This window comes from Carassius auratus, chromosome 9 (assembly GCF_003368295.1).
Source record: "Carassius auratus strain Wakin chromosome 9, ASM336829v1, whole genome shotgun sequence".
Lineage (NCBI taxonomy): Eukaryota > Metazoa > Chordata > Actinopteri > Cypriniformes > Cyprinidae > Carassius > Carassius auratus.
The window spans coordinates 34,162,853-34,226,302 of record NC_039251.1 but is presented as its reverse complement, the minus strand read 5'-3'; the positions used below and the strand labels follow the sequence as shown (position 1 = coordinate 34,226,302).

At 38.5% G+C, this 63,450-nt stretch overlaps 1 protein-coding gene and 1 long non-coding RNA gene across 4 annotated transcripts; both read right to left on the bottom strand.

The window, feature by feature from the left end:
- Positions 1-19,282: 19,282 nt before the first annotated feature.
- Positions 19,283-49,554, bottom strand: LOC113109124 (integrin alpha-6-like). 2 transcript variants are annotated; one of them, XM_026272690.1, is made up of 26 exons: positions 49,261-49,554; positions 38,889-39,016; positions 38,696-38,775; positions 38,350-38,611; positions 36,967-37,098; positions 36,677-36,890; positions 35,964-36,157; positions 35,782-35,876; positions 35,191-35,318; positions 35,013-35,102; positions 34,876-34,937; positions 34,481-34,650; positions 33,164-33,307; positions 32,927-33,042; positions 32,555-32,705; positions 32,261-32,344; positions 32,112-32,191; positions 31,951-32,028; positions 22,882-22,984; positions 22,604-22,783; positions 22,402-22,503; positions 22,193-22,303; positions 22,002-22,100; positions 21,784-21,909; positions 20,167-20,282; positions 19,758-19,904 (listed from the first exon to the last, which is right to left on the bottom strand). In XM_026272690.1, exons 1-25 carry the CDS (start codon positions 49,440-49,442, stop codon positions 20,181-20,183), a joined length of 3,213 nt encoding a protein of 1,070 aa, XP_026128475.1. In that variant the 5' UTR covers positions 49,443-49,554; the 3' UTR covers positions 19,758-19,904; positions 20,167-20,180. The 2 variants fall into 2 exon arrangements, with proteins under 2 accessions (XP_026128474.1, XP_026128475.1); XM_026272689.1 differs by lacking the exon at positions 20,167-20,282 and having other exon boundaries at positions 19,283-19,904.
- LOC113109125 (uncharacterized) lies at positions 24,912-26,843 on the bottom strand. Of its 2 annotated transcripts, XR_003292847.1 has the most exons (5): positions 26,727-26,843; positions 25,647-25,682; positions 25,305-25,482; positions 25,090-25,174; positions 24,912-25,006 (listed from the first exon to the last, which is right to left on the bottom strand). It is a non-coding gene; the product is annotated as an uncharacterized LOC113109125 (long non-coding RNA). The 2 variants fall into 2 exon arrangements; XR_003292846.1 differs by lacking the exon at positions 25,305-25,482 and having other exon boundaries at positions 25,090-25,136.
- Positions 49,555-63,450: the final 13,896 nt, after the last annotated feature.

The following is a 63,450-nucleotide window of genomic DNA, read 5'->3' as shown; positions in this document are numbered from 1 at the left end:
GCTCATGCTTCCTCAGCGCTTTCATTGCACGTCTTCTAGAATCCAGAGCCGAGGACAACTGAACCACGGGTCGCCTTCAACACGCTCTTAAATCCACTGTATCCAGGTCAATCGTGCAGATAACAAACAGTTATTTCAACTATATTGAGTTCAATTAAACTTCTGTCATAACAAACTTTGAGCCCCCCAGCACTTCCGGCAACTCTACTCTCCGTCACACGTGACGTCACGTGAATTCTCCTCTACAGCATCAAACCACAGCGCCCCCTAGCGGCAGGCAAGACGTAATTCCACCTACTCTCATTCAATCGATCTCTCTTCTCTATGCTCACATTTCGTTCATAACTCCTCTCACAAACATCCTTTCATCCCAACATCCATTCCTATACCCTTCCTTTCAGCTGATTAAAGCAATACGGCTCACAGCCCAAAGACATGCAGGCTGGTCAAATTGAACAGTCTAAATTTTTCCCCCCTTGACTCGTATGTATTAAAGACTTGTGCACGGATTGATTTTATGTATTAACTGATTTTGCCATGACATATAGCTTCATATGCTGGTATGGCTTAATAAGAAACTATCAGAAATACGGCTCCATGTTTTCTAATAATTTTCTACAGCTACTTCTAAATTCCAGATGCCCATTCACTGTCCCTCACGCCACCCAAAACTAAAGGAGTGACATGTCTTCTGTATTCTTTAGTCTTCACTCATGCAGACCAGCTGGTCTCCCTTCAACCTCCAATTCTATTTAAATCTTTTCATTTCTACCTCCCAACCTCCCTCCTTCCCCTGATCTTGCAACACGCCCCACTCACGAACACCCTTTCATCCCAACATCCTTTTTTCCATCCTTACTTCAGCTGTTTACAGGAATATGGCCCTGTGTTTCTAATTATCTAACTAATCTGACAAGCACCGTGCCATAATGTTGTTACTTCTGCCCAAATAGCATTGTTAAATCTGCAGCTATCACCACCGCCACCACCACAGCGGTACCTCAGGTGGATGACCTCACAACTAACAACAGCACCACCTCTACAATGCCCAGCGGTCGAGCCTGCAGTTAACTACAGCACCGCCATCAGTGCCTCAGGTGAAACGATCATACAGCTACAACAGCACCGCCACCAGCGCCTCAAGTGGAACGATCATACAGCTACAACAGCACCACCAGCAGCGCCTCGGGTGGAACGATCATACAGCTACAACAGCACCGCCATCAGCGCCTCGGGTGGAACGATCATACAGCTACAACAGCACCACCAGCAGCGCCTCAGGCGAATCGATCATACAGCTACAACAGCACCTTCACCAGCGCCTCAGGCGAATCGATCATACAGCTACAACAGCACCGCCACCAGCGCCTCAGGCGAAACGATCATACAGCTACAACAGCACCGCCATCAGCGCCTAAGACGGAACGATCATACAGCTACAACAGCACCGCCACCAGTGCCTCAGGTGAAACGATCATACAGCTACAACAGCACCGCCACCAGTGCCTCAGGTGAAACGATCATACAGCTACAACAGCACCGCCATCAGCGCCTCAGACGGAACGATCATACAGCTACAACAGCACCGCCATCAGCGCCTCAGACGGAGCGATCATACAGCTACAACAGCACCACCACCAGTGCCTCAGGTGAAACGATCACTCAGCTATAACAGCACCGCCATCAGCGCCTCAGGTGGAACGATCATACAGCTACAACAGCACCACCAGCAGCGCCTCAGGCGAATCGATCACACAGCTACAACAGCACCGCCACCAGCGCCTCAGGTGAGATGATCATACAGCTACAACAGCACCACCAGCAGCGCCTCAGGTGAAACGATCATTCAGCTACAACAGCACCGCCATCAGCGCCTCAGGTGAAACGATCATACAGCTACAACAGCACCGCCATCAGCGCCTCAGACGGAACGATCATACAGCTACAACAGCACCGCCATCAGCGCCTCAGACGGAGCGATCATACAGCTACAACAGCACCACCAGCAGCGCCTCGGGTGAAACGATCATTCAGCTACAACAGCACCGCCATCAGCGCCTCAGGTGGAATGATCATACAGCTACAACAACACCACCAGCAGCGCCTCAGGTGAAACGATCATACAGCTACAACAGCACCGCCACCAGCGCCTCAAGTGGAACGATCATACAGCTACAACAGCACCACCAGCAGCGCCTCAGGTGAAACGATCATACAGCTACAACAGCACCGCCACCAGCGCCTCAAGTGGAACGATCATACAGCTACAACAGCACCACCAGCAGCGCCTCAGGCGAATCGATCATACAGCTACAACAGCACCACCAGCAGCGCCTCAGGTGAGACGATCATACAGCTACAACAGCACCACCAGCAGCGCCTCAGGCGAATCGATCATACATCTACAACAGCACCGCCATCAGCGCCTCAGGCGAATCGATCATACAGCTACAACAGCACCTTCACCAGCGCCTCAGGCGAATCGATCATACAGCTACAACAGCACCGCCACCAGCGCCTCAGCCGAAACGATCATACAGCTACAACAGAACCGCCACCAGTGCCTCAGGTGAAACGATCATACAGCTACGACAGCACCGCCATCAGCGCCTCAGGTGGAACGATCATACAGCTACAACAGCACCGCCAGCAGTGCCTCGGGTGAAACGATCATTCAGCTACAACAGCACCGCCATCAGCGCCTCAGGTGGAATGATCATACAGCTACAACAGCTCCACCAGCAGCGCCTCAGGTGAAATGATCATTCAGCTATAACAGCACCGTCAACAGCACCCCAGGAAGAACGATAATTCGGCTACAACAGCACCGCCAGCAGTGCCTCAGGTGAAATTATCATACAGCAACTACAGCTCTGCCAGCAGTTCCTCGGGTGAAACGATTATTCAGCTACAACAGCACCGCCACCAGCGCTTCAGGCGAAATGATCATACAGCTACAAAAGCACCGCCATCAGCACTTCAGCCGAAACGATCATACGGCTTCAACAGCACCGCCATCAGCGCCTCAGGTGAAACGATCTTACAGCTCCAGCAGCACCACCACCAGCGCCTCAGGCGAAACGATCGTTTAGCTACAACAGCACCGCCAGCAGTGCCTTAGGTGAAACGATCATACAGCTTCAACAGCAGCGCCTCACATAAAACGATCATTCCGCTACAGCAGCAACACCACCACAGCAGAGCCTCAGGTGAACGATCACACAGTTAACAACCGCTCCACCTAGACCTCAATATAACATTCTTGGGGGTTTGAATAGTCCGATTCTACTCATCTGCTCAGACGATGCAGTAGAAATTGGAAACATAAACAAGGGACGATTATGTTTGGCAGTTATGCAATTAATGCATAGGCCAACTTAATCTACTCAACTACTAATCTACTCTACTCTCATTCCTTCCTCAGATCCCGACATGCATTTAAACCTACTTGAGGGATCAACTATTCCTTCGAATAACCACTGGCTGTGATTGCCCAGCTTCTCTCTTTCCAACACATTCATATTTAAAGGCTTTCGAAAAACAGAAACCCACGTTAACCATCTAACGCCTGAACTAATCAGCCTCTGCATCCTCTCCGTACGAACAGGCTTACTGAGCTCACATATCTCAACTCTTCCCAACTTTGGGGGTCCTCATTGTCTGGCCTAAATATACGCTAGAGATGGTACCCCCACCCTGAGTCTCCCTGAGCCATCATTTCAAGATTCCCTGATCAACCTGACCATCATCCCATTCCCTCGACCCCTTCATCCTCTTTCTACTCTTCCCCAGTTGCATAGCTGGTTTGTGGTGTGGTCCTAGCTAGTGAAATATATTGCGTCAAAGCAACTGAACAACATTCATTAGGAAAACAGTGTGTCAATAATGCAAAATGACAGTTAAAGGCAGTTCAACATTGAATTCAGTGATGTCATCTCTGTTCAGTTTAAATGGTGCCTGTGCATTCATTTGCAATCAAGTCAAAGATATCGCTTTAGATGAAGTGACCCCAACTAAGCAAGCCAGAGGCAACAGCAGCAAGTAACCAAAACTGCATCGGTGACAGAATGGAGGAAAAAACCTTGGGAGAAACCAGGCTCAGTTGTGGGGCCAGTTCTCCTCTGACCAGACGAAACCAGCAGTTCAATTCCAGGCTGCAGCAAAGTCAGATTGTGCAGAAGAATCATCTGTTTCCTGTGGTCTTGTCCTGGTGGTCGCTGAGACAAGGTCTTTACAGGGGATCTGAATCTGGGGCTCTAGTTGTCCTGGTCTCTGCTGTCTTTCAGGACTTTAGAGGTCCTCTCTAGGTGCTGATCCACCATCTGGTCTGGATACGTACTGGATCCAGGTGACTGCAGTGACCCTCTGGTCTGGATACAGACTGGATCTGGTGGCTACGGTGACCTCGGAATAAGAGAGAAACAGACTAATATTAGCGTAGATGCCATTCCTCTAATGATGTAGCAAGTACATTGTGTGTTATGGGAAGTGTTTCCGGTTCCGGTTTACATAATGCAGCCTAAAAATCCTTTAACGTAGTTGCATATTAAAAGCATATTAGTATGTTCTGTGTAAGCCAGGTTAAAGAGATGGGTCTTTAATCTAGATTTAAACTGCAAGAGTATGTCTGCCTCCCGAACAATGTTAGGTAGGTTATTCCAGAGTTTAGGCGCCAAATAGGAAAAGGATCTGCCGCCCACAGTTGGTTTTGTTATTCTAGGTATTATCAAATTGCCTGAGTTTTGAGAACGCAGCAGATGTGGAGGATTATAATGTAACACGACCTCATTCAAATACTGAGGTGCTAAACCATTCAGGGCCTAATAGGTAATAAGCAATATTTTAAAATCTATACGATGTTTGATAGGGAGCCAGTGCAGTGTTGACAGGACCGGCCTAATATGGTCATACTTCCTGGTTCTAGTAAGAAATCTTGCTGCCGCATTTTGGACTAAATGGAGTTTGTTTATGACTGCAGTCTGGCGCCGATACAGGATGGCTGCCTCTGTGACGTGCTCTGCAGTTGTTTTTGTTAGTTTGTCCTGTCTTTAGTTCCTAAAATTCCTGCGATCAGTTTCACCAGGGACGAATTGCTGGACATTCGGCAACACACATCTCCCAATATAATCACCGGTTTTCGACTATTCTGATGTTTTGCTGGACATTCTTGTCAGCGGAGTGGCTACGCTGATCACACACTACAAGAGGACGCGCAGACGGGGAAAAAGAGCTTGCGCGCTCGTGAGACTCAGAAAACGCGGATTTCGAACGCCGTTGCCTAGCATCCATCTGGCAAATCTCCGCTCTCTACCCAACAAAATGGACGAACTGCTTCTGCTCTCTCGGACAAATAAGGATTTCTCACACTCTACTGCTCTGTGTTTCACGGAAACTTGGCTGAATGACGCCATACCGGACAGCACGCTCCATCTGCCGGACTTTCAGCTGTTTAGAGCGGACAGCGAAGCAGAATCAACGGGGAAATCGCGCAGTGGCGGGACATGCTTTTACATCAATGAACGGTGATGTACAGCTCTTTAACACAGATGTAACTTTGTTAAAGAAGATGTGCTGCTCAAATCTCGAAACACTCTTCATTAACTGTAAGCTGTTCTATTCGCCGCGGGACTTTCACTCGTTCATTTTGGTCAGTGTTTACATCCCTCCGCAAGCGCACGTGAGCTCAGCTTTACAGAAACTTGCTGATCAGATCACAGAGACAGAACAACAACATCCGGACTCCGTTTGAATCATTCTTGGGGACTTTAATAAATCCAATCTCTCCCGTGAACTGCCAAAATACAGACAGCATGTTACATGTCCCACAAGAGACCAGTAATATACTGGATCACTGTAACCCCACAATAAAGGATGCATATCACTGTGTTTCACGAGCAGCTTTGGGACGTTCTGATCACCTTCTGGTTCATCTTATACCGACCTACAGGCAGAAACTAAAATCAGCTAAACCTGTATTAAGGACTGTAAAAAGATGAACTAATGAAGCAGAGCAGGATTTACAATCTTGTTTTGACCTCACTAATTGGAGTGTTTTTGAAGCTGCTGCCACAGATCTGGATGAACTCACAGAGAGCGTAACATCATATATAAGTTTCTGTGAGGATATATGCATTCCTACCAGGACTCAACTAAATTACAACAATGACAAACCGTGGTTCACTGCAAAACTCAGACAGCTCCGTCATCTCAAAGAAGATGCTTACGTGAAGGGGGACAATGTCTTGTATAAACAGGCTAAATACACACTGGAAAAGGAGATCAAAGTGGCAAAGAGGAATTATTCTGGTAAAATAAGTAGACTCAGTATACTTCGAACGACTGCATCCCCTCTCTCCCCCACACCTGCAATACAGATCAGCGAGGATGCGGTGCGCCAGGTCTTCCGGAAGCAGAAAAGGAAAAAAGCACCAGGCCCAGATTGTGTTACACCAGCCTGTCTGAAATCCTGTGCTGACCAGCTGGCCCCATCTTCACAAAGATCTTCAACAGATCGCTGGAGCTGTGCGAAGACCCTTCATGTTTCAAAGGCTCCACCATCATCCCCATCCCAAAGAAATCCAAAATTACAGAACTAAATGACTACAAGCCTGTGGCTCTAACGTTGGTGGTCATGAAGTCATTTGAAAAACTGGTGCTATCCCACCTGAAGGACTTCACTGGTGCTGTGGACTGTGGAACTGTGGACGATGCAGTAAACATTGGACTGGATTATGTTCTTCAACACCTAGACAGACCCGGGAATTATGTGAGGATCCTGTTTGTGGACTTCAGCTCGGCCTTTAACACGATCATCCCAAACCTCCTCCTGCCCAAACTAACTCAGCTCTCCGTGCCCACCTCCGTCTATCAGTGGATCAACAGCTTCCTGACAGACAGGCAGCAGCTAAAGAGGCTGGGAATATACACATCTAGCACCGGTACAATCAGCACTTGAGCTCCCCAGGGCTGTGTTCTCTCCCCACTGCTCTTCTCCCTGTACACCATTGATTGCACATCTAAGGACTCCTCTGTCAAGCTCCTGAAGTTTGCAGACGCCACCACACTCATCGGCCTAATTCAGGACAGTGACGAGTCTGCTTACAGAGAGGAGGTTAAAGAGCTGGCTGTCTGGTGCAATCTCAACACCCTGGAGCTGAACACACTGAAAACAGTGGAGATGATCGTGGACTTCAGGAGAAACCCCCCTGCACTCCCCCCACTCACCATCATGAACAGCACTGTGACTGCAGTGGAGTCATTCAGGTTCCTGGGCACCACTATCTCTCAGGACCTGAAGTGGAACATTCATAGTGACTCCATTGTGAAAAAGGCCCAGCAGAGGTTGTACTTCCTTCGCCAGCTGCAGAAGTTTAACCTGCCACAGGAGCTGCTGAAACAGTTCTACTCCACCATCCTCTGCACTTCAGTTACTGGTTCGGTTCGGACCTCAGAAGACTACAGAGGGTAGTCCGGACTGCTGAGCGAATCATCGGTACAACCCTCTCATCTATTCAAGAACTGTACTTATGTCAGGGTTACTGCGGTAGAGGACCCAGATGCAGAATGAACAAGGGGGGTTTATTGACAAATTAGACAAAGCACAATAGGAGGGAGTGGTTTGAACAGTCCAGAGAGTAGGATAGGGCATACAACAGTGAAAGTCCAACAGGAAGGGATACTGGGGCAATGACTGGATAGCTGAGGGTGACCACTGGAACCAGCATAGGGAGGCAGCAGCTAGGACCACTGCTGGGAGTTGGCAAGACCAGACAGAATGTAGATGACCAGGCGAGAGACAAAGGAGCAGAGAATTGCAGCTTGAAGATCACTTGCCAGAACCGATACAGCTGCAAGGGTGAGGGAACCAGTGGTCAGGAAACCACAGACGGCCAGGTAGGGCTGGAGGGGGAGAACACAACAGACAGAGACAACACAAGACTGGACAAAACAACTAGCACACTAGACAACACAAACAATACAGGGAACAAGAAATTCCTTCCCAAAAAACAAGAAAAAGTAAACAAGTAAACAAATAAATAAATACCAAGAAACTAAGGGAAAACACAATAAATAAAAGGTTAGGCCCTTACAGGAAAATGCTGAGGGAAAAAACTAAACTAGACTAGAGATTTGAATCTAGCAAAAGACTAGAAGGATAACTCATGGGTAATAGGTGAAAATAAGCTTAAACTAAAAAGGAACTAAAATAGAAGACCTAGGGGGAAAAATAGCTCTTGGAGGAACTAGTAGCTGGACTCAACAGGAAAGTCCAAAAGGCAAAAAACTAGATTTGACAAGAAAAACTTGAAACTGCAAAACACACGTAGGCAAACATTCAGCCAAAAACGAACCGGCAGCTACAAGAGGAAAGAGAGCACAATAAGAAGCATACAGCGACATGAGGAACAGGTGACAACACTCTGACTAATGAGGACTAAACAAGGGGGCGTGACCCGGGAAAACAAGGAGGTGGGACAAGAGGAGCACGTGGCAGACACAAGAGACACAAAAATGTGCTCAGGCACAAAATAAACAAAGACACATTAGCCGCATTTCCACTGTCGGGCCAATGCGAGCCAGGGCTTAAAGCGGGCCGGGCGGGGCTCATAGCCCCGGGCCAGTAGCACGAGGCCAGAATAGCGCAGGGTTTCCTCAGTGGAGCTTGAAGCACCGCTGCGCGTCACTAAAACACGCCCTTTACACGCCTCTCAGAACAACGCCATGCAACCTCAAAATTTCACCATCAAAGAGAAGTTATCAGAAAACTAAGAAATAAGTCACTGGAACATGCTGTCATGATTCTGCCCTCGTGTCCTTGATTTTTCCCTAGTCTTGAGGCAGGATCATGACAGACCCATGTTTTGTGTACAAGCGCATGGCCTTGTCTTTGGGCCATGTGCTTGTGTTGTCTCGTTCCCTTGCCCCGCCCCCCTTGTTATCCTAGTCGTGTCGTGATCGCCCTATCTGTAACACCTGTCGTGTCTTGATTAGTTCCCCTATTTAGATCTCCTAGTGTGCGTTGTCTTTGGTCGGTTCATTGTGTACTACTTATGTGTTCTACTTCTGTGTTCATCACTTGTGGTTGTTCCACAATTGTGATTGTCATCCCTGAAGAAGTCTTTGTAATACCGTGAGTGTTTGTTTATAGTTAGTGTTAAGTGTCTTTATCTTGTCTGCCCAGTCTTGTTTGGTTATTTAGTCCTTACCCTAGTTATTGTTTTCCCCCTCGTGGGTTTTGTTTTCCCCTTTTTGTAATAAACCCTATGTTTGAGAATCCCTGTCTGCACTTGAGTTCCTCCTTACCAAAACCCTGACAGAATGAACCGACCAGAATGGAACTCAGCAGACAGGAGGCAATGCTGGATGCCCGTGCCAGCAGCGTCGAGAGCTGGCGTGCCCGTGCCAGCAGCGTCGAGAGCTGGCGTGCCCGTGCCAGCAGCGTCGAGAGCTGGCGTGCCCGTGCCAGCAGCGTCGAGAGCTGGCGTGCCCGTGCCAGCAGCGTCGAGAGCTGGCGTGCCCGAGCCAGCAGCGTCGAGAGCTGGCGTGCCCGAGCCAGCAGCGTCGAGAGCTGGCGTGCCCGAGCCAGCAGCGTCGAGAGCTGGCGTGCCCGAGCCAGCAGCGTCGAGAGCTGGCGTGCCCGAGCCAGCAGCGGTGGGCGTGCCCGAGCCAGCAGCGGTGAGCGTGCCCGAGCCAGCAGCGGTGAGCGTGCCCGAGCCAGCAGCGGTGGGCGTGCCCGAGCCAGCAGCGGTGGGCGTGCCCGAGCCAGCAGCGAGGAGCGCTGGCGTGCCCGAGCCGGCAAAGAAGAGAGCCGTATTCAAGCCTGCAGTCGTGAGAGCGGAGGAGAGAGCCGCGGCCGACTCTGCAGCAAAGACTCTTGTACAGTCTGTCTCATCTCGTAAGGAGATGCCAGTTATCCTAGCTGCTAAAGCCTTTTCTGAGTATCTGTCCCGTCTTGTCCAGATTCTAGAAGCCCCAGTCAGTCCTGTCTTGTCCCCAGACCCTGTCCCCAGAAGTCCCCCGTGTCCAGCCGTTGTCCCCCCGTGTCCAGCCGTTGTCCCCCCGAGCCCAGTAGATGTTGTCTCCCCGTGCCCAGCTGATGTTGTCATGTGTCCCGTTGATGTAGCCCCGTGTCCCGTGGATGATGCCCCGTGTCCTGTTGATGTAGTCATGTGTCCTGTTGATGTGGCCCCGTGTCCTGTTGTCCCCCCGTGTCCTGTTGTCCCCCCGTGTCCAGTAGATGTCGTCCCCCCGCGTCCAGTAGATGTCGTCCCCCCGCGTCCAGTAGATGTCGTCCCCCCGCGTCCAGTAGATGTCGTCCCCCCGCGTCCAGTAGATGTCGTCCCCCCGCGTCCAGTAGATGTCGTCTCCCCGCGTCCCGTAAGTCTTGCCCCGCGTCCCGTAAGTCTTGCCCCGCGTCCCTTGTCTGCTCCTGTCATGTCCCCTGTCAGTTGTCCCGAGACCCCTCCCCGCCCCTCACCACCCAGACCTGCCCGTACCCCCCGTCGTCAACCTTCATCCTGTCCAGACGTGTCCAACGGCTGGACACGTCTGGAAGCCGCTCCTTAAGGGAGGGGTTCTGTCATGATTCTGCCCTCGTGTCCTTGATTTTTCCCTAGTCTTGAGGCAGGATCATGACAGACCCATGTTTTGTGTACAAGCGCATGGCCTTGTCTTTGGGCCATGTGCTTGTGTTGTCTCGTTCCCTTGCCCCGCCCCCCTTGTTATCCTAGTCGTGTCGTGATCGCCCTATCTGTAACACCTGTCGTGTCTTGATTAGTTCCCCTATTTAGATCTCCTAGTGTGCGTTGTCTTTGGTCGGTTCATTGTGTACTACTTATGTGTTCTACTTCTGTGTTCATCACTTGTGGTTGTTCCACAATTGTGATTGTCATCCCTGAAGAAGTCTTTGTAATACCGTGAGTGTTTGTTTATAGTTAGTGTTAAGTGTCTTTATCTTGTCTGCCCAGTCTTGTTTGGTTATTTAGTCCTTACCCTAGTTATTGTTTTCCCCCTCGTGGGTTTTGTTTTCCCCTTTTTGTAATAAACCCTATGTTTGAGAATCCCTGTCTGCACTTGAGTTCCTCCTTACCAAAACCCTGACACATGCGCGATCACAAAACGAAGATGATAAAAGCGGCCGTTTGTTTGCATGCTTTGTTATATATTCAAATTCAAAAGCATCAATGTTTTAACTATAGAATAAGTGATGCATTGATCATATTGTTTTAATTTATCAGGACTCAAAATTATTCACACATAAATACACTTATTTATATTTTATATATTTATTTTTAACGCTCATGAAAATAGCCTGCTTATTCAGTCGAGTCTGTTTCTGTTTATTAATCACAGTAGCCGTCACATTTATAATAAATGATAATATCTCTATTTTTATCAAAGCTCCCGAACAAAAAAACATTATTAGGCTATATTCTTTTATGATAGGCAACGTGAGAAAAACTCTCGAGACGAGGCTTGTGACAGATAATATAAGTTACTTAATAAATACACGATTGTGATAGAGAATAAGAAGCTGACGTCTGATTTCTTCAAGGGGTCATATTTTACCATGTTTACTATGGTAACATGTTTAGCGTCCATACATTTTTCATCGCTTATAAATATTTCTGCCTTGTATGGTGATTAAAATCCACATTGGATCAAGTTATTTCAAACACTTGCTGCTGACTGAAAGAGAGTTTTGAGCTCGACTTATTTAAAAAAAGTGTTCAATGCTGATGTTAAAGCGGTTATCTTTCTGAAATGATCCTCAGCGCAGACTCTTTTATAAAAGCTCCCAAACAAAAATCATTATTATATTTTGATGATATGCAACGTGGAGCTAAACTCACGAAACGAGACGACAGATAAAATGTTACTTAATAAATACACAATTGTGATAGAGAATAAGAAGCTGACGTCTGATTTATCCAAGCGGTCATTTTTAACATGTTTACTATGGTAACGTTAATGTTTAGCGTGCATAGTCTTTTACATCGCTTATAAATATTTCTGCCTTGTTTAATGATTATAATCCACATCGGATCAAGTTATTTCAAACACTTGCTGCTTACTAAGAGTGAGTTTTAAGCTCAACTTATTTTAAAACGTCTTTAATGCTGGTGTTAAAGCTGTTATCTTTCTGAAATGATCCGCGCTGACGCTCTCCAGACACGGAGAATCTCCGCCTTTGTTCATAACTCCTCCTCTAGCCCCATGCTGGCCCGCTTTGGCCCAAGGATTTCGTCGGGCTGAAAAAACCAGGCCGCTGGCCCCGAGGAAGCCCCGGCGAGGCACGATCAAGCCCCGGAAGTGATAGTGGAAACGCGACTGGCCCTGGCACGCACTAGCACGCCCGGTCCTAGCTCGATAGTGGAAACACGGCTAATGAACAAAGACAGTACAAACAAGGCTGACAGGGCAGGATCCTGACAACTTATCCAGAGTGAGCAAAAGGGCTGTTAAAATCACTCTGTACCCCTCACATCCAGCACACTCCCTCTTTGAACTGTTGCCATCTGGTCGACACTACAGAGCACTGAGCACCAGAACGACCAGACACAGGAAAAGTTTCTTCCCTCAGGCAATCCATCTAATGAACAGCTGATAATAACTGTGGAACAAACTACACTATTTATATTATTTATATATATACATACACTTATTTATCTAACACACATACTTAGCGTACACTTAAATTTTTGGCACATAATTTACCTGTACATACCTAATGCTCATTGTAGTATACCTGCCATACATTGTCAATTTGTATATTTTCATTCCTTATCTACCTATTTGTATTTTTTTTATTCCATTTTGTGTTTTTTGTTCTGTCACTGTCATGTTGCACTGTGGAGCTTCTGTCACGAAAACAAATTACTTGTATGAGTGAACATACCTGGCAATAAAGCTCAGTCTGATTCTGATTTATTAAGCATGCAGAACAACCACCCAATAAAGCATTACAATAATCTAACCTTGAGGTCATAAATGCATGGATTAACATTTCTGCATTTGACATTGAGAGCATAGGCCGTAATTTAGATATATTTCTAAGATGAAAAAATGCTGTTTTACAAATGCTAGAAAAACGTGGCTTTCTCAGGAAAGATTGCTATCAAATAGCACACCTAGGTTCCTAACTGATGACAAATAATTGACAGTGCAGCCATCAAGTCTTAGACAGTGTTCTAGATTATTACATGCAGATTCTTTAGGTCCTATAATTAAAAACTCAGTTTTTTCAGAATTTAGCAGTAAGAAATACTCATCACCCAGTTTTTTATATAGACTATGCATTCCATTAGTTTTTCAAATTGGTGTGTTTCACCGGGCCGCAAAGAAATATAGAGCTGAGTATCATCAGCATAACAGTGAGAACACCATGTTTCCTGAGGATTTCTCCCAAGGGTAACATATAAAGCGTGAAGAGTAGCGGCCATAGTACTGAGCCTTGAGGTACTCCATACTGCACTTGTGATCAATATAAGACCTCTTCATTCACTGCTACGAATTGATGGAGGTCATATAAGTACGATTTAAACCATTCTAATGCATTTCCATTAATGCCAACAAAGTGTTCAGGTCTATGTAAAAGAATGTTGTGTTCAATTGTGTCAAATGCAAAGCACTAAGATCCAATAAAACTAATAGAGAGATACAACCACGATCAAATGATAAGAGCAGATCATTTGTAACTCTAAGAAGAGTAGTCTCAGTACTATTATACGGTCTAAATCCTGACTGGAAATCCTCACATATACCATTTTTCTCTAAGAAGGAATATAATTGTGAGGATACCACCTTTTCTAGTATCTTGGACAGAAAAGGGAGATTTGAGATTGTTCTATAATTAACTAGTTCTTTGGGGTCAAGTTGTGTTTTTTGAAGAAAGGCTTAATAACAGCCAGTTTGAAGGTTTTGGGGACATATCCTAATGACAATGAGGAATTAATAATAGTCAGAAGAAGATCTATGACTTCTGGAAGCACCTCTTTTAGGAGCTTAGATGGTATAGGGTCTAACATACATGTTGTTGGTTTAGATGATTTAACAAGTTTATACAATTCTTCCTCTCCTATAGTAGAGAATGAGTGGAACTGTTCCTCGAGGGGTCTATAGTGCACTGTCTGATCTGATGTGATACTGTAGCTGACGGCTGAATGGTTACAATTTTATCTCTAATAGTATCGATTTTAGAAGTAAAATAGTTCATAAAGTCATTACTGCTGTGATGTTGGAAAATGTCAACACTTGTTGAGGCTTTATTTTTCATTAATTTAATTTATCAAGTTGTTCCAAAGTTTTGGATATGCTAAGGAATTCGGATACACCAGGAAGATAACTTAAGTGATTTGAATGATCAAATAAAAACATATTAATGATATTAAAGCTATTAAATACATGTTGCAATAGGTCGATTTGACTAAAGGACATAACAGAGAGTTGAGCTGGGAATGGCTGCTAGGATTGAGACAGATACTGGTCAAATAAACAGCCAGGGCAAGTGTGTGACAGTGTTAACATAATGAGAGTGTGTGTGAGAGAGTATGTGACCTTTATTAGCATACTGTGTGGATGGCAGAGGGCACAAAGACCACCAGAATAATAGCCAGACTCTCAGGGGGAAGGGAAATGCGTGACACAATGCAGGGTCATAGGTCATTAAACATGCACAACTGATTAGTGAAGCATTTTAGATTTTGCGTTCAATGAACTACCGTGGACAGTTCATCATACTAATACAATTATCTAATGTTAGGAGTTCCACTTATTTTCATATGAAGCAGAGGACACATTCACATAAATACATGTGAATTATAATGACATGCGAGTTGCTTTGATTATATTTTGAATACAAAAAAAAAAAAAAGTTACTTTTAGGGTAAATCACACAAATGTATTTCGGCCCCGAATAAAAATACATAAATAACAATCAAAATTAAGCCTATATAAATGTTTTTATTAAAAATAAAACTAATATGAGTTAAATTCAGTACTAGCATATAGTATACATATATATATATATATATATATATATATATATATATATATATATATATATATATTACACACACAAAATATATATTTTTAGCAGTGAGAAATGGTGTTAAATAAATGAAATGCTTGTTTTAACAACAACAACTACATTTTATACAAATTAACATTAAAATATTTAATTTCCATAACTTAATCTTGATTTAGCACATCAGCAAAATAATAAAAACTATAACAGGCCACTCTCGGGACTTTTAAGCTTACCATGGCTTCATTAAATTGATTAAAAATACAGTAAAACAGTACTATTGTGAAATATTATTACAACTATTTTCTTTTGAACATTTCAAAAAGACATTATTATTGTTATATTTTTATATGTGTTATATATGTGTTCCTGTAGCTCAAGTAGAAGAGCATTGCATTAACAAGCGCAAGGTTGAGGGTTCGAATCCTGGGGATCACATGATAGGAGAAAATTGTTATCCTGAATGCAAAATGTCTGCTAAATGCATTGATTTAATTTATATTTGTATTATTATTATCAATTTTCTGGTTATTATTCCGTAGGGACAGTGAAATTCAAGAGAACATGATTTTATTTAAAATATTTAGTCTTCACTTTATGAATGATACATTCGATAGATTTAAGCTGTCCTTGCTTAAATAATTTATTTAACAAACATGCCCAAACCTTGGAAGGGTAGTCTGTATTGAAGGAGGCGTCCGAATCACATGGTCCTGGATGTCACAGAGACTCTGGGCGGACTCTTTTGACTTGGACTTCTTCACAAAATGTTACAGTATTAGTTCATGGTACAGTTTTTAAAGCAGAATTAGTTTTACTCCGAATCAAGCATATTTTGATGGAATAGAAATGCCGTGGATGTAATTTCCTCCACTAATCAATATGTCTCGCTGTTGGCATTTGATGAAAGTCTCTGCGTAGCAAAAAGCATCAAGCACCAGGATACAGAGCCAAACTCCCACACGACTGATCAGCCGTCATTAATATGAATGGAGAAGAGGATATGTTGCCCTCCCAATCTTTATCCATTCTCAGAGGCTTTCACTAATGTAAATCTGGGTTGTGTGTGGGCTCTGTTTGTCATTTACCTGGATGAGCTCAAACGCTTCAGATGAGAAGTCACACACACACCTGCTTACTCCCAATAACTGTTTCTATTACAACCTTCAGGTTTTCATCTCTTTATCTCAGAATTGTATATTTATGGGATAATATACAATCAGCCACTGCTTGGTGTCCTGATCATTCTGTTACTGTCCGTTTTTTGAATGATAATGAACTGAACATTACTGACTGTACAGTATCCTGCATATTACACAAATATTTACCAAATACACTACCAGTCAAAAGGTTGTGAATGGTAAGATTTTTAAAGAAGTCTCTTCTGCTCACCAAGCCTGTGTTTATTTGATCCAAAGTACAGCCCAAACTGTAACATTTTGAAATAGTTGTACTATTTAAAATAACTGCTTTCTATTTGAATATTTTAAAATGTAATTTATTCCTGTGATTTCAAAGCTGGATTTGTAGCATGATTACTTCAGTCACATGATCCTTCAGAAATTATTCTAATATTCTGATTTTGCAGCTCAGAAATCCGTATTATTATTATTATTATTATTATTATTATTATGTTTAAAAAGGCTGAGTAGAATTTTTTTTTTTTATGAATAGAACTCTTGTGTAATATTATAAATAATCTTTATATTATAAATAAAATACATAAATTAACATATTATTTATCATGTATTTAAATTTGAATCATCTACAATAAAAGGCTTTTTTTTACCAAGCAGTTGACATAAGCTTAAATCTATTTGTATTTTATTGTAGTTGACAAACAACTTTCAATAACATAAAAAAGTGTTTTTTTTTTTTTTTTTTTTTTTTTGTAGTAGTAGGTTCATACAGTCAAACCAAAAAATTATTCACACATATTTAATGTATAATTTTTATTCAGACAGATTTTATTTTATTTTTTACTAGCGGATGCAGGACACTATAGCTCATTTATGTAAGTGAGGATAACAAAATAAAGTGAACTGTGACATATTAAACCCAAAGATTCTTGATAAAGTGGACTACAAGTAAAATTCATAACCAAAAAAATATCCACAAACTTTGACCTGATCATATTTTGTGTAATGATTTTGTAAGTCATTACAAAAATAATATAATAATAATAATAATTTTGGGGTGGAGTATCACTTACAACAATTTTAATTCTTAAAATTGCTGCCTGAGTCTTCCTCCATCGAGACTCAGCGACACACATGCCGATGTCTCATCTGATGCCTCTTCTTCACCTGCGTTCAGTGGATCCTCTGATCCAGAGATTGATCTGCAGGCTGTGACCCACCAGAAGGACGCAGTCAGAGCTTAGGGAATGATTTCAAGCTTTTACACACCTAACAGTCATCTATCTATTCTAGTGCACATTAAAGCACAACAGAACTGTATAATGATCTATTCACAGACATCGCTGCCCCTCCAGCACCGAGGATACTCCTCCCTCATCTGCAGAAAGAAGACGCTCAGATCCTCCAGCGCTGTGTGCTTCCTCCTCTGTAGAGAACGGGAAGAAGATTGATCTGCTGGCTCAACTTCATCACTGGATCACGGAGGATGATGCTGTGCCAACAGCACTGCCAACCAGCATCAAGCAAGCACTATTCTGCACTACTAGTTAAACATCTAAACACACATACATGCTCTCATATAATGTCTTTCACTGCAGCCTCTTGATTGAAGACTTCTGTCACAGTTTACATGCTTCATGAGCTCTGTGTTGCAGTGTCTCACCGGCTCCTCTTTCCGAGACGATGTGTTTCCCAGCGGAAACTGTGATGTGAGGGATGCACAATGCTCAGGTACCAACACCACTGAACATATTAGATGACATAATGAAACAGTATGTTCTGGTTCTGGTGCTTCTGGTTATGTGCTTTGACGTCTCATCTTCAGTGCCCAAGCTGGAGGATCGACTGGACGATCCAGAAGAGTTTTCAGTGTCCAGCAGTGCAGGTACGGCTGGCTTCATCAAACATCTGCCCTCTGCTGGCCAAAAACACTCACCTGAACCAGCCTGAAAGAACATGGATGATTTGAAAAAGTTTAGCATTGAGTATTTACAGAATTATTTTCTTGTTTGATGTATGATCTTCAACAGAGAGCAGAAAGATCACACACAGCGTGAGAAAACAACAACAAAAGAAAAGGAAGAATAGAGCAGAGCCTGCAAGATTAGATAGATAGATAGATATATAGATAGATAGATAGATAGATAGATGAATTGCTGCTTTCTATACATTGAAAAATGTGTGCCGATATATTTACTTATACATCACCACATGTCATTTTATATTCAGTTATACCCTTTATATGCTAATATATTGATGTGCATGTGATAAGTTATGGTACTGCATGTGTAAAAATACATTGTACATATATTCATACAGTATATACACACACACACCCTTATATTTTATGATTCATATTTTAAAATATAGCTAGCTTACAATAGTATTTTAAAAGTGCATTTAATAGTTTGCTGCTGAAGTTTTTGTGAAGCATCATCTGAATGGCACGCACTCACATGAGATGAAGACTGTACTCACAGTTTTATATAAAACATGTTTTAATCGTGCGGGGCATCCTCCTCGACGCATATTTCTGCATGTTGAAATGACGTGACCTGCAGTGTTTCACAAACCGTCAAGGACAGTAATCATTGGCTCATTAGCTGCCGCATGTGTATGAAAGCTAGTAGCAAATGGTGCAAAAAGAGTGAAAATTACACTTTGAAAAACACTTATTATCATGCTTTTGCAGCAGAGAAAATGGGAGAATCAACACCTGTATGGTTAAAGAAGCAGAAAAAAAAACAGATGTAAACAGGGGTACAAGGAAAGGATTTGGTGAGAGATAAAATCCTGACTTTTTTTGTTACACAGGTAAAGGCATAGTCAGGGGTCTCCAACTTTACTCCTGGATAGCCTGCAGATTTCAGCCCAAACCACAACCGAACACATCTCAACCATTAATAATTAAAGTGTCCAAGGCTGATAATTACAGGCAGGTGTGTTGGAACTGTCTTCAGGAAAATAGCTTTCCAGGAGCAGCGCAGAACTACTGGAGAACTGCTGAAAGACCCTCTAATGCCAACAGGTGGCAACAAAGAGCATCCTAGAGATGTGGCATGTTAAAATACAACAAATTATGCAGATGTGTTGTCAAAGCGATTTGGGTCAAACAACATTTTTCAGTAGTAACTCATTGACTCCTTTATTTTTTTCTCTTCTGACACTCAATCTGACATTCAGTCTAATTTACAGTTACCGAAAAGACATGAAAAATTATCTTTGGGCAGTTCATGCACAGTAGGCATCTTGGTACAAAATTACAAGACGAAATAAATAAACTGCATTGTAAAATATTTACACAAAAAAAAAAAAAAGGCATGTGGCATCTCATGCATCTTCCAAAAATATCCAAACACTTTTTAAGGGGTGGCGTTGCAAACAAAAAGCCCAGAGATTTCCAGGAGTCAGTCTTTTCCCTCTAGTTACCAGAAACCTATGGATATGTAAAGACATTTTCCTGTCTCTCTCTAACAGTGGGATCACAGACTCGCAGAGGTGGACTTCCTCTGAAACCTTCACAACTAGAGATGCCTGATGGAAGCAAATTGTTCACAGAAAACACAGAGACAGTCTCATGAGTAGCTCTCGTTCTCATCCCATGTGGTCATCCATTGCTTCTTCTCCAGGGGATCTAACATGTCCTTTCCATCTTTCACGAGACGTGTCTCCTTACGAATCCTCACCGCGTGATATTTCGGAACGCTGTCCTCATACTTGGAGCGCTTGAAAAATCCACACTGACAGAGAAAGAACAGAAGCACGTTAAGCATCATTTCAAGATACAAATTAAACATCATTCTGCGTTCATGTGCTTTGGAGAACACGGAGACGGGACATGCTTGACAAAACAGGACATGAAGAAGCACATCCATCAAAACAAAACCGAGCTTGACATGGAAAGAGCGAAGCACACTGTGCAGCATGTGTCTCACAGGATGAGTTAGTGAGTTAGGCCACACGTCATGCAGAAACCACTCTGCTGCAGCGAGCGTGTTTTACCCTGGAGAGGAGAGCTAGGCCTCAGTGGACTGTTTGTCTGAGGGCTGAGCGTGAATCTCCGCTTTGTGAAAAGCGGCATCGTACTCGTCCTTCTGGGCCCGCTTGAAGAAACCACACTACAGAGGGGGCAAATTCAGGGGTCATTGCAAACATTTGTACTAAAGACTGGAATTCCACTAACACATCTTCACATGTCAAATATTAAAATATTAATCTGTACTCAAATGCTGCAGGATTATTTTGCTGCACCTGTCATTTTTTCTTAATTAGGTGGTGATTGTAAGTGTATTTATGAAGTGTGTTCTCCTCAAGTTCTAGCAGAGGAACCACAGGTGTAGAGAAACACATTACCTATCAACACTATCCTCTTGTGAAGTGTGCATAATTCTGTTGAATGTGCATTTGTAGTGTACTTCAAAACCTAAAAGTATATATATATATATATATATATATATATATATATATATATATATATATATATATATATATAAACTACTTGCACATAATATATAATTAATAAATTAAAATACCACTTAAGTAGGCTAGCACACTTTTATGACTGTTTCTTATCATACTTAAGTCAACTTTTAAAAATGGCACTTCATAATATTGTCACTTTAATGTCATAATGTCATTTTAAATCATATAATCATATAATACACAAAGTACACTTGTTTTGATGTGTTGACTTACTAAAGCACTTGATTATCATTTTAGCTGTTGTTTACCAGATATTACATTTAAAGTAATACTATTTATTTAAATACATGCAAGATTCAACTGCAATTTGAATTGACCATACATAATTGTTAGTTGATTTGGCAGTGCAATCTCAAATAAATTAGAATGATGTGAAAGTACATAAAAAACATACTTAAGTGGGTTTGAAAACAATAAAGAGTTCAACTAATTGCATTTAATATAAATGAATATAATACATTTTCATTTAAATGCAGTTAGCATGCACTATAGTTTGCGCTTTGCACAAGTATATTATTTTAAAGAATATTATTTCCTAAAAGTGTACATTTATAAATATAATTTTATTGAGTAAAAAATATATTCATCATGGTATTTTTCAGTTATTTATAAAAAGTTCGATTTTTTGGCTTGTTTACTGAAATGACATTCAGAGTAGTGCAAGTCTCCAAGTACTTTTTTAGGGATTTTAAAAGTGTAAATGAGGATAAATTAAGATAAAATACAGTGCTGTCAAATGATTAATCGCTTCCAAAATAAACCTTTTTGTTTACATTATATATGTGTATACTGTGTGTATTTATTATGTGTATAAATACAAACACATGCATGTATATATTTAAAAATATATATGTTTTGTTTATATATAAAATATATTTATATAAAATATAAGAATATAAATATATAAATGTATATACATGTTAATGTTTTCTAAATATATACTCTGTGTATACACAGAACACATGCATACATTATGTAATCATTTTTTTTTTTTTTTTTTTTTTTTTGGATGCGATTAACCGCACTAACAGAATATCAAAAGAGAAATTAGAATTGAAATATCCAAATAGAAGCTTTTAACCAGGAACTTTTTGTGGCTGATTTACTATCTGTATGCGGGTGTGAGTGTTTTATTACCTTCCATAGTAACAGAACTAGAAGAGCCAGCATCAGAACTCCAGCTAAAACAGCCACCAGAATGATCCACCAGGGAACGCCTCCGAACGGAGTCCCGGCCGTCTCCGGGAACACGGTCAGCCTCACCTGTCATCACATCTACAGTGAGTCCAGCTGTCTGGACAACCCACACCATATTTCATCTACATCTATTAGTGCGACAGATTTAACCGTGTTACCTGGGTCTCAGAATTTTTAAGGACAATGTTCTTGGCAGAAGCATCCAGACTTATGGAGGCTTTCACTATTATATCAAGGTAGCTGTAGGACACATAATCCTGTTTTAGAGAGGACACAAAACAGAATGCTTTAACAACCCAAGACATTCTTTCAAAGGAACACAGTAAGCACATGTTTGTATTGTCTTTACTTCAAGGAAAGTGGAGTTCCACAGCCGGGATTTGAGCATGATGAGCGCAGTGCTGTCCAAGCTTTGTAGGGGGCATTTGATCTCCACACATCTGGCATCTCCACTGCAAGACTACGAGGACAAAACGTTCATTACAAGCGTTGCTTTGGTGCTATAGCACCTGTAGAAATGAAACTTCACCACAGATAGAAATAATGTAGATTCCTTACCAGAATCTTGTGCTTGCGTTTGTCAGGGATGAGAGATGTTTTACTGCCTTCAGCTGGTTTCCGCTCCTCAAGCTCACGCTTTCTCCTGCTGGATGTTGACTCCTAAAAGTATGACAGATGTGGTCACTCTTTTTCCGATCTTACAAATGTTTTCCCGATCTACCAGTTTAAAACATCCGACAGCATTAGGGGGATTTGAGACCTGACTCTGAAGTCGGAGAGGGTTGATCTCTGTCTCAGGTGAACAGGTGACTGACTGCAGGTCCCTGGTGTTGATCTTCATCAGATACAGCAGCCATTTCCCCACAGAGCTTTCTTTAGGCCACTGGATGCTCAGGGATGCAGTTCCAAAAGACTTCAGAGGCCTTCCCAAATTAATCACCTGCAAAAAAAAATATATATATATAAATCAAATCTTAAGTTTAAAACAGAGCTTTTCGAGTGATAAGGTAGAGTCTTTAAAACATATTTAGCATTTACTCTGAATTCATATTCGACCAAGCTGCCGACTTCTTCCTCTGTCTTCATAGCACTCATGCCTCTGACTTCACCTCCGAAATAGACCTGAGACGGCTTGGCAGCCCTGATGAGCAGCGAGAAAACACAATGTGACTAGACAAAGCACAAGTAAGTGTTTCAAGAAATGCACTTTACTGTATATTGGATGTGCATTTAAAATCTTTAAACTATATATTAAAAACGCTACTTGCAGATGCATTATTGATGAAATAAAAGGCAATGTGTGTGTTTGAATATATGCATAAACACTTTTAATATTATGCACATTATAATGATATTAAATTAAAAGTACATTTTAAATTTACTGTTTTACTAAACTTTTGGTTTAAAGTAGGCTACTTGATTATAATTTTAACTTTATTGTGTTATGTAACAAGTTATTAAGTTGGCTTGAAAAAGCCAACTTACTGATCTACTATTTAATCTTATTATTATTATGTTGGCTTGGCAACAAGCCAACATACTGTTATGCTATTTAAACTTCTTCTTTTTCTTCTTTTTCTTATTATTATTTTTCTGACAGAAATTCTGAACGCTACTCCTCCTAGGGCTTTAAAGCCACAAGCCCCAAACTCGGCAGACACCTGCGGGATAGAGCGGTGCTGGTTGCTATATCTTTTCAGACTGATCAGACTTAAAGTTTTTTTTTTTTTAATTTTTAAATGTCAAAATACATTACCCATAGACTTACATTATCTGAGAAAAATTGCGCCCCTAGTTGCAATACCCGAGATTAAGGGAGGAGTCGGCCGGGTTTCGTTTCACTTTTAAACCGGTTAAAAATACCAAGTAAATAATACAATTTCCCTCAAACTGACAAGCTAAACCAACATATCTGATTATTACAGGGGTCAGGGCTCATTAATAATTGATTTCTGGGCAGAGAGCAGTCAGAAAGATGAGAGAAGAATCACTGCTGCTGTCTCCACGGAGCTCACAACGAGCGAATTCATTCTTATTTAAGACCTTTTAAAACGGCGATTGCACGCAATTCACACGTTAGAACACACCAAGAGCTAAAATCAGACGTTTCTGAACTGTTTAAAGTAATAGCATGATATATTCGCGGCAGCAACTGCCCGCGAGCTCGCGATGTATTTCTCTGAACACTTGAAGAGAATTTACAGCCTGTCACATTAAAACACTGCAGCCAAACGGCACAAAACAATTAGAAGAATATATTAGCCTATACACATGAAAATGAGTGTTTATATGTGATTGTGAGATTTTATCTGTCAGGCTGAACCTCACATCAATTATTATCCATCGTCACAACATGGTAAAGTCATTTATATATATTTTTTAAGAGCTTCTTAAAATAAATATTCCTGCGAATGCACACAATCCACCAATTAGAACACACTAAGAGAAAAATCCAGGGGTTTTTGAGCCGTGTATGTGTGCAAAATGCAAAATTTGACATCGCCAAGGGGAAAAAAAAGTCACATGACAGCCGCGTTTAGGGGAGAGATCAGACAAATAAATAGGCTACACATTTCATTCAGACTGACAAGCTAAACCAATATATGTTATTATTACCGGGTCAGATCTCATTTATAAATTATGTCTCTGGCCAAAGAACAGAGAGAAAGACGCACTGTAAAAAATTTCACGTAAAATCAACAGTAACTTACTGGCAACAAATAGCCAGCAAGCTTCAGTATTTTATTCCACGGTAATATTACTGTAAACCTGACTACAGTAGTTCACAACATACTGTATAATAACTTACATTATATTTATACTGTAAAATTAATTACAGTTCATGTTTTTGCACTGTATTTTAAAATACTGTAAAGTTACTATGCAGTATAATTGATTACGGTAGTTTTTATATTCACATATACTCATCAATACACAACATATAACTAACTACAACCTGTTACATGTTTAAAAAAGAATGAAATATAAAGGCTTGTATGCAAAAAAAATTTCACACAGTTATATGACTGATTATTAAATGTCACGTAAATTATGACAACACTCAGAAGTCCATTTAAAAACTTTTATTACAATTTAATTCATTAAATGGTAAAAACACTCTCCAGACTTGACAGGGCCAATGCAGATCCCAGGTTTTTGCTGCCTATAGAGAACAAAACACAAAAATTAAGTTGCACTACAGCTTGACCGACATCAATGTGATAAACAGACTTGAAAATGACTTACCTCTTTATTAACTCATCAGCACGCTGCAATGTCGAACAACATACACGCTGAAAGAAATGAAAAACATATTCAACACTGCATAGACCTAAAAAAAAAAGTGAGTGAATAAAAAAAAGTTAGTGAAGTGACATTCAGGGAGCCCAGGGAGCCCAGGGAGCAGTTGGGGGTTCAGTGCCTTGCTCAAGGGCACCTAAGTCGTGGTATTGAAGGTGGACCTACACAGAGATATTCGTTTCACCATGCATCCCCAGATGTGGAAGTGAAAGAACATTCCATAACCTGGCATGTCATATTAACACCACTGTGTGATTTGTCAGCACTTGGTGTAATCACTGCATGGTTACGATACATATGTGTACCAAGGCCAACGGCAGTTTTGAAGTTACATTGACACTGGAAAAATCCACAAGAGAATCTATAGTTTGCAAGATTCCTGTGTTCCTTAGCAAGTCTGACAAATTCTGGAATAGACTTTACAGAGTACTGACACAATGTGCAAGATAAAGGCATTTCTAATCTTATTTCCAAACAATTTTAACTTTAGATGCAGTACTTACCCATCCACATCTGGTGACTTCACCAATGATTTTTACCTGTAAGACAAACAGAAACATGGATCAGTTAAAACATAAAAAGGTTACAAAACAATTCCAATATATAGAATCAAATTAAATAATTTGAAAAGAAAACAAATTTCAAAGACCAGAAATGACAAGCTATCAACTTAAATGCAACTTAAAAATAGCACAAAAAAAATTAACATATAATTTAAGTAAATCAAATAATTGAATGCTAGTATTAATTATTCAACCTGTGCATTTCATTTATTACTTGTAAAAAAATGGCTAATCTATTAAATTATTATTATTTATTTAGTACCTATTACAATTAATTTGAGATCTCTTGGTGTCCTAACAGAGACCCGTTTTCGAGGGAGAACCTGATTTGTCACAAATAAGAAATGAGAAGCACCCAAAGTGACAAGAATACGGGGATTATAATAGCCATTATCGTGAATATCACACAATATCAAATATACAACTAAATTATCCGCAGTGCGTTGGCAGTGGCTGTATTCAGATATTAATGCACTTGAAGAAGTTAATGAAAACGAGTGAGCAAAATCATGGGAACGTCTGGTCTGAAGAAGGACTAACGTTATACCGAGACGAGGGATTTAAACCGGCCCGACTTTCACTGCCTGTGTATTCACTTTAAATGAATACATCGGTTGTACTCACGCAATAAATGCATAATATAACTGAAAACACTGTGGTTGTCCCTTCAAGTCGTGCATAACATTAGTGTAATAGGTCGATTTCGAACATGGCTTTAGGTTTAGGCGCGTAAGGCCTCGATCGCGACAGGACACACGCACACGGTGTAAGTTACACACAAATGTTCAGAAAGAAGAACATTTCGATTACTTTGTTCTAAACTTGAAATTATTAACTAACATTAACAGCAAACCTTGTGATAATTAATATTTGGTTAACGTTAGAATGTTTGTGTTACAGACTACTATCAAACTCGCCACCGATTATTTAGTGGTAACGTTAAAACGAATATATTCCCTTTGGGGTGAAACTTTTTGAAATACACATCTTTAAGATATTGAATAAAATTGTATATCTCACCTGACTGGTTCTCGTTGGTCTTGTTCATCCTCAAAGGCTCAGAAAATGAATTGGAAAATGAGTGCAGGCTGACGGTTTAGATGATTGGTTGCCAGGTATATCGCGTACGATTCCGCTCTTTATGTAATTAGTGTGTATAATAGAAAGCAAAATAATAATATTAAAAATATATCATGGGAATTGATTTTATCTATTTACCTAGTCTATATTTTTGACATCTACATCTCTACAACTACCTCCCACCCACAAAATTGTTGGCTATAACCTATGAGATTAGGTGGGTTTTGTGTCAAAATCTGGCAACCATAAAGATACGCAATTAAAAAACACCCACATAAATCATTCAACTTTTTTTAACTATATGCCAAATGCCTTAATATATGGGTTACCATATGAAACGATGTATTATAAAATTCCTTATAAATAAATATTATAATTAATAAATAAAATTCCTTGTAAGATGGATTATTACTGTCATCAATTTAACAGTAATATAAGGATTACTGTAATTATTTTCCCACTCTATTGTTTTTTTCAATGAATAGCATAAATTGACAGCAACTGTCCTGTAAATAGTTTCTACAGTAAGACAAAGCTGGAAATACAGCAATAATACTGCAAAAGTTATAAAATTGACAGCAACTTACTGTAAACTGTTTCTACAGTAAGCTTTCTCTGATAATACAGCAATAATACTGTGAAAACAACAGAAATCGTTTACAGTGCGAGAGAGAAATGAGGACTTCATCAGCATTTTTTAAGCGCTTCCAAAAATAATATCACAGCGAATTGCACTAATCCACCCATTAGAACACAACAAGAGCAGAATTCAGGTGTTTTTGAACTGTTTATGTGTGCAAAATGAAATATAATTTGACAGCGTGATACAGCTTATGAATACTGGAAGGAAAAAAAGTCACGACAGCCTTTTAACTCTGGAGTCGATTAACGCATATACGCGTTTTGAGTCATTTTCTCCTGATAACCCCGACAATTACTTAAATTACACTTTCAGTTTTCATCGTACAGATAAGAGCAATACATCAATCGAATCTGTAAAGGGTCCACTTTTTTTGGATACAAACATAATAACAACAAAACTTTGTGCACTTATAAAATAAAGATAACAAACAAGGTGTGCTGTCTCCAGCCTTGGTCTGCGCTGATCTTCATTTACAGCACGTCATTAAAATGAACTGTAACTCCATGAATACTCAACGAAGAGACATGAGAGATATATCTATAGAAGGCTTGACATGTCTACTTTTAAACCAAACAAGTGCTGCTGAACAAATATTCTGTGATAAAGTAATCCATATCAAAACAACGCGATGTCCTTTTTTCACGTCTAATGTGTATGGAAGGCCAAGAGGGTCAAATATACACGTGAATTTTAACGTGTCTCTGTAAAGGGTCTACTTTTTTTTGGATACAAACATAATAACAACAAAACTTTGGGCACTTATAAAATAAAGATAACAAACAAGGTGTGCTGTCTGCAGCCTTGGTCTGCGCTGATCTTCATTTACAAACACGTCATTAAAATGAACTGTAACTCCATGAATACTCAACGAAGAGACATGAGAGATATATCTATAGAAAGCTTGACATGTCTACCTTTAAACTAAACAAGTGCTCCCGAACAAATATTTTTTGATAAAGTAATCCATATCAAAACAACGCGATGTCCTTTTTTCACGTCTCCCTCATTATATCTAATGTGTATGGAAGGCCAAGAGGGTCAAATACACGTGAATTTTAACATGTCAACAACACGTTAAATACGTGTATTTCATGCGTAGACAACACGTATTTAATATTATTTATTTATCGGCGCTGCACAACATGGTAAAGTAATTTATATATATTTTTAAGAGCTTCTTAAAATATACTATATTACTCCGATATTATATCCAATATTAGTTAACGCGTTAAATACGTGTTGTTTACACATGAAAAATCAGCGGGTATTTAACGTGTATTTCACGTGTTAAATACACGTGAAATACACTTGAAGTACAAGTTAAAAATCAGTTTGAAGAGGTCAATGTCATTGGCTGCTGAGGACTTGGGTCAAACCACTTCTGTGAGCTTAGAAGGGTGTACCATTCATAGACAGGCAACCACCATTTAACATGCTATAGATCAGCTTATTCAGCCTTATTATTTAGTCTTTTTTCTTTTCCGTTTTGTATAGCCTAAATAAATAATATATTTAACTCTCAGTTTTATGAAATATTTATTTTATAATAAATATTAATTAAAATTTTGATTAAAATTCTTTAATTTTTCAGTAATGTGTGATAACTTAAAATATGTTGTCAGTACTATTAAAATAAGATTAAATTGAATGGTATTTAGGAGATTATGGTTTTTGCATGACTTATTTCACATTCAGCTAGACAACCCTGTCGTAGCTGTTTTCATAGCCTAGGCTTTTTATTTAAAAAGTAAACAGCAAGGGACCATGGAAAAAGACTGTCGCAGGTGTATTTTTTTATGGTATTATTTATTTATTTTTTTGGCAGCGGGGCAACTCAAGAATGCTGGGCACACAAGTACTGTGGCTCTTTTGCCCCATGGCCAAGATGGCCAAGCCAACATCAAAGTTAGTTCACTAACTTTTAATTATGTTGGCTTGGCAACAAGCCAACATACTGTTATGCTATTTAAACTTCTTATTTTTATTTTTTTTCTTATTATTTTTCTGAGCAATGTCAAACGCTACTCCTCCTAGGGCTTTAAAGCCACAAGCCCCAAACTCGGCAGACACCTGCGGGATAGAGCGGTGCTGGTTGCTATATCTTTTCAGACTGATCAGACTTAAAGTTTTTTTTTTTTTAATTTTTAAATGTCAAAATACATTACCCATAGACTTACATTATCTGAGAAAAATTGCGCCCCTAGTTGCAATACCCGAGATTAAGGGAGGAGTCGGCCGGGTTTCGTTTCACTTTTAAACCGGTTAAAAATACCAAGTAAATAATACAATTTCCCTCAAACTGACAAGCTAAACCAACATATCTGATTATTACAGGGGTCAGGGCTCATTAATAATTGATTTCTGGGCAGAGAGCAGTCAGAAAGATGAGAGAAGAATCACTGCTGCTGTCTCCACGGAGCTCACAACGAGCGAATTCATTCTTATTTAAGACCTTTTAAAACGGCGATTGCACGCAATTCACACGTTAGAACACACCAAGAGCTAAAATCAGACGTTTCTGAACTGTTTAAAGTAATAGCATGATATATTCGCGGCAGCAAACAACTTAACTTGCTAATCAGACTAGAAACATACTTCTAACATGGTTTAAAGTGGTTTTGGCCACTGCCAAGCTGGTCTTAGCTGGTTTCTAACTGAATCAACTGGTTTTAGCTCGATTATCATAGAAACATGTTAACAACATGTTAGTAACTTGATAATCATGTCAAAAACATGCTTTTAACATGGTTTTAAAGTAGTTTTGGCCACTGTCACGCTGGTCTTAGCTGGTTTCTAACTGAATCAACTGGTTTTACCTGGATTAGCATAGAAACATGTTAGTCACTTGCTAGCCATGCTAGCCACATGCTAGTCACATTTTAATCATGCTAGCAACATGCTAGTTGTATACTAATCATTCTAAAAACATGCTAGCGACATACTAGCAACATGCTAATCATGCTACAAACATGCTAACGACATGCTAGTCACTTGCTAATCATGTTAATAAAATGCTAGCAACATGAAAATCATGCTAGAGACATGCTAGCCACATGCTAATCATGCTACTAAAATGTTAACAACATGCTAATCATGCTACAAACATGCTAGCAACATGCTAATCATGCTAGCAAAATGTTAGCGACATACTAGCAACATGCTAATCATGCTCGAAACATGCTAACAACATGCTAGCCACATGCTAATCATGCTAGAAACATGTTAGCAACATGCTAATCATGCTACAAACATGCTAGCAACATGCTAATCATGCTAGCAAAATGTTAGCGACATGCTAGCAACATGCTAATCATGCTAGAAACATGCTAGTCACATGCTAGAAACATGCTAGCAAAATGCTAATCATGCTAAAATCATGCTCTCAACATGCTAGAAACATGTTAACAACTTTGCTAATCATGCTAACGACATGGTAGTCACTTGCTTATAATGCTAGTAATATGTTAATCACTTTCTTTTTTAAACTTCTTAACTTTTCAAACTTTTACATTTTTAAAACTTTTTAAGCTTTTCAAACTTTCTACATTTTTCTAACTTTCTGGCCAGGCTTTTTCAAGCCAACTTAAAGTTTGAAAACAAACTTTACTATCTAGTTATACTTGAAATATATTAAATTTAAACTCCAATTACAAATATATTTAAAAACGTGACATACTGCTTTAATTTCAAATTACATTTAGTTTATCATAAATGCTTTCAGGATTGCACATTAACTATATTTCAAAGACAATACAAACAAATAGCACGGTAACACTTTAGTATAGGGTCCAATTCACACTAATAAATAGTTGCTTATTAGCATGTCTATTATTAACATATTGGCTGTTTATTAGTGCTTAAATATATAAGTACATCTAATGCATGACATTCATAATCCTACCCAATACCCTAAATTAACAACTACCTTATAAACTATTAATAATAAGCGGCAAATAAGGAGTTAATTGAGGCAAAAGTCATAGTTAATGATTAGTTAATAGTGAGAATTGGACCCTAAAATAAAGTGTGACCAATAGCACTTTAAAATAGGTCAAAAGCACTTTAAAATTCTGCTAATCGAATACAATATATATTTTCATTTAATTGCACTCATCATGTTTCCAAAAACTTTCAATTCACACTTAAGTATATTCTTTTAAGGTGTATTTTTTCAGCAACAGGTACTATAAAGTATGCTAAAGTGTACTTCTTTTTCACAACTGGTACGTAAGTGATGGCAGAGTTAGAGTACATTAGTAGTTATTAACAGTTGCTTTTAACCTAAGGTTAAGTGCTTTACTCAAGAGTACAGAGGTGACAGCAGCATATTGAGTCAGGACTTTACTTTAGAAGTTTTGACACTTAAGTGAAGTCTTATTTGACACATAAGAGTCCCACAACCCTACACAACTTGCATAATGTTACTGTAATAAGTGATGAAAGTCAGAAAATGTTCTCTCCTAGACAGCTATGGTTTTCGATGGAGAGCACATGCATGCCTAAATAAATGATAATACTTACCCTTGCACAGAAAGAAGTAGTTCAATCACCACTTTGGCTTTGGCCTTCACTTTGCCCAGGCCTTGCTGTGAACTCGTTCTGTGTGAGAACACAAATATCAGTGTACGTTCATCTTAAAACTATGTCAAACATGTTTAAATCAACAGTGGTTTCAGACATACGTTTCCAGCTGAAGGTCGATCTCAACCTCTTTGGTGTCGAGCGATATCTTGCCAGTGCTCAAAATGATATAGAATGTTACCTACAGAAAAACGTTTGTATTTAAAAGTCGATTTCATGAGTAAAATTGCATCTTTGAAGTATGACTGACCTCTGAGTCTCGTTTAAAAGGGTTTCCCAGCTCGCAGTCTGCCTGGGAGCCATTCTGATTGGCCGCGCAGATCACATGTTTATCCTACAGGACACAACATCATAGCACTGGTAATAGTTGCATCTAAGGCTTTACAGTTTGCTATTATCTCATTGTGAGGACTTCACTGTAAAGCATTGCTAATATATAAATAATTACAGAAACAGCAATATTTGGTGAAATAATGAATGAAAACATAAAAACGCGATCAAATGAAATAGAGAAGAATTGGACCCAGACTTGTGATCCACTTACAGTAGATCTGAATCCTGAATATGAGAGGGATTCATCAAAATGCCCAACCAATCTGGCTTCATGAGCATCATCTCCATTCCTGTTCCTGACTGTGACCTCCAGAGCGATGTCCTTCTGATCACTCAGAGAAATCACCGGCACACCGTTCTCCCTAAAAGAGATCGGTTTGAGAAAATAGCACCAACAGATTTAAATATGCAACCTATCATCCAAAAGAGTATCAGGGCATGTAATAGTTAGCTACACGCTACACAAATGTTATTAATGCATCATTTTTCAGTTATGAATTAGCTGTGAACAGCAGGTGTAAACAGAGCTATATGAGCGTCCGTGTTGCATGCTTCTAGTATGAGATGTATTGCTGATACACACAGCGGTAGAGGAGGAAACACTTCTTGTTTGGACTCTCTGTAGCAGAACCTGTACTGCAGCTGGAGGTTACTCTGACAGATGTTGTCTGTGCCACATCCCTCCTTCAGGAAGTTCACCTAGGCCAGGAGAGATGGCAAACCAAAGCTTAATTTCATTCTGAATCTAAAGATGAAAGTAGAGCTTAAGATGTATTGACTGTTCATAAGATTATGTAGGTAAGTTATGTTAAGAGCATACCTCGGTGATGGTCTTGTTGGGCACAGTGGAGTCCAGTATTGGAGTTAGTTGTGGCAGAGAGCTGTGCCGTTTGCCTCTCGTAGCGCTCTGAATGGCCACAGACACCTCGATAGGAATCGCTCTGAGCTTATCCCTGATGCCTTCCTGAAACCAGCACATGACAGATCCCACTCAGTCAACATGCAGTGAAAACAGAGGCTAATAAACACAGTTCCTAATTCCAAAATGAGAATTATAGGAATAGTGCACCCAGAAATAACAAATCTCATTAATGCACTGGATGACAAAACTGCAGATGTATGATTCTTCTTGTAAACAAAAACGTATTATCTGATAAAGGCATAAAGTGACCGAGTTAAGTGATTAAGTTTTTCATGTTGGTCCTTTCCTCACCAATAGTATTTTGTAAATGCATGCAATAGTTCTTATTGTGAAAAACTAGTCCATGCATCCATTAATTATTATTATTATTATTTTTTTTTTAATCATCATGTTTAATCAAAATGTAATAACTCAGTCTTCTAGTAAACATGACAGACTTTTCATTGGTAACATACAGGACAATTCAAAAGTTTGGAATCAGTCATTTTTAAAATCAGTTTTTAATGTTTTATTAAAGATGTTTCTTCTGCTCATCAAGGCTGCATTTATTTGATCAAACATACAGAAAAAAAAAACAGTTTGAAGCTTAATATTTTTTTGCCACCTGCGGTACTTTTTCAGGATTCTTTGATAAAAAATAAAAAAAAGGTAAGCAAAGAAAAAAGTATCACAGGTTCCAAAAAATATTAAGCAACAGTTTCCAGCACTCATAATAAATCATCATATCTGAATGATTTCTGAAGATCATGTGACACTGAAGACTGGAGTAATGATGCTGGAAATACAGCTGTGCATCACAGAATTAAATAATATTTTAAAGTATTTCAAAATAGGAATTCAATATTAAAAATTGCAATAATATTTCGCAATAGTACTGTTTTTTCTGTACTTTTTGATCAAATAAATGCAGCCTTGTTGAGCATAAGAGACTCGGTTAAAAAAAACATGAACATTCTGACTGATCTCAAACTTTTGAATTGGCGCTATATGCAGAACTTTTCCAATCTTTTAACCGGTTAAACCTCCCCCCGTGTGTTCATATTTGAGTGACACGCCCACATCTCACAAGCCAATCAACAACAGATTCATCGAACTAAGTTCCCACCCTGCATGTTTTCTTTTTCCATAATCAATCACAATCAGATGTGCATCACAATATGGAAGAAAAGATCAGTGGCTGCCTCCGTTTCATCCCAACTTTAAAGCTGTATTTACTTGTAGTCTGAGTTTGGTCTTGTAACAGGCTTTCTTGTTCTGTCCTCGTAGCTCCAGAGAGCCGGTCGACTGGAAGTCCTGATCCATGGCGCTCTTCTCCAGGAACACAACCCTGGATGGGAGACCCAGCTTCCTGCGGTACCACTCGGCCTCAAGTGTACACGAGATGGCTGCAAACCAACCAACAAACTACATCTTTAACTACATCTTAAGCACTGTTCACATTAAGAACAATAACTATAAGGATAACGATAACTATAAAAGCATCCACATGGATGACAGCATTCTGTTTATTATAAGCTTATGCTGCCATTATGTCGACTCAATCTCTTTAAAGTCAGGATTTTATTATAGATAATGATAGTTTTTCAGTATAAGAGCATGCACAGACTTACTGAGTTTGGGGTTGTAGGTGGAGGGCTTTGCTTTATATGAGAAACACGCTTCCACAGTCAAGCTGAAAAGGATTCAACATTGAACACACATAAACATTAGAGTTCAAAACACCATGGGTATTTATAAGTGATCTCACCATACGCTGTTGCCACAAGTTTTCTCCGCCAAGTCGATCTCCTTTGGTGTCACCTTGATGTCTTTCTTGATGCTAATAACATTTTTGGACCTGCACACGAGAGGGGTGTTATGTAACGCTATAGCGTCTCTAAAAAGCTCCAGGTAATGACTTTACTTGAGAAGTGAGGTATCGGCACCTGTATATGAAGACTGTGTCGGAGAGCGAGCCCACGGCGAGGTCAGGGTACGAGTTCTGATCCAGGTCCATGTTTCCAGCCAGAGAATAGCCAAACATCTTAATGTTGTGCTGTTTACCCTCCAGAATCTACAAGATCACAGAAAAGTAAGACTGTATTCATTGTTTAACGGCAAAGACTGACACAAAAAAAAAAGAAAGAAAAAGAAGAATATATAATTATATATCATACACACACACACACAAACACACGACCCTGGAGCACAAAACATACAAAAGTCTTAAGTCTCGGGGGTATATTTGTATCTGATCTATCTATCTATATTCACAACAGAAAGAGTACAAAGTGAAATCAGACAAAAGCAAAGTAGAATCAAAACCAAATTAGATATACAATGAAATATCTAATGCATAAAAACAAGTAGGAATCTGGGTTTTAATTTTGGCAGTGTTTCATGCTGAAAATGGAAAACCTTTTAAACCAGATAACATTGGAAAATAGTTGCACCAGTATTTGATCTAAGTAATTTCTCACTGATATTGAAACTGCAGACAGAAGAGCAAACCGAGAGCCAGACAGTGAGTGTCTAACCTGAGCCGGTGTGGTATTGATGCCGTCAGCAGATCCGTGGTAGATGTACACGCTACCAGACCCCGAGTCTGTGTATGGAGCACCTACTGCGATATCTGAGACACAAGCAGGAAGAATAGTAAACCGTCTGAAAGAAGTCATTATTTTGCATCCAAAACTAAAAGCCGACTTCTGCGTTCAACCTTGAAAAGAATCCAGATTGATGTCTCCAATGTTCTCCACAGCCAGACCGAACATGGAGTCTTTCGTTCCATTCAGGCGAGTGGGAGCGACGTCCTTCCACCTTCCAGCTTTATTGATGTAAACGAACACGGCTCCTCCCACTTCCTCATCTCTCTGGAAGAACTGAGGAGCACCAACCACAACGTCCTGCCAGCTGGAGACACAAACATCACATTCACAAACCAGCCACTCGTTTTCAAGAGCTCCTTTATTTGCTGCAGATCTTGTGTCACCAGTGTTGGGAAATGTAATAGGTTACAGATTATACGTTAATCTAAAATGTAAAAAAAAAAAAACTTACAAAATTCTAATTTAATCTGAAATCATTCTGAGGTTAAATATTGATTTAAAACCATAAAACAAAATAGATTAGTCGCTTTGATACTGTTTTGAAATCAAATTTTTCAGACACTATTTAAACTGAACAGAGATGACATCACTGAATTCAATGAACTGCCTTTAACTATCATTCTGCATTATTGACACACTGTTTTCCTAATGAATGTTGTTCAGTTGCTTTGATGCAATCCTTTTTGTTTTTTTGCTTTTGTTTATTTTTACTATAGTAAGTGCATGTAATATGTATAACACGGTCACCTTAAAATAAAGTGTTACCTTATTTTGTATTTAAATGGTGCAATTTAGTTGCATCCCAACACTGTGTGTCACCCACCCGTCTCCATTCAGGTCCACCACAGAGACATCATATCCAAAGGAGGATGCGAGTCCCGGTCCTTCCAGGATGTGTTCAGGTGTGAGTGTGGTGGACACTTCTCCCTCCGTCCGCAGAAACACCACTGCCCCGCTGTGATTGGCTCTCGGCGCTCCGGACACTATGACGAGTCGGCCTTTCTCTGTGATGCTGTGTCCAGAATCTAGAGAGAATCCTGTGCATGTGCGAGAGTCAGCGTCATGATGCAAGCGCCGACCACAGCACACACAACACATGGTAATCACACGCACCTAAGTAGCTGTTGGCTGGGACAGGCACTAGATTTGGATCCAGGCGGTTTTCATCCCCGACCTCGTACGGTCCGTCATCAAACAATCCCATTTCCAGAAGAGTGTTGTTCTTCTGCTCCACACGCACTATACCTACACGACAGAAGTGATGGGATGAGTGCTAAACAACTGGATTATGCCTGTACAGGAAAACTAATGATCATGAAATGGTTATTTGTGCAAAAAAGAAGTGTGGTTGATCGTTTTGAATGTGCACTTGTAGTGTATTTAAAACCTTTAAAGTATACAGTATATTTTTAAAAATTGCATAATTAAAAAATCTATAATTTTGACCCATTGAATGTACTTTTGGCTATTACTACAAATATACCCTAGCGACTTAAGACCAGGATCACATATATTAATTAAATAAAAGGCCACTAAAGAAAGCACACTTTCATGACTGCTTCTTAACACACTTAAGTACACTTCTGAAAAGTGTCAAATTAAAAGTTTCACTTTAAAGTACATTTTAAATCATGTTAAATTTATTTTGTCATGCTTCAAAGAAGTAAACTTATGTTGATGTTATACTAAAATGCATGTTGTGTTCTTGATTGCAATTACATATATATTTTTTATTTTTGCTTAATTTAAGCTTTATCATGAGAAATGTTTAATTATGAATATTTTTTAAAACATGACATACAGTTTTCAAGTAAATTTTCGTTTACCACAAATGCTGGTCTGTACATTCAGCAGTGCACTTTAAACATATTTCAAAGACAATAGAAGTAATTATGAAATTACAGTCCTACAAGTCCTACTTAAGTGTGGCAAAGAGCCCTCTAAATTTAATATACATTTAAACTAGAATACATTTTAATTTCATTGCAATTAACACACAACTAAGTGTCTGAAAACTTTACATCCAATTTGTACTTAAGTATATTCTTTTATAGTATATGTATATTAAGTATATACTTTCTGTAAAAGTATGCTTTAAAAACTATGTACCTTTTTTTTCCACAAGGGAATGCATTTGTGTGAATTAAGAATATAGTGAATAAGAGATGTTGCAGTGCTCCTCCTCACCAGTGGGGGTCACCATACATTTAAAACATGTAAGTAAACATACTGGCTATTTCTATTAATTAGTCCAAAATTGTAAATCAATGATAGCAGAATGAGGTGTCTAAGACCTTGCCAAATGTCAAAACAGTGACCTGTGAGTCAAAGCATATTTCCTGCTAAATGTTAGTGTTTGAGAATGAACCAGTCTGGTCACATGACAGAACTTTTGATCTTCTACACCTCACAGTTACCACAGAATCGTGTCCAATAGGTGTGTCCCTGTGTCCCTGTGTGTGTGTGTTTTATTTTTCACATCAAAAGTCGTTCTACCTTTCCAGTTGTATGCCCCTGGTGCTCCAAAGATGACATAATGGTAGTCTTTAGTGAAGGTGGCAGCCAAGCCCTGCTGACAGGCCCCGAATCTCTCATGACCCCTGGTGCGACCATCACAGAATTTCCAGTTCCCCCCATCCTCGTCTGACTGGCTGTCGATGCTCAGGTCCTGGCTGAGCATGTAGCAGCGTCCCGTGATGTCACGCGCCTCTTGGGGGGTGTTGGGGAACAACAGGCGCTGGTAGCGATGGGCACATGTCTGAGACACAAAGAAAGAAGCTAGTTCTGCGCTGCTGATATTGACATTGTGTGATAAATAATAAATCAGTTAATGGGGACGTACCACAATCTTGCCTCCAGGTCCTTGGCTCTGAACAGTAACACCCATCCACTGGTTCTCCTTATTCTCCACACGGGCATCAACTGTGAGAGTCACCATGAACAGAAACCAAGTCGTGATTAAGCATGGAAACCAATGAACCAAGTCTCCAGTTCAAGCATCTTTAAATCTGTGAGACTCCTGTCTTTCTGCGTACCATCATTGTCAAAGTCCACTCGAGTGCAGTCATCAGGATGGGTGGTGATGTCACAGCTGTACAGCCCACCCGTGACGTTTGCTCCCTGATTGGATAAAGCTCTGGCTTTGGGAGCACCGATCAACAATCTGTGTGGAGAAATGAGTAAAAACTTTTTTCTTCAAGTAACTTCCAACAATGGTAAATTTTTCCCCAGCAATGCATGCATCTTGTGTTGAAAAGGGCAATCCCAGAATTCACTGCATAAAAAAATATTGACAACACATAAAAATACTCCATATGAGACTATCATGTTGATAAATCATGTTGATACTACACATATTGATATCACAAATAATCTGGTGCTAAATGATATTCCATTATCATTTATAGCACAATTGTTTATACACTTATTTATTTGCCTACATTTTTTTTTTTTTTTTTTTTTGTCTGTGTGTTGGTGTCTCTGTGTACTGGAAGCCTATGTCACTAAAACAAATTCCTTGTATGCGCAAACATACTTGGCAATAAAGCTCTTTCGGATTCTGATTTCTGATTCTGATTATCTGATTGACCCTCCAACATGCACTTTGCCGGTTGCCAGTCATCATAAAATGAAACTACAGTATCTAACTACTTAAATTAATAAATAAAGAGGAAGAAGAAGCAGTGTGTAGCTACTGCTGCCGTGTACATTTATGTTATATTAAATGACAGACAAAAGTCACACTCTACCCGCATTTAAAAAGTTTGCTCTCCGGTGTTTTTGTGGTTCTATAAAGAGGATCTTCAACTTTAAAAAACACAGTGAAATTCCTGTGAGCTTGTGCTTCTGTTCTCCAGCATTTGAATGAATGGAAGTCAATGGAAAAGTGTAGTTTGACCACCTGCTTGAGTGGAGTCTCTCGCACATCACACGCACTATTTGCTAGTGTAGTGCATAATAATTATGATGTATCAGTCCTTCATAAATGAGACTGGTGCTTGATGAAGAGGATCTGACAGATTATTTCATCAGCGGGTATCTTCCTGTTCCCAACACCCATCAGCCAGCTGCGCCAAATCAATTATTTACACACACACTGCTATCATCACACCAGAACAGAAGACACACATAGGTGTAGATTTAGGGAGAGAGAAACCCTAATCATGTGTCTTTTTTGAATCAATGCTGAAAATAATCCAATAGGAGCTGATAAATGAAGCAATGACCACTCCAGGGTTTCTGAGAACTCATGAGTCACGCAAGTGATGTTGCATTTTTAATGACTGCTTATCAAAGCATAGTCCGAACTGAAGAGAAGAAAAAACTGGATATACATTAAATCAATAACTGGCTTACCCAAAAACTTGCATGGTCTCACACTACATAAATACTTATGACCATATAGCCATCTGCTGTGTAACCAATCCCTTTTTCCACAATTCATTCCAGACACACCTTTCCTAAGAGAAGGAAAATTCTTTCACTGCCTTCTACCACAACTATAGTGTTATTTGTTTTATTTTTATTTATTTTTTTATTTACTAGACATAACTCAGCACTGAGGCACACACAGTGGCTGTTTGCTTCACTTCACACACATCGGTTCAGAACAGCTGGCTCAGCAAATGTTATTCTGATGAAACGTTTCCAGAACATTCGTCTTATTTGACAGCCTTTATGAATCAACTATTCTGGGCACTTCACTGAATACATGAAAAATACATGAAAAACTTGGCTCTGTCATACTCACAGTCAACACAGGGAACATATTGTAAGACTAACCAAGAAAAAAAAATTTGGGCACCGTTTTTTTTTTTTTTTTTTTTACTTTCTAGGCAGGAATCAGTTTAATGGTTCATTTCTGCTAATTTATATTGTTGCCTCTTTCTTGTTTGGTGACACATTCAAATTGAAATGGCCAGTCAACAACATTTTATTGCATTGGTTGTTGTTTGTATCTAGGTAATTCAAAACTAAATGACCTTTAAATGGCGCTAAATAGTTAATGCTCTAACACATTTAATAATAATTCCACCTACTATAAAGCTAACTGATAACACACATTCTTAACAACCATGCCATTTTAGATTGCTTCCATAAGTCTATGAGCTCTTTTATCCTGACTTGTGTGTCACAGGACTATGCAAGGGCTCTGCATCACAAGTGCAGTGTTGTACCAGGTGAGCTACCGAGCAAGTTTACTACACCAGAAAAGCAATGGAGTCAGTTAATTGATGCTCATGTCAAAATAGGGTGACCAGACGTCCCTGTTTTCTGAGAAGAGTCCTTGATTTTGTTGTCTGTCCTTGGAAATTTCATGTTTTACAGCATGTTCAAAACAACCTGCAACTACATTTTAAAAAGCACAACCAATAGAGTTCGGCAATCGTGTAGTGATTATTTTCACCAGCAGAGAACTGCGAGCTACACAGATAATTTGGTCACGCACTGCTTCTTCAGCCACAAAGAACCGAACCGGGACTAGAGCAGAGCACTATTATCATCAATTATTTTTATTGTTTTTTATTATTAACAATTTATTGTTTTATTTTTGCACTGTTTTTGTAAAGTCATAATTTAGTTGTAATACTGCTTTAATCTGTTTGCTATTTACAATAGTTATTTACTATTTTTCATAGAGTGTATTTTAGTGAATTTTATGAAAAAACTAGGGCCAGCTTAATCCTACAACATCATAATAATTATTCATTACAATATAAGTATATGTATTTATTTAATGACCTTAATGCATTAGTTCACAAATCTTGCACAAAAAAAGGGTTTTGTAATAATAACATTGTATTTTGCCAGAAACTACTAAAAATAATTATTGTTATTATTATTATTTGTGTGAAAAGAAATCGAAGTTTTATGTGTTTTACTGCCACTAGTGTTCATTTCAACTGAAAACTGCAGTGATTTATATGTACAGGTAAATTTTGGGGAGTTTTGAGGCACATTTTCAAATGAGGCTATGTTGCATAAATGAACATAACATTTTTAATAAATGAATTATTTCGTTAGCTTAGGCCCATGTAGAGCTTACTTGTAAGCCTTGCTAAAACATTACAGCAAATGGAGTCCATTCCCACGAAGATGCGGCAGGTGGTTGTTTGGAAAGCTCCAGGACCACAGCTCCTCTCAATCATGGTTGGGAAATTCAACACATATCTGATGGACAACACTAGGAATGACATGCCAGCGCTGGGGTTTCAGTACTCAACACTATGCTCTCTGGATGGGAAACAGGCCAGCCATTATGGTGTTGAGAGGTTTCATCAGCATTTCATCTGTGCACCCAGTGCCCCTTAATCTACTTTCCATGGTGAGTCTATTCAGATCAGCATGTAGACCACCAGAGGCTTACTATACTGGGACGAATGAAATGTGTCCTTGTATTCACAGGATAATAGGCATTGTCACTCATATTTTTCTATTATGAATGTCCACAACAAAAAACATGAGATGAAAACTTAAGTTTACCACAATAAAACTGTGCTTTTACTCACCATCAGTGTTGGGAGTAACACATTACAAATAACGCAAGTTACGTAATCAGGTTACTTTTTCAAGAAACTAGTAAAACCTTACTTTTTAATTTACAAGAAAACATTTTTCCCCATTACAATAAATATTTGAATTTACATTTCCTTCAGCCTGTGGCTTATTCATTTCAGGTTTGGTTTTAAAAGGCTTTTTACATTTGCCAAAATGCAAAAGTAATGTGAAAGTAATGTAACATATTACTTTTTAACTAGGTGACAAGATTAGTTACACATTTTAGGGAGTGCAATATTGTAATGCATTACTTTTAAAAGTAACTTTCCCCAACGTGACCACCATCACCTAAAAAAGAAATGACTGAAAACAAATGGCACACTTAAGTCTTGTGGTCTTCATTCATGTGCATCCATGAAGATGATGCAGGTTGTCCTATACACTATTTTAGCTTTAAAATGTGTGTCTGTCAATTATGGTTTTACAGGAGTAAAATAAATAAATAAATAACTGTAGTTATTCTGGAAATGTATTTAACCATGGTAAAAGGTTCTTCTTTCTTGGGATTGTGTAGGATCATTTCTTTGTTGTGTTTATGCTTACTGAGGGATTTAATAATGTCAGCATGCTATTGTTTTGTTATTGTCATTGGGTAACTGTCTATTAATCTTCAAAATCACAGAAATGTTTGAGGAGACTGGCCTTGGGCGATTATTGGACTGAACGACTAATGACTGAGACAAATCATTAAAGATGAATTTGGAGAATGTGGCCAGTCAACCTGACACTCCCTGTTTCCAGCCAACAGAAGGAAGGACAAAAGATCTCATTTAACTAAAACAACAGCATTTAACTAAAAAAGCCACAGAAAGTTACCCTGTCTTATTTTCAGGCATGAATTGCAGTTCATTGTTTTGAGAAAATGTTGAGTTTAATTAGTCTAAGCATGTTATTCTTGACAGTAAGAGCGAGGGTTTATTTAATTAGGGGCACCAAGTTTATAGTCTGAGCAAAATTCCCTTAAACAATGACTTCTCGATAGCTTTGTCTGAATGTCCTCGATGCATATCTATAATTATCTTTACTCCATCATCTTAACAGATTTATTTGTATAGAAAACATTCTAACTCCAAATCTGTGTTTTAAATTCATGCATTTGTTAAACTAGACAATAATACAATCTACAAATCTGTTCTTTTTTCATATTTTATTTTACAAGTTCTTTATCCTTTATTTCATTTTCAGTAGATGTAATTTGACTTAATGTCTGTCTTTGTGTGTGAGCTGACATATGTAGACAAACTGCAGCAGTTATGATTAACAAGAGTAAACTGACAGTGGTCAGTGTGTGTGTTTTATTCTTTATACTCACAGCTGGCTGCAGCTGGCTGCAATCTGTCGCTTACATGCTCTAGAGTTGCTTCACCTCGGCAGGAAAACTTGTTTTGCCACTAAACTTGCTCACACTCCAGTGTAAGGATGGAGAGTTTGACCAAAGTTCTTTATTCTTAATTCTTAATTGGCATTCTTTCCAATATATATATATAATTGGCATTCTTTCCAATATATATATATATAGGAAAGAATGCCAATTAAGAATTAAGAATAAAGAACTTTGGTCAAACTCTCCATCCTTACACTGGAGTGTGAGCAAGTTTAGTGGCAAAACAAGTTTTCCTGCCGAGGTGAAGCAACTCTAGAGCATGTAAACGACAGATTGCAGCCAGCTGCAGCCAAGATATATATATATATATATATATATATATATATATATATATATATATATATATATATATATATATATATATATATATATATATATATATATATCTTGATAATGTCAGATAACTTTGATAGAAAGGTTTGTAGTGAATTAGGTTGAAAGCTGATAGCTTTTTTAAATTTAAGTACACAATTAGATAATACCATTTTCGGTTAAACAATTACCAAGCAATACTTAATTTTGCTCTTTCTGTGTTGTAAAAAGTTTGCATTAGCAATTAAATAAAAAACACTTAAGCCAACTTAGTAACAAATGAGTCAGTTTTGACATCAATGTAAAAACAGATTGAAATGATTCAACTGGAAACTGAGACTACTGCTGTAGAATCTCTCCCAGCTGTCACGTTTCTACAGTCTCACTGTAAATATATTCATCCCGCGCACTCTTATCCAGTGATTCAGCTAATACCTGTTTCAGACCGCTGCTTCATCACTGAAGGGGAGAGATGCCCAGACTCAGCTGTCTCTGCTCATCACTTTAGTCATGCAGACCTTTCCATCTTTCCATTAGAAAATATACCAGCCATAACCTTTCACTAATTCTCAAAGTGTTACACACAGTCCAAAAGCATCCGTGCCAAAGCTGCAGCAGCTGCTGTGTGTCCCAAACACTGCTCAAAGAGAGCTCACAATCACGAGTTGCACAACTGTTTTACAAATTTGTCTTTTTCAAAATGATCCAGCAGTGCAATCGCTGCAGTTGTCTGAGATGATCTACACTGACTTCTTGTGTTGGGTTTTGCTCTGTAGTGTGATGTGTGTGCTGCGTCGTGATGGCTGTGGTTAGTTAAACTGAACTGTCTTGTGAGATGTTACGTGTGTGTTGTATTATGTTGGGGTGTTTGTGTTCAGGTTTGGGGTTAGATGTACTTGTTTAAGGCAGGAATGGGTCACTATTGAAATGTTAAAGGATGTCAAGCGTGACAATGCAAATTTGGGCTTTATTGTAGACAGGCAGGTTGCAGTATCAGCCAGCAGTAATAGCCAGACAAAGACAAAAGAGTAATCCGTAAACAGGCAAGGGTCAGGACAGGCAGCAAAACAATCATAAAAACACATAGGCAATGCAAGGTACCAGCGGCAGAAAAACACAACCTCATACGGTGGTATGAATAGCTCTTTTGTTGTTCTGTTTTCTTTCAGGATCAAAAATACAACAAATGAAAGCGTTTATCTGTATTTCCGACTGATGAGAACTATGCATATACAGTACATTCATAAATCAGTCAAGTTTGTATTTTATTATGAGATATTTTATTCTAATGTGATGAGTGAGTCAAGCACTGATGGACCAAAGAGCATGTATTTCGACATTTGCAGTAAAAACGTTACATATGCATTCTCAGAAAATGCATTTAATACCAATATATTGAAACGTCTGTTTATACTCCATTAATAAAGGAGTCCAGACATTGGAAAAATATCCTTCCACATGCATTTTATATTTAATATGAGGGAAATAGACATGCATGAATGCGTGACACAAAAAATATTTAACTTTTAGGTAGCAAAATATTTTTTTGTAATTCTGTCAATTACACTAAGGTTATTACATTGTCTGCTATATATTTGCTTCTTATCTATTAAATACGGGCAATTGATTGATAAAACATTGATCAAAATTAAGATAAAATGTATAAAAAACGAATATCTTTTAAAAAGTTTTCCATAAATAACTTCTGTATGACCTGGCAATAAAATTCGAAAAAAGTGTGTCTAATGTGATTGGCTTAACTGATTTGATTTTGGGTGCGGGTCGGGTGTCGGTTCTATTTTAAGCGGGTCGGGTCGGGATTTTAATTAGTGCTGCTGTCGGAAAACGGGTCAGATGCGGTTTTAAGCACTGCGGGTACGGGCGGGTGCGGATTTACAAAATCGGACCCGTGTAGCTCTCTGTGGCTCAGTGCAATAACAACATCACAAAGGCGCAATTTAATTAAATAAATATATGCAGTGGTTGTTTCAGAGTGAAGCACTGTGTTCTTTCATTGTACAGCACTACAAACAATCCCATCAGACATGGATGTGTTCAATTGCATTTAAGTCACAATTACAAATTTAATCACAATTTTCCTTAATCATGCAGCCCTTAATCGAAAAGTGAAATCACTTGTCTACATAATATACTATATTTAACCTATACCCAAATTTGTTCTGCCACTTTGTTGTTGTTGTATCATGACTGTGGTACCTTGCCTGATCTTTCACACCTACGTTGCACTTGTTTTTGGTCGATGAGACACATCAGATGTGTGATACAATACAAGTGGAAAAAACAAAGTATTTTTTAAGTCAACATTCAAATGTTTACAAGTTGCATCTGGATTTGGATTTCCTAATCTGATGTGTACAGTTATTTTCCTATTCTTGCATAGGTTGCATAGATGCACTTGTCTTTTATTGAGAGCCTAATCAGCATCCCATAATTTTAAGCTACATATGTGATTGCATTATGCAAAAATCACCTGTTACAGCCTCATTGAACCAGCTTCAGTTTTAGCCCAAAATGTTCATTTAGATACAACCACAAAAAAAAGCAAACACTTTTTTATTATTATTATTCATCTGTAGAGTAGTGCAAACCAGGAAACAGTTGTGTACTGTTACAAAAATAAAATCACACAAATCTACACACACCTGAGGAGACCAACACATTCACAGAACTAGTAGCCATCATTCTCACAAAAAGAAAAGGAAAGGAAGAAAAGGGGCCTCTAGCGATCTATCTCTCAAGTTACATGAGCACAGATGGCCTGGTGTACATATTCCCTGATTTCTCCTGCTCCAGTGTCGACAAATACCAACCTGTTCATCCACCGCTCTGGACTCTCACAGCATCAGAGATGTCTTTTTCTTTTTCTTTTTGTTCATTAGTTTTGCTTTCAGAAATTGCCTTTTCTTCTAATATATTATAAGAGCAGATGAGCACTAGTCGTCTGCACACCACAGGAAGCTGCCTGAATGAGAGGAAGGAAGACCTTTTGTGTGGCACTAAGTTTCCTTTGTCACACATACTAAAAGCATCTTCTAGGAGTTGCTGAGATACAAGTACCTAAAAAAGTGCTTTAACAAGTTTCCTTTTTCACACTTAAGATAGCAACTTTGCAAAGCCAATATTCAAAATCATTGTGAAATAATTTTGTTGTTAAAGAAGTAAAGAACTTTTAAAGCGGTTTCTCAGTGTGAAAACTGCTCCAGCACTGACTAAGGGAAACGCAGTCACGCAGCACAGATGTGCTTTCAACACCCAGAGCCCACTGCACTCGTACCATCAGACTTCAGCTCTGTTCACACACATGAGAGTGCTACACACAACGAGGCACAGCGCAAACTGTTGTACATTGTAACTGAAGCAATAAGACTGTCTGAAACATATTTCCTTTCCTTGCTAGATTCCTCTATGTACCTAAACCTTAACCCCACAGAACTGATCCTCTTTCGGGGTAAACAGAGAAAATACCGGCAAACTGCTGTAGAATCCCAAGCAGCCGACGTCTTGATGAAAAGACTCAACAATAGTTCTTTGAAGAACTCAGATCACTGAAAAGTTATTTGAGGAACCCACCATTTTTCTCACAGGATATGGTTTAGACAAAACAGCATCAACTGCAAATGTACTTCTTATAGACTCATGACACTCTCAGTCTCACATGGGTATTAATAATGCGTAGTGATCTGAGAGAAACAGTGCATGAAGTGTATCAGATACTGCGTTCCCCCTGTAAACGACCTGTGTGGACCATTGTGCTGCTAGCAGCAGTCTGGCAGACACCCAAACACTGAGTCCCAGCAGAAACTGATTCACATACATTATTCACACAATCAACTAACCCTGCAAGAATCAACAAATCCACATGAGATGGGAATAAATATGAAAGGCCTAGACATGCACATCAATAGAAAGGCAAACAGTGCTACACATAGATGCGGTAAACAGGTGTCTTTCACCACACACAAAAGAAAACTCACACTTGTTCATTTCACACAACTGTTTAAACACACTCACAAATGAACAAACAGACACATGCCTCCTCACACTAGAACTCTTAAGTAAATCATTCAGCCTTTCTGCTTATCTGCAAATCTCAAATCTTTTCAGCCGTGCAGAGAAATGGTGTCTGCATTTAGTATATATGAGATGGTACAAATTCATATGGAGTAGCCACCCAGTTGCCAATTTACATTTCATACTTGTTCAGAAAGGAGCCCTGAGTTATTCTTTTAGTGCCCCATCATGACAGATGTTTTACAGCCTCTGACCATAGCATCCAAACCTTTACTGAAAGAGGTTTAAAGAACTGGACTGAAAACCAAATGACCAATCTGACTATAAAAAACTAAACAAAGGTAAAAGACAAGCTGGTCTGCATGATAAATCAATATTATTAATGACGTCTGGCAGATACATTCTTTAAAATAATGATTCTCTATTGGAATCAGTGATTCAATGTGGTACCTTTAGCATCCAAAAAAATAATAATAATAATAATAACCCTAAAATGTCTTCATTGCTAAGGGGGGAAAACAATATTTTAAGAGCGGATCTAAAAATGAACCCAAAATGGTTCTTCTGTGGCACCACTAGATGTGGTTTAGACAAAACAGCACCACTTTTTACAACTTTTTAAATCTCCAAATAACATTATAATCAACTCAAAAGCCATATTCAGCCAAAAAATAAAATAAAATAAAAGATTATGTAGTGTAGATTCGTTGCTTAATCTAAAATGCTGGAAATAACCCCTGAAGATTATGAAGATCTTTTACTTTCAGATCAGACTTTGTGATACTGCTCTTTGAATTCTTTGAGTGTGAAAAGCCATTGTCCACTGGTGACTTGTCGCATCACGTTGGGGATTGTTAAATTGTCTGTAAGCTTGCCTTCCCCCACATGCAGACTGATGCACTAATCACCATTCCGACATACAATCACTAAAATCTCAGCATTCAGAAAGACTTTATTCTTAACGATCTGTGAGACTACTGAACGCATCGTTTCTTGTCCCAGTAGAGGAGACAGAAGGTGCACAGGTGCAGGATGAACGGAGCGCCTAAAGCGCGCGCGTCTGATCAGACTCCCGCTCCGTCAGTGATCAGCATCGATACACAACATCTGATTCTACTCACATTCGTTTATCATACGGCTGGAGCTGCCGGTGCAAGGCGAGAGAGAATCCGAAGAGGCTGCCCGGCTGACCGTTCTTCCTCAGGACGTTTTGCGCGTCCAGGTTAAACGCACTTGTAGAAGTCCATAAGAGCAACGAAATAATACACAGGTTCAGAGAGAACCCCTCTTCAAAGAGCCCCATTGCATGGAATTAATGCGGTTGTATGAATATAGCCCTTGTTTTGGGGTAGTTCCCGCAGCACTGAGAGATCAGAAGCTGTAATCCGCACTGTACTGCGCTCAGGGAGAGAGAGAGAGAGAGAGAGAGAGAGAGAGAGAGAGAGAGAGAGAGAGAGAGAGAGAGAGAGAGACACCCGTCGCGTCGCCCCTCCTCTCTCTCTCTCTCTCTCTCTCTCTCCTGTCCCCTCAGCGCTCCGTCTACGTCATCACTACTGAGAGATGGACGAGTGTCACCCGGTCTCACCCCATCTGTGATTGATGTACACTGTGTCCTCAAGGCGCTTGGATTTATTGTCAATATAATATTCATAAGTGAAATGTATGTACTTGCACATTCTGGGTCTATTAAATTAGATCTTAAGAATTACAAAATTACATGATGAAATAAAAAATATAGTAATGCATGCATATAAATATATACATGTGTATATGTATATGTGTGTGTGTATATAATATGGTCTCTGGCATACCTGAGGCCAGTTGCATAAGCCTCTATTAGCCTCTATTATTGCATACGCCTCTGTGTCCTCTAGGCTGTAGGGTGTCCCTTTTGTCATTTGAGTTTTTAGAAGGGTGCTCCTGAACATCATCCTCAATGTGCAGTTCTCTCAAGCCCAAACTGAAGCAGCATCTATAATTGATAGTAAAAGCAGCATTACATCACTAAAGCTTAAAGCTGGAAGAGGGCCGAAAATGCTTTGGGTTCCATTTGGGACGGGGCTTTTTTGAAAGTGTGGACTTGTAAGAGGACTACGAGGTGTGCATGCACCGACAGGCTAATGAGAGCATTCGTGGTGTGTCGTGTTGAGCTGTCTTGTTAGTCTACTGCATCTGAATGATGTGTAGATGTAAGGAAACAGCGGTCAGTGATATGTGCTTGTGTCAGGCGAGAGAAGTTTTTTGCTTTTTGTTAAAGGAATGCAAAATGCAACAATAATAACCTATATCCAATTGCAAAAAAATGTTGGATAAACAATGAACATATTATAATTAACCTAATACCTAAACAATGTGCACAACATATGTATTTTTGATTAATATTTTTATTGAGCAGGGTTACATTAAATTGAACAAAATGACAGTAATTTTTTTTTTTAAATAAAATATTCTATTTCAAATAAATGCTTTTACATTTGAACATATTCACATAGAAAACAGTTGTATTGTTATATTGTAATAACATTTCTCAGTATTACTGCTTTTATGGTATTTTTGATCAAATGAATGCCGGCTAGGTTGGTAAAAAAAACTTCCTTAAACATTATATATATATATATATATATATATATATATATATATATATATATATATATACATACACACACACATATATCCAGATACTTTTTATCTAAAATCATAAATCATAGGCAGACCATTCTAGATGCAGCATGTAATTGAAAAAAAAGCTATTTAATCCACCAAATTTGCTTTAAATCTGTAAACATATTGGCAGGGAGTACATACTAAATTAATTATTGTTTCAATGTATTTGCTTGTGCACCACTAAAATCCCATTAGTCTGTAATGCTGCACTTAACCTGTGCAGATTACAATATTTTTATTTGGAAATACTCTTCCTGGAAATGAAACAACACGAGATCTCTCTCTCTCTCTCACACACACACACACACACACACACACACACGCACGCACACACACACACTCGAATGCAGTCATCAGTTCTCATCTGGGCTGGTGCATAAAGTGCACCATCATCATCATTTTGCCACAAAGAGTGTTACCGTAAATGCTCTCTTTCAGGAAATTAATAACCGTCATCCATGACAGAAAACAATGGCTTCACCTCTGCGGATCAATATGTTAGGATCCTCCTGCGGTTAAGACATGTGGTTTGCTGGATGATGGAAGACTTCAAGTGTGGCCCGTGTGATCTTCTTTGCATTCACCCTTATACTGGCAATCTCTGAGGTGCAGGAATATCGAAACCAAAGTATCAGAATCATTTAATCAAAGATAATGACCAAAGCCAAAACCGTCAGTACAGAAAGGCTGTGAATTATGATCTGTTCTGTTAAGGGTGCAAGGATTTTGCTTCCTTCCTGTTCTCAGATCATGACATTTTTGTGCCTTGGCACCACCTTAAAGTGGAAAAACAATTCGCTGCCAGCCCGTATCTGTCTGAAACACACTGCTTTAAGGAATGCCATCAGCGCATTGTGCAGCAAACACAGTGCATTCACCACAGATCACAGGCAAACTGCTCGAGAATATCATAAATGGACTAATAATGAGGTTTGTTTTCTATATACCTTTCTTGATAGTATCAAATAGTGCCTAAGAACTGTTGGTAGGGCTACATGGGAACACAAAATGTCCATAATCATTAATGAAATCTTTTTAAAAGAGGATTAGATATAACTTATGATGAACTACATGAACTAAACCTTCAACTTTAACTTGGAGATAATTATTAAAGATGCATAATAGTTGGTTTGTTAACCAGTGCTTTGTGAGGCCATTCGGGACACAGTCATAAATCTTGTGTGATTGAAGTTTAATGACAAAAAGTTTAATGAAAAAAAGTAATATATTTAAAGGACATTCATTTCATACGACAGTTTTTTTTCAACTGCTTACACACAAAATCTTTACTTGTCACACAATTTCTGAAAGATGACACTTAAACACTCAAAACAGGTCTCGGCCTTTGACTTAGTTTACAACTGCATTAAACACTTTTTGCAAAACAAAACACAATTCTTTATGCAATACACAAAAATCTAACAGGAATTAATATTACGGAAAAGGTGTTTGCAAACAGTTGTTTTGAATGTTCTGTATGCAGTGCTTCATTTTGCAAGAGATGTGAGGCATTTTGCATTTTGTGCGTGCAATTCTTCAATTGAAATAAAAAGGCAAAGTTTTGAAAATGTGTTTAAGCAGTTGAAAAGAAAAACTAATTATTGAACACATTTTATAGTACATATTTACTGACATATCACTTGAGACGTACAGTACTGATGTAAAAACATATAAGTAAACTTTATTAGGAGTACTACTTGTGCACAATGCACATTTCTTAATATTAAACCTAAAATGTGTTTTAATGTCACTATTGATGAGGACTGTATGGTATTTGAATGATACCAGTATTTAAATACAAAATATTTCAAGTGTATCTGAAGTATCCTTGCAAAAGAACCCCTTTTAACACAATCAGATATACTTCAGCATATCTTAGTAGCACTGCTTTTGCACAATTAAAGTGCATTAAGCACAATATCATTTGTTCCAATTTAGCAGTATTCTTTAGTATACTAAAAGTACAATTGCAGGGTATTTTTATATGTAAATGTATTTGATATAGATATCTATTGATACATCACAGTGTGTGCATCAGTCACTGCTGTCTTTAACCCCCCACAGATACACCTGTCCTCTAGCAGGTGTCAGCTGTTGACAGTTAAACACTCACTTTGGGGGTTTCTGAACCAAAACATGCATGTACATGGAAATAACCCACTGTCACACTGAGGAACATCTGACATCAATCCGTCCGTCTGAAACAACAACTAACATATTCCTCTTTAAATGCTTTTAGATGTGATGGGTTATGGTTAAAGAGCTTTTAGAGGACGGGAGTTGGACTCTCTCACTCTTTCCCCCATTCACTTAGACTAATAAAAAACGAGGATGAGGAAATTAGGCTTTCATCTCCATAAGGACCGAGCGGTATGCGGCCACCATACAGATTGATTTCATCATTGTGATGCACACAGACTTGACTCATTTCCATATGTATCAGATCAGGACGAGGAAACAGAGAATCCTCTGACAGAATAACAAAGCTGTCCCCAGACACCTCCGCTCCGGTTTAACTTCAGTAACATCATGGTGTTGTTTCACCTGCTGCTTTTAAATGTATGTGTAAAACTACAGGTGCTCGTGGGTCGTTTAATTAAACTAAATCTAGTTTCTCATTCCCATGTCTTCTCAAACATTAGAAATCTAACAATTATTTAACACTTCATTCTAGAGCGTTAGAAGTAACCTGACTTTTCCCAAACCAGAAAAGCTCCTCCTGGTATTAGATTGATAATTAAAGCATAAGCGTAAAGCGTGAAGCATGCAACCTGTGATTTGAGCCCAGGGGAAAGATGTTTTCCTTGCATCAGTGGCTTGCTAAAGTGCTGAGTTGAATCTCAGTGAGAGCTTCCTGATCAGCCAGTGTTGTGACTGGGTTTTTGTGTAAATCAGCTCCTGCAGCACAAAAGCTCAGCTCTGGTTCAGCAGTGATGGGGGTGGGGGTGCAGAACAATGAGGATGCCAGAACATTAGGACATCACCACATTCCTTCTCAGACCGCTCCTGCCAGTGACGCAGGGAATTGTGGGGGATCCCCATTGTTGTGGTTGCAGGGTGGTAAAGCGAGGTCACTCTTGAGGTCAAAAGGAAAAGAGCTGAAAGGAAAGCAGCACTATCTGCTGGATAAATGTGTGCAGACACTCTTTAGTGTACCCTGTCAGAATAGTTTTCTCATGTGACCATGGGCTTCATATCTGCCTCTGTTCCCAAGATTCCATGCATTCTGATGGAAGAGCTTGTGACAAACTGTTGATTAACACATAAAATAACCTAGACACGTCCCTCTTTTTTTGCAATCATTTTGGTTTAAAAACAGAAACATGAAGCTTTCAATAAAGTGCATCAATTCTTAAAATAGGTTAATATATTATTATTTTATTTATGTGTTTTTTTTTTACTACCCTAGTAAAAAAGTAGTTCATTTAAAATAAGTAATTTTTTTTATTTAATACTAAGTATAGTTTGTCTGTTAACATGATATATTGTTCAAGACTTACTGATTAAAAAGATTATAATTTTATATAAGATTATAACTTTATTTGGTGTACTACATGTGCACAATGCACATTTCTTAATATTAAGTCTAAAATGTGTTTTAATGTCACAGTTGATGAGGATTGCATGCTCTTTAAATGCAAGACATTTAAAATGTAGCTGAAGTATACTTGCATTAGTTCCACTTTAGCACAATCACACATACGTCAGCATATCTTTAGTTGAACTTCAGCACTTTCACACAATTAATGTGCATTAAGCTGGACTTTAAATTCACCGGTTGAGTATACTAAAAGTACAATTGCAGGGTATTTTTATTAGATACATACATATGTAAATGTATTTGTAGCATACTTGGCAGGAAATAAATGCATTTCAAATCCATTTTCGTATATTTATTTTTCACTATGGTACTGAACTGATTTTCTTGTATTCTTGTGCTAATCACGTGGAATTTACCACAATGTTTATGAGGCATGTGAAAAGCAGATAAATGTTTTGTAGTCAGCATTATGCCACAGATGACATGCCTGCAAATGAAAATAAAGACAAAATGTGAAATGCAAAGAGGAGCCGAGGTAGGAGCCAAATGCAATCAGTGGAACCAGGAAACAGAAACAATATTAGCAAGGACAACGACTGACAAAGACGAATGTATACACAGAAAAGCTAACAGGATGACAGGTAACAAGAAACACCCGTGAAAGCAATCATAAATAACAATGAAACAATAGGATTTTAAGTTGACTACAAATGACACTGTAGACAGGAAGTAGCACCAAACACAAGAACAAAAGCCAGTTCATGACAAAATGTAAGGTTTGCTTTGGATAATGATAAAACATTTCAGAGCATCTGTAATGCAGAACCACTCATTATTAACAAACAATTTAAAATTAACAAATACTTATAGGGCATACTAACAATTAAAAAGCAGCAGAATCTGTAGTACCTTTGTGAATCTTGTAGGTATATTGGAAATGTACACACACACACACACACACACACACACACACACACACACACACACACATATATATATATATATATATATATATATATATATATATATATATATATATATATATATATATATATATATATACATATAATTATCTATTATATGTATAAAAATCCATGTATTATCATTTAACATCAACTGACATCAACACAAATCAAATTATAAAATAGAAGTGAAATGATATTTCCTTTATAATAGGTTATTTTGTCCTGTAAACCCTTTTATGTTATTATAAATATAATATAATGTGATGTGATATAATATAACAATATTCACACATATTTCAGACATTTTACTGTCGGAATGCATAACTAGTGCTTTATCATTATCACTGACGAAGCATGAAGTTTCCTGTTGTCCTTCTGTTTTCACTGATGTTTTACTCTATCAACACAACATTATAAAACTGTATTCCTCTTCACAATCAACAATAGCAGTTCCCCTTACAGTCTCAATCAGACTCTCTCTCCTTTCTCTGCTAAGAGTCAACACCGGCAGTTAGTTGTGTCTATGTGAGCTGTAAACAGAGTAAAACAGCATCCTGTGCAAACACCAGATTTCTTGACCCTGCTAGATTTCCTCAACAGCAGGAACTGGGGTGAACGAGCATTAACTAGCTGTGTACTTTCTCATTTGTCCCGCTCCACACATGGCCAGCATGTTTGAGTAACCTGACAGAATTGAACTGCAGGGTTTGATGCTTCGGTCATGAGATGAATCGCTCAGTGAGGTCTGGTGATCTCGCAGGACATATCAACATGCTGTTTGAAAATATTGACAATTTTACATATGCATTAGTCTGAGGACCTAAATGCAACTACTACACAACTACTACAACAGTTACCTTACCTGAGTGTGAGGGAAAACTGTTTTTACAATTATGCATTTAGCAGACGTTTTTAACCAAAGCGACTTACAGTGCATTCAGGCTATATATGTTTTTTACTAGTATGTGTGTACCCTGGGAATCGAACCCACGACCTTACGCAATGCTCTACCACTGAGCCACAGGAACACTGTATGTGTGATAACACTAATCTAAAGTATTACCAATTAAACACAGAAGTCTGATTCAGACAATACACATTTTGTTAATTAACAACCATTGGCATGACTGCAGTTCTCAACTAGATGTAAAATGCTTGTTTTTTTGTTTTGTTGTTGTTTTTTTACTTCAGAATATATATATATATATATATATATATATATATATATATATATATATATATATATATATGTGTGTGTGTGTGTGTGTGTGTGTGTGTGTGTGTGTGTGTGTGTGTGTGTGTGTGTATAAACTCTTAAAAATAAAGTCTCCAAAGGGGTATTTTTTGCAGTGATGAAATAGAAGAAACATTTTGTTTGCTCAAAGAACCTTTCAGTGAACAGAATGAAAGATTTAAAGAACATTTTTAAAATCTAAAGAACCTTTTTGTGTCTATAAATAAACTTTTCTGCATTTGAAGGGTTCCATGGATGTTCAGGGATCTTCATGGAACCGTCAATGCCAATAAATAACCTTTATTTTTCCTTAATATTTGCATACACACTTCTACTGTCAGCTCAGGAAGATGGTGCTCATGTATAATCTTGATTTCAACCCTCTAGTAGATTTATAAAGGGTTAAAGTGGCAACCATCCCTATTTTCCCCTGTTTGTAAAGCAATCTTAAATGTGTTTGTAACACATAAGTGGAATGTTATTCATAGAAACTGATGCATGGGGAATTGTCTTACAAGCAGAGACTGCTATATGGATAGATTAGATTTGCAAGGCCCCATCTTGTGTTGTGTTGTCTTTGTGTTGAGTGTTGGTCTTCAGGAGGGATCGGGGTCTGACAGACGGATCACAGCTCATTACTGATGCACACAAGTCATATCATAGACTTTCACCCCCTACATATCTCACACAACCGATAAGCCTTAGCATCTGCTCATTAAAACTGTATATCTTCACATCTACAGGTGTCCAGCCTGTGAGAATAAGACCAAGAAATAAAGGACGTTAGATAATGAGAGGGGCCAAGACACATGGGGAGCCTTGAAAACAGTTCAAAAACAAAAAAACAAAAACAAAAACAAATGTATTAAGTCTTGAACTACTAGGGATGTAGTGTGATCTGATTTGAATTTAACACAGTGCGTCTCAACCAGTGGTGGACTGATAAATCGCTAAGGCCGATATATCGGCTGATATTTGTCATTTTTCAAATATCGGCATCGGCCGATAAGTTTTTCTGATCATTCATTCACGTAGCAGCAGCGGTGATTAGAGAACACGCTTGTGAAACACATTTAGAGAGGAGAAATCACTCTAAAATACAGGTCACAAATTATTAGTCACTTTCTAAATAATAAAAGTATAGCCCATAAACTAATTAGTATACATAAATAACTAGTTTTTTACTGATGCAAGCAATGCATCACAATACAATTGCACACATTTCTTTAAATCGATGCATCACATTGTTAACTTTTCTACAGATGCACCGCTGCGAATCGGTTTATCTTACCATCCCTAATAACTACTGATAGACTTTATTTTTATGTGTCCATTAATACATTTAAGTACTAAGTACTGAATATTTAACAATATTTACTTAGGATAAGGTTGAAGTTTAAAATTAGGTTTTAGTTTAGCGTTATTAAGTAATTATGTAATTATTTGTAGTTATTACTATAGTAATTACATGTCACATGTAAAAATTATTATTATATATTTTTTTCTAAAATCCTGTCAAACGTGCACAAACTGACAGTCACCACCATAAGCTACTACTAAATATTGTAGAAACATAATTTTCTTTAAAGTTGCTTTGTAACGATTTGTATTGTAAGAAGCGCTATACAAATAAACTTGAATTGAATTGAATTGAACACGTGTCACAAGGACACTGTAAAATGAGAGGGTAGCACTTTATTTTAATGTGTCCCTGTTACATGTTACATGTACTTACTCTGCACATGCAAGTAACCCTAATCCTAACATTAATCATAGTAAGTACATATAGGTAATTAATATTACTTAGTACTTAAGTGTATAATTACACTGTAACAAGGACACCTTAAAATAAAATGTAACCATAAAGTGTTACCGAAAATCAGTATGTTTTTAGATTGTTCTTACATTGGAAATGCATGCATGTAATTGCATCTGTAATTACACTGTTGACGGTACTCTAACCCTAAGACAACTGTAAATTCTACCTAAACCTACTTGTATCCCAAATGCAACAGAAGCAAATGTGGATCTTGCAAAAGTTTTGCAAATTGACATACGCTGCTTATGCAAATCAGTCTCGAACAGTCTTAGTACTTTTGAATCTATTTAAAGATAATAAATGGCACCCTCATGTTGGGGCTTGTGAATAATTGTAATACCCCTGAGTGCATTGTGTCCATTGATCTGCATTAGGTTGTCATGCATAGACATTCTAGCTCTGTCTGTCTCTGATGCTGAATAAAACACACTGATGAACTTATACATGCTGTCTGTCCTGACAGTGTATCTCACTTTCTGTGTCACTTTAACTGATGGATGTCAAGGTTGGAAACTGGTGAGGATTTTGACGATGACATTGCATCAGACATCCATAAAACACTCGAAATAAATATTTCGGCCTAAATTCATATGGACAGTTGACAGATTTATGCTGATTCTATGCAATGTGCATTTTGAAAATATGATTATTTTAATTACATTTAAAAATACATAATAACTTGAACAATACATTTTACCTGTTTTGTTTATGTATGACTGACAAATATTAGGTTTATTCCCTTATTTATAGTAAAACGATGTAATCCAAATGGATCGACATTTTGAACACACTTTATTTTAAGGTCAAATTCTCACTATTAACTAACTATTAACTTTTGTCCTTTGCCTCAATAAACTCTTAATTTGCTGCTTATTAATAGTTAAGGTAGTAGTTATGTTTAGGTATGGGGAGCATTAAGGGATCTAGAATATGGTCGTGCAGAATAAAGTATCAATATGTGCTTTGTAAGTACTAATATACAGCTAATATTTACATGCTAATAAGCAACTCTGTAATAATGAGAACTGGTCCTCAAAATAAAGTGTTAATGAAACTTAATATGCAATCAGTGCATAAATCTTAAATGTAGTCCTAATCTTTAATTAGTAGCCTACAGATGCTGAGTTTCTGTTGATGCATTTGACCATCATCAAAATCACTAAAGGTGAAATATGTGATTGTTTCTAAAGTGGGTGGCGAATTGTGTGGTGTAAAAATGAAGATGTGCGTGTGCTGTTGTGTGCTCATTTAACTGTGTGTTAAGGCAGATACTGGAGGAGGAGCAGGGCCGTGCTGGACTTGATTTATTCGTCACATGCTCTGCTCTCTGGAGCCATTAATGTAAACCGGGCAGGATTTCGTTCGGCAGACTCTTGCACCTCCCCCACTTGTTATCGATCCTAGGATATTTAGGCTTGGTGCTCCAATGATGGAAAAGCAGTAGAAATTCTCAACAGTTCTAGAAAATAGAGCATGCTGGGAAGACTCTGAGGTTATCCCACTGATTAAAGACAAGTCACAATAGCTTGTAGAGTCTCTTGTGTGGTTTTGTATATCCTGTACGCTTTATCTGCTGCCTGTGATTGATGATGACTGTAAGAGTGGTGTTCACCTTTGACCCCTCACTACAGTATTCACCCCTGGTGACTAATGAATACCTAATGAAGAACTTTAAATGCGTTTTTAATGTTTATTAAGCATGTATCAATGCATTCCACACAAAGTCCTCTTTAATCATTTGTAAAGTTATAGATGTCAGTCTTCTTTACAGTCCAGTGAAGCTCAGTTTTGACTTCGTTTGAACACACAAAACATACATGGGATTACATTCATAGCTCAGAGGTGGAGGAGCAGAACAAAAATGCTGAACCAAGTAGGCAGGCAAGCACATAAATATTGGTAGACAGATTGGCAAACTTCATATAAATCATAGATTTAAATTCAAATAATAATTCAAACAAAAAATTCAAATCCCTCTCCAAAAATACAACCACAAACAAATCACACACACACACACACAGTGAAGTACTAATAAAAGAGACTAAAAAACAGTATAGCAATTAGTTTTCCTAGACTGAAAGAGTATAATGCATTCCCTCTCTGTGTTTTTGAGCTGAAGAGTGTGAACAGAGAACGAGGTCACTCTTCTTTATTGTTGTGACTATGCGATGCATGAAATCACAAATAACAGAATCCAATCTCAATCTCAATCTTGTCTCTTTTGTCTTTTCAAGCTAACAACTCTCTAAAAGACACACGAGAGTCAAAGCCATATGAGAGTGTGTGAAATAATTCATGAGCTTTTGTATGATTGATAAAACATTAATGCTGAGGTCAGATTTCCAAACAGACGAATTTGTGTCCGGATGAAGTGACCACTACCATTACTTGTCTTCATTAGTCACACTTTTGTTTCTTGGAATCCTTTCACATTAAACTAAGATTGAATATTAAAAATAAAAACAAAGCATTTTTTAAATTCTGCTGACTTTCTGTCCCAAAATCCTCACACAGCTGTGAATGATCTGCTGTGGATGGACGCCAGTCTTGTGTGGAATCAGCATGAATAGTCCTGAAAGCGTAATGCAACAGAGAGTGTCAATTTTATTATGACAACATGATTTAAAGGATCATATTCTGCTAACTCAAGCATAAATACGCACAGCTTTGACATCAGCCGGTATGCCACCTGCTCCCTGCCTCATCTTGTTATTTGCATCTGACTGAACAGTGTGTCAGCTGGCCTGCACTGTCTGGAGAAACAGATCTCACAAAACTGTTATGTGCCTGACAAACTCACAGTTGCATGGACTGAAAACAGTACGTGAGTAAACCCCATAAAGTGCTGTCCATAGAAATTGTCACATATATGATTGTATACATAGATTCATCTTAAGTAAGCATGGTGGGTCATGAAATTACTTTTGAGGAAACACATAAAAAATGTTTTTTTCCGACTGTGCACAAACACACACACACACACACACACGCACACACTTATGTTGGTATATGTGGTTTATGGGGACTCTCCATAGGCATAATGGGTTTTATTCTGTACAAACTGTATTTTCTATTGCCCTACCCCAACCCTACACCTAAACCTAACCCTCACAGGAATCTTTGTGCATTTTTGGATTTTCAAAATATCTAATTCTGTATGATTTATAAGCGTTTTGAATTACGGGGAAACTAAAAATGTCCTCATAAACCACCTCCACATTGTAATATCTGTAATATCATACCTATGTCATTATACAAATTTGTGTCCTCGTTAACCACCTACACAAGCTCACACACACACACACACACACACACACACACACACACACACACACACACACATACACACACACATATATATATTCAGTTAAAGTAAGTTACTAAAAAGCACATTCAGGGTGCTTGTTTGAAATATGCAAGCTTTAAAAAATTTAACCCATGACTAGCCTCATGCTCCACCAGTTACTCAACCCATAACAAGTTCCTGCCAAATAAAAACTGCCCAAACTGTGATGTTAAGTTAAAAAGTTACAGTCACACTCACTGAGACTGTTGTTTCATGTAGTTCTTCAACTGCGTGTGAACTCCCTGCTCTCTGTTTATAAATAGCTCACCTCACAAGCCTCGGCTTGAATATTTACTCATCGTACATACGCTGTCTGTCCTGACCAACAGCCTCTGAACAGAGTACTCTTGGTAAATGATTGGTTCTCATTCTGCAACTTGTTAAACTTCTTAAACAGAAAATACCCATTAACCACAATTAGGGGTCACCAGTCTGTGAAAACACTTTCAAAACAAGGTCTTTTTTTGTATGAATATGAATATGACAGTTCAGCAGCTGAGTATTTGATGACTACATCTCTACACTGCTAACAACACTGTCAACCAGCATGAAATATGAACAAGAGTGTGCTTCAATTACACATCTCTGTTAAAACTGTAGTAAGCAAAGAAAAAAAGATGTTTATTATAGTTAAAATCTGTTAATTAACTGTGTTACCATATATTTCTCTGTGAAAAACAGTAAAAGGATGTTAAATTTGAGGCTATATATAATTTGCATTATACCACTTCGTGAAATATGCTGTAAAACATATCCCATATTGCTGGCAACCACAGCTGCCATATTTTTTTACCATAAATTCATCAGGATATTTTTACAGTGTTCTCAGCCTACTAATGCATCTTCTTTCTCCTTGTTTATTGAAAATAGATTCCCTTACTGAAACTTGTTCACATTTCTGGATATGCATACATCGTGAGAAAGTCAACAGATACCACAATGACACTGCTGTTGATGCTAGTATCACCTTGTGAGAAGACAAGATATCAAACCACTGGCTCATTTCCAGCTTTTATCCTCGCGGATTCAGATGCTTGACCTCAGCATTTCAGAAAAGAACGCACTTTCAGACATGAGTCAACTGTGACACTGCAGTCAGTATAAAGCTGACAGATAACTACAGCATCTAAGCGAAAGGTCTTTGCAAACACATCAAGGGCTATCAGCAGACTGGGTTAGACAGGAAAAACATGCTTGCTCTTTAGCAGAATCTAACCTCAATCCATCTGTATGAGCAAATGTATAACACTTAAAGAAATATTCTGGGTTCCATGACAAATTCACCTCAATCGACAGCATTTGTTGCAATACGCTAATACACTAATACTAATAAAATAATAATAATTTTGACTCATCACTGTTTTTATTTTACAGCACTTGCCTTCTGTGGTGAAACGAGGAACAAGGAGACGTGTGGTAAACTCAAAGTAATATAGTTCAAAAACGGGGTTAAACAAGGAAGGCAGTGACACACAGGAAACTCAGCATGGGCGTTCAATGCCGGATGCTAGATAAAAAACAACACAGGGCTTAATCAAGGGGAGAGAACTAGATAATTAATCAAACACGGGAGGAAACAAATTAACACATAATGAAACAATGAGGACAGAAACATAACCAAAAATGGGCATAAGGAAACACAAGGGGAAACTTGGGGGAGGAAAACACAACACAAGACAGGAACACAGTCTGACATTACTCCCCCCTCCCGAGGGTGCGTGGGGGTGCTCTGGAGTCCCCTT

Excerpts from the sequence above, each read along its gene's own strand:
- LOC113109124 (XM_026272689.1), bottom strand. The coding sequence starts at position 49,442 with ATGGGGCTCTTTGAAGAGGGGTTCTCTCTGAACCTGTGTATTATTTCG. Across the intron at positions 33,043-33,163 it reads CCAACAAGACCATCACCGAG|GTGAACTTCCTGAAGGAGGG; the intron begins GTATGCTCTTAA and ends CTCCTGGCCTAG. Across the intron at positions 22,985-31,950 it reads CTACTTCTTTCTGTGCAAGG|GGCTGCCAAGCCGTCTCAGG; the intron begins GTAAGTATTATC and ends GCTGCTCATCAG.